This window comes from Cariama cristata, unplaced genomic scaffold, assembly GCF_000690535.1.
Source record: "Cariama cristata isolate BGI_N322 unplaced genomic scaffold, ASM69053v1 scaffold10871, whole genome shotgun sequence".
Classification (NCBI taxonomy): Eukaryota; Metazoa; Chordata; class Aves; order Cariamiformes; family Cariamidae; genus Cariama; species Cariama cristata.
This window is the reverse complement of record NW_009597628.1, coordinates 63943-130238: the sequence shown is the minus strand read 5'-3', so window position 1 is coordinate 130238 and position 66296 is coordinate 63943. Positions and strand designations below refer to the sequence as shown.

General features: G+C 43.0%; 1 protein-coding gene across 1 annotated transcript; it reads right to left on the bottom strand.

The window, feature by feature from the left end:
* Window positions 1-6607: 6607 nt before the first annotated feature.
* KCNJ6 (potassium inwardly-rectifying channel, subfamily J, member 6) lies at window positions 6608-47291 on the bottom strand. The gene is made up of 2 exons (XM_009708975.1): window positions 46364-47291; window positions 6608-6933 (listed from the first exon to the last, which is right to left on the bottom strand). Exons 1-2 carry the CDS (start codon window positions 47289-47291, stop codon window positions 6608-6610), a joined length of 1254 nt encoding a protein of 417 aa, XP_009707277.1.
* Between the last annotated feature and the right edge of the window lie 19005 nt (window positions 47292-66296).

Sequence of the window (66296 nt, the reverse complement as noted above, 5' to 3'; positions counted from 1 at the left end):
CACAATGGGGTGGGGTGGGGTGGGGTGGGGTGGGGGAAGTGCTGAATGAGGTTTAAGTGATGAATTCTTTCCCTTGTCTCTTCTCGTTGTACAGATTTCATTTGGTGATTTGGCTGGCTACCTTTTTTAAGCAATAGTTTTGGTGACACTTTACTGTACTATAGTTATTAACTGTAATTTTGTGCCCGTCGAAGATGGCCAGTAGCAGGGCTTAGCTTTGAACTCTTGATTTCAGTGGCCCTGCCCTTTGGCCAAGACTTTTGTTGGGTTTCATCTGTAGACTTTGCACTTGTTTGTATTCTTTCCTTTCCCTTTCCAAGGATCTTTTGTATTTGTTATGAACCATTTTACCTTTTAGAAAGTGCGTTATCTTGTATTCCCCTGTTTTAAGTATTGACCCTATTAGAAAGGAGGTTTGCTGTTTCCTCTGCTAAGGGATGGCTTCCATTTTTTCCTATGGAAGCTACAGCACAGTGCAAGTTGTACAGCCTCCTTTTCTTGCCCCACTGCTGTACCTTAACCCGATTTCAATAAAATGCCTTTAAGAGAGTCAAGTCATTCTTCAGTCTTGTTTGGCAGCATCTTTAACATGTTTGCCAGTGCCTTTAGACATCCCTAGGGTGCCTAAAAGTGTGTGCCTAAAACCTACTGCAGCATGTGTGGGTTCTTTAGGACTTTGGCATGTATTTGATGCTGATGGCATTTCAGTGAGGTGGAGACCTCGCCTGACTCCATCAGCTCCCAGGGAGTCTAAAAGCAGGAGCAAAAGGCAGCACAAAGTTCTTACACAGTCGTCTGAGCAGATGGTCTCCACAGAAATGCTTTATCCTGGTAAGAGCTGGGAAATGTTCAGCATTTCTGAAAATCACAAGCGGAGATTTAGGAGGTTAACTCTAGCATCCCATCCACCAGAAATTTTGCTGTGAAAAGGGAATAACTTCTATCGCTCTCTGAACAAGATTCATTACAATGACTTCCAAGTGTAACAATTTGGGTTCCCCACCCCCACCCTTACTGATATTTGCCGATCAGAGCTTTCTCGTTAAGGTATCATAACCCTTTTTAGAAAAAGGCGTTTTTACTTTGAGTTTAATTAGATTAGAGTTACATTCTTGGGAAGATTTCTTAGGCATTTAAAGAGCTCTGCTAGCGGTGCGATGCTCCAGCGGTTTCCTCAGCTCAGCAGAAGGCTGCGTACGACGTGCTGCACACGTGAAGTGGACCGAACACTGTCCGTCGCATTGCCATCCTTTCTGAACTAGAACGGTGCCATCTCAAGCACCACATCACACATCCCTCGGTACGGATATTTCAGTGTAGGAATTTGGGTCCTCCTGGTCACGATGGAAGTGGCCAGGCAGGGTGGCTGCGAGGATTCGTGCTTGTGTGCCAGGCAGCCTCCTTTCCTGAGCTGGAAGAAATCCAGAGGACTCCCGTGAAAAGTATGTGGAGGAAAGTGTGGTGGGGTAACAGTTCTCCAACAGTTCTTTCGGTTTAAACCTTCCAGAAAACTTAGCACATGTGACTGCCTATAATAATTTGAGGGAAAACAGCTCTATGGCTTGGAAGAGTGGTTGATACAGACTTCAAAGCAAGCTGGTAGCAGGATGGCTCCCGTAGCTTCCTCAAGGACTGCTCATGAGCTGCAGCTCCGAGTTTGGAACCGCTGCCTTTGATAAAAAAAAAAAAAAAAAGTAAAAAAAAAGTGGGGAGACCTCTCCCCAGTCCTGCCCTCTGAGAAAAAAACCTCAAAGCAGCTGGTATTATTTGAAACTCTTAAGTTTTTATTCTGTGTGGATGACACACAAGTTAGGGAGGATCAGGGAAGTACTGTGGTTTATACTTGTGAATTTGCTTAGAATAGAAATCAGATTTCACACTTGAGATGAAATAACAAGATATACGGGTCTCTTTAGGACGCTATCTTTGGCTATGACGTCTGTGTGCTATCTGTGTGAAACTGTGTTAGAGCACCAGGAGCATCAGTATACAGACAATAAATGGGAGAATGGCGTGTGGTAAAATAAGTACCCCATTACACTGAAGTTGCCACTAGACTGTAATTTCTGGAAATCCAGAGGATCTGAAAAAAATGGAAACTGGTAGAAATAGGCTTGAACTAAATGCACAAAATGAAGTGTGCCCTGGGATGTCTAACACAGCACCCCCTCTCCCCTCCAAAAAGCCAAATCTTAGAAGTTTAAAATTCACTTAGGAAACATAACAGAGCATTATTTAATATGAATAATAAATAACAGCTTTCAGGTCTTGTCTTTAAGAATTATTTACAGCACAAAGCCCAAATTTATACTTGCTTTCGAAGCCTGTGTTTCTGAACAGCATGTTTCCGAGCTGAAGGAACAAGAGTGGAAGAGAAGCCAACTTTTGTTCTTGTTTTATAAGGCCTGATTTACAGCCTAAAAAGCCTGAATTTGCTTGTTAACTCCAGCAGAGGAACATGGGCAACCCCAGATCTGGGCATCTCCACACACCAAAGTTAAAACCAGAGCTTGCCTTGAAGTTAACTTCAAACCACCCGTCAAGCATTTTCCTCTTGCGTTTGCCAGCACCTTGTCCCACCTGGTTCGGCAGGTGCCTGCTGGGGACCCTTCTCTGGCACATCACCTCCTTCCTCCACATCGCAAGGGATGCGCAGAGCTCTAACTCGGAGCTGTGCAATCCTCTCCGCAGGTTCCTGCACGCTTGCAGCAAGGCCCTTCGTAGACGTTGAGGTTTGATCAGAGAAGACAAATTTGTTGGGACGGCTCACGTCAATGCCGATGGCCCACATCAATACCAATGACTGTGGTTTTGTAGGGCAAGGATCTAGCTCATAACAGCTATATACATCTAAGAGAGCGTTTGCATTTTTGGATGGAATAATTTCTGAAATGTATTTTAATGCTGGTAAGATAGTATTTATTGCTAAATAATAAGCCTGCCCTTGAAATATTTGCTGAAGGTCAAATTCTTACCCAGTATAAATTTGCGTTGCTCCATTAAAAAGATCTTAAAAGGTCCTTTCCAACCTAAATGATTCTATGATTAAAAACAGTATGTCTGTGCCTGTTATCAACACCTGAAAGATCTGGTTTGGAAACTTGGGTGGGGGAGAAACAATTAGTTTGTTATTCCAAAAAAAAAAAAGTGAGAAGGAACCGGAGGGGACTGTGCCACACTGTGCGTGAAGTCTGTACAAAGCACCTCTGCGGCATTTCTGTTCATTGAAGAGGGAATTGAGAGCTGCAGTAGATTCCTGAGAGCTCCCATTTATCTCTGGAAATTCTTTTGCTCCTGGAAATCAGAAGATACTGTGAGAAAAATATATTGGTGAAGTCTGTAGAGATGTAATGGGTCTTGGTTAATTACGTAGTCAACTATATTAAAATGTTGCATTATTCATGTTCCTTAAATGTGATTTGCCAAAAGTATTCCCATAGGGCACTGATATTTCATGGTATATTGTTTAGGATTAGGAGATGAAGTTCTCAGGTTAAGTTATCTACTGGTAATGAAAACACCACTCAGTATATACGGCTTGAAAATCCATTGTTAATTAACAGCATTCAATTCTTAATTGTCTTTTTACCAGTTCAGTTGAAATCGTTGACACAAAATACATTGTTAAACTGCTTAATCAATCGTTGTAGAAAAATAGAGGTGTTTGATAGGGACATTCAAGTACAAAGTTTATGTGAAGCTTCCCCGTTGAAAGCTTTGGAGGCTTCTATTTTTTTTTTTTAGGCTTATGTTACAAAAATGAGATTTCATAAACTTTACAGTCCGTACTACATTGATACCAAAGACAATAAAATACAGAGAGAGAGAGAGAGAGAGAAAGAGACGAACACACACACACCTTAAGCTTTAAGTGCCCTATTCACAAAAATATAGCTTACACATGCGCATACCCCAGTGGCGGAAAGTCTATTTTTTTGTGCTAAAGGACACAAAAAAGGTTTCATTAGGGCCCTGAGCTGCTGTTCTAATTAACGCAAACTTTTTGTTCAACTGCAGCAATGAATTATAGAGTGGCCCAGTAAATTACAAGAGCAAAAAGCAGGTTTATCCTCAGAGGAATGCTTTGCTTTCAGCTCATGCACCTTTCACTAGGACTGACGCGCGTGGGTGGCTCATCGCTACCGATGCCCTGCTACCCCTGGCTCCTCTGCTACGAGGCTTCGGTCTTCCAGCGGAGCTGTGGAGCCATCCTTCCTTAAAAACACCCCGTACCCCTCACGGGTAGCCTTACGGGTGGGTTGTGATGGATGAACGTGGCAGCTGCTGATGCTGGGGCAGAAGAATGAGCTTTGAAATGTCTGTAGCCAAATGAGTGCTATATCTCACAGAAGTTAAGTGTAAATAACCTTTACCAAATTGACGGCGTCAGCCGTCCTGGATGGAGGGAACAAAAAAATCCGTGTGCTGCAATGGTCCTTACATCATGCTGCTTCGTGAAAGCCTTTTAGGGAAAATGTTCAGAGCTGAAACAAAAAACCCTCTTTCCGTCCAGCCTGATCTACCAGTCCCTGGGGTGCGACCCTTTCCCCACACCTTACTCTGCCCGCCTCAGCCTGAAGCACGGCTAAAGGACCTGCAGAACCCCCCCTCCCAATTAGCCACACTGTGAAAATTAGCAACGGGCAGCTGTTTCAGCAAAAAACAATGGAAAATAGGTGTGAATTTAACGTGAAATCTATATCACAGTGCAAAATTTCCACCTGCCCACTAAGTTTCCCCTGAGGTTATTTTTTTTTTTTTCCTCTTCTATTTTAACGTAAATGTTTCTGTTCAAAAATGCTTCAACTTCTCTTCAGTGTATTCTTTCTTTTCGGAGTAGGCAGGTATAAAAAATACCAAACAAAACAAAATTAAGGCTGCAGCTTCTTCTCCTTCACTGACGGAAATGCTGTTCTTCATGGGCCTGAGCGAAAACCCACCAAAAGCAATGCTTTTTTTTTCAACAGGGAGTATTTTACGCACGCTGGGCCTGACGGAGCGGTCCTTAGCCCCGGGCAATGCCGCACCGTGTGAGTAGCCCCTTGGGGAACGTGTCCATGAAACCGTGACCCAACAAGTCCGCTCACCTACTCGCGTGGCTGTTGCCGGGTAAGCTATGTGAATTATCACTGCCCGCTCAATTTTAAGGTTGTCAAGTGGGAACCTACAGGATTTACACTGATTTAACCACAGCCAAGGAGCTAACCTAAGGTGAAAAAGGTCATTAGGGAACCACTTTCCTGAGCCCGGGTGGCAGGAACAGTGTGTTCAGCTGAGAAACCCTGTTGAAGCGTACACCCAGGGATGTTGCACCGTCCGTGACTCTGCCGGACTGGCCAAGCACCGTTGCTGTCAACAAATGAATTTCATTGATTCCAGCTTTAGATGAAATTCAGCTGTTTCTCACCCAGCTGAGTAGCTAAAATCAACTTGCTGAGGTGCAACACTGGGTTTTCAATGGCTTGTGCTGTTTGTGTAGCAAACTACTCCGCTGAAATCCCACGGTTCGGGTGGGGAGAAGGGAGAAGTTTCCCCAGATATTGCACATAAAGGATAATACCTCCACATGAAACATGCTTGCTATATTAAGAGTATGCAGGAATTTCTGGTTTGCCATGAGTTTGCCGTAGCCTAAATTTTAGGTTGAACCACCAAAAAAATAACCAGGAGTGGTTTGCCTTATTTGTAAACATTTTCACAGTATATCAGTAATTATGGTACAACTTATCTACCCTGCCCTCTCCCAGACTTACAGCTTTTTAGAGCGGGTGAAACAATCTGTTTGGCAAACAGTGAGGTACTCTAAATAGCTGCCAGTCTGGTACACTGAAGAAAATGTCATGCACTAGAAGAGCCATAGATACAGGGGAAAAAAAAAATCAATATTACACTCCAAATATTTGAAGAGAAATGCCTACTTGATGGGTAGTTAGTTTTTGCATCCCAGTATTTCTAGAACTGTTTCTAAACCTACATTAATTACACATCTGTGTACATTATTTAGAAGTCCTTTACTACAGTACTTTTGTACATGCGGCGTTTATTACTAAATGTAAAGAGAAAGTAATTACATAAGGCATATGTACAGTATTGTGTTGGATTGCAGATCCCTCTGCTCACCTTTGTCTTAAAGCTGCAAGGCCCATTTCATACAGGCTTGTCACCCAGTTTGTGAAACTGTCCTGAAATACATAAAAACTGAAACCAAGGCCCATTACTTTGATGAACATTAATTAGTCTTTCATTTCAAATACCTTGTATATGTTCCCATTGCTTTGGGGGTTTTCTTGTTGTTGATGTGAATAAACCTGGAGGTCTGAACTCAGAGAGGTGCTGAGGAAGCCAGGAGTCAATACCAGGGGTGGGGATGGAGATTCCACCATCGATAATGGGTATTGCAGCTTTAACCCACGCCTTTGCTTAGTCTGTGAATCTCTTGAGTTTAAATTGGGCAGGTAGATATTTCGCATCTTAAGTATTTATTTTCCTGGTATTAAGAATAACAAGGAAGGGAAGGAAAAAAAAAAGAGGCGTGTTGGAGAAAGAAAAGGGGAGTAAAGAGGGAGAAGATAAAGGAGGTGGTGTGGCCCTTATGCTTCTGGTGGTTCTACACTTTGGATTCATTCTCCAAGTTGGCCACATCACCGTTTCTTTCATTTTGGTCTTCCTGATTCTTTTCTTCCTCTTCGGTTTCCAGCTCAGCATGCTGGTCCAGTTTGCTGGAAACAGACCACGTCAGGGGCAGTTCTGCTCGGCTGGCCATCTCTGCCAGCTCTTTGGCACTGTAAACTGGTGTGTTGGTCTCATACGTTTCATGAAAACTGTTGTAGTCAACTTCATAAAATCCATCCTCCAGAGTGAGGACTGGGGTGAAACGGTAACCCCACAGAATCTCACTCGTAATGTATGAACTTCGAGCTTGGCAGGTCATTCCTGTAACAGAGAAGGAAGAAGTGCTGTAATAAGGTCCCACTGCTTTCCTGAATCCTTAATTATTTTTTCATATAGGAAGAGAAGTGTATGTAAAAAGGCACATGCCAGAAAACAATTAGGCTTGATATCATATGAGGTTGAACTTAGAAAGCAATTTTACAGCGTGTAACCTATTTGATGCCCTTTCCTTCTGTGCGTGTACGTAATAACAACTGGTGAGTCTGTGAGCAAAGATTAGCATTTCTTTACTAAATGTAGTTCTTAGTTCTTCTGCCTGTATTTCATCAACAAGTAACTCACCGGCTGATGAGTCTCAGAGGGCTTTTTGAGAGCGTAACGTGACTTGCACCATGCCATCCTTTGGTTCCCTGGCGTGTAATGAACCCACGCTGCGATGTTCGGCACTTGCCCAGGCTCACTGAGGAACTTACACAAAAGCTTTTCTCTGCCGGAGCCAACCCCTGAGCCTGTGATCCTTGGGTTGGCTTGGCTTCCCTAAAGGTTGGTGTCACCTTTTAATTACGCTGCTTTGAGGTTTGGGCTGGTGGCCAGCGCACAAAGGTCAGCAAAACTCCTGAAGGACATTGTGATAGTGTGTGGTGTTGAATTCGAATAACTGGGACTAACTTCTTTGTTACTTCCTCCGCTGAGCCTCACTCAGGGAGCTGCTACAGGGCAAAAAATATCTATAAGGTACTATATTTTGTTAAAAGGCATGGAGAGAGGCGGCTGTTCCGAGCTCAAAGGGTAGTCCCGGGTGTCCTCTGAGTGAAGAAACACCTGGCCATGGCAGGGACCTGGGACTTGGAGAACCCGCTCCCTGTCAGACAGACAGCTCAGGGAAACGCTACAATAAAATATTAACGCTCAGGAGTGGAAGGGGAAACCCAGCTGGCCAGGAAAAGGGTCAGGAGAAGTGAATTTAAGAGGCAAAACCCACAAAATAGGAGTACATGGAGAGAACATGAGGGTTTTCCTTTAATTATTTGCATGTTATTAGCTATGTATTAGTACGCAAATTTCAGCTGAATAGTATATGTTGAGTACTTAGTAAATAAAGGTACATAAGCCCTGGACAAGCCTGCCACATGTCAGTTACTTATAAGGTAATTATAAGTGATTTAAAAAAAAAAAAAAGTTTAATTTTGGGGGCACAAGTGGCAGCCCGTAGAAATGCACATTGTTTCTGTGCACTGCTGGCACCATACACTGTCACACGGAGAGTCTTGGGAAGAGCAAACGTTGGTAGTTTAATGTCTTCAGTCTTCTTCAGGGCTGTGTGAACTGCTTCAGATAAGTCTACCCTCATTCTCTCGAGCCTCCACTCCGAGCTCAGGTAGTTTGCTTCTGATGGGTGAAAACTGCTGTTTCTCGGTGCTTTGTCCTTTTGACTTGTAACGTTATGTTTAGAAAGACATTTACCAGCTGTAACCGGACTGTTGGTACTTCAGCCCTTCTCCGGCAGTGCCGCGGTGCCTCAGCCCCTGCGGAGCGGTGGCTGTCAGGGAAAGCTTTAGCGTGAAAACCGCGGCACCGTACCTACCCGCTACGGCCGGGCAGAAACGCGACTGTACTTCTGCTGTGCTCACTGATCTTTATTTCTCTTTCCTTATGCCTGACAGAGACACTCAACCCTTTGTTTTTCTTGGTTTTGCAGGACAAGACATGTTTGCGTTTCAATTCCCAAGTAATGCACAAATGGAAATCGAAAGATCTTACCATTTTTCTGTTCGTTTCACAGGTGGGAAGGGCAGGAGGACACCAAACCATAGGACAAAATCCACTCTTGTGAGATTCCCTGTTCAATTTTTAGTCTAAAGGAGATCTTCTTTCCCACAAAATGAGAGAGGGAGAGGAACTTGGCAGCTCACAGAGCACTATACCTACGAGAAAGGCACTGGTTGTGCGGCAGCTTCCCTAAAGGGGCCTTTGGGTTTTCATTTTTTGCGGTGTTGTTCTGGGCAGACCCAGAAGCGTGGGTGCGGTGTTTGAGAGGCCCTCCCCACATCAGCAGGTTGGGGACCGAGAGGGCCGGCAGCAACCAGTGCTGGTCGCGATGTCTCCCCGGCTCTCTTGGGCACCACTTGGGACCAGTCTGCTACCACCCCCTTTACTGGTCCTTGGTGATGCACTGGGACCAGTGACCCCTGGGGGCATTTCTCCAAAGAAGCGTGCCAGTCCTAAAACTCGGGTGTTTCTAATCCCTTTCTCTGCTGCTGCAGTTCAACTTCGAAGTGAGTGGGAAATTTAGAGTTTTCATTGCAAGGGCAATAAGATTAAATAATAATAATAAAAAAATTGAAATCGCTCTGAAACAGTATTACCTTCCTGTGCTTAGACCAAGTCCTCAGTGATCCTGCTGCTTTGGTTAGGAAAAATTTCTTTGACTGGTGGGAAAGAAGGGGGGAAATTTTCTGCAGAACTCCAGAAGATTAATTGAACTACATTAGAGTTACAGATCATTAAAAACAAACCCTCATCTGAAATTTTGACCTGTCTCAGTTTTTAATTTAGTCTCCCATTCAACAATGATTTAATACCTGTTTCTTTTCTCCAGCTAGACAAAATACTTTCAGAGCTGGAATAAAGGAGTTAGGATTTTTCAAGCAACTAAGTTGAAATCAAGAAAAAGACTTTATCTAGTGAGGAACATGTGCATGAGAGAGACCTTATTATGCTCTCTAAATATTTGAGAAAGCTAATACAGAAAAAAAATTTGTAAGTTGATCACAAGGATTCCAGATTAAAATGTGCCATGGTTGTGGAGACCCTTGAAGTGATTTCCAGCATGCCTCCATGGCTCTGGAAGCAGAACAGAGATTTCTGCAGTTCTGCCTGGTGCAGCTTTACCAGCCTCTGCCTCTGGTGGCTCTGAGGTCCTTCAGTCAGCAGAGCTTCTGGACTGCGTTATCATACACCCTTATCATACCTTATTGTCTAATTTACACAGGTTTCATTCTACGCCATGGTTTTAGTTGTAAAAGGAAATGTGACTTTTATTGTTTGCTGTAAGCTCAGAACATGCCCACGGTTGACAGAGGAGGTTGCATCTTGAGTGAGGGCATTTTAGGCTTTAGGTTTCCAAGTACTGCGTGATCTGTTTAGCAGTTGTGTGGTTTATATGTAGCCATAGATCTGTTGCACAATGGCTTTTCAAATGACTGTGGTTTCACATTTTGATTAGTGTCTCATTTTAACCGGATCCCTCCAGGGTAGATGAGAACTGAGGAGCTTCAGAGCTACTTAGCTCAGCATTAATTGGACTTTTTCAAAATAAGCTGGGAAATTAAGAGACCCAGATAATTCATTCTAAATTAATTAAAACTGTAACTGGAAGGAACTCTCTATTTGAGAAAGAGCATTGGAGCCCAACGAAAACCTTGAGGCTAGACTTTCAGGTCTTGCTATGATGGGCATCAAGTGAAGCCGGGGTGGCAGGTGGGTGATGGAGGAGCGTTCCCACCGGGCTGGGCAACCGCTTGCCCCTGCACGTCCCGGCACGGCGGCTCGGCATCTCCCCGCACCGTCTGTCCCTCCTGCCTGGCACGGGGACACGGCGGCAGTGGGATTAGGTTGCAGTGCAGCAGGGCTTGCGCTTGCACCTGTTCCCCTGGCCTCATACTGTATTTTAAATACGCCCTGAGCTGATGGGACCTCTGATGGTTGCCCTTAACTGCTGCCTCACTCCTTAAACTCAAAGCATTTGTAATGAGCGGTAACGAGCCTTTGTATATGTTACTGCTTTCTGTTAGGTCTTAATGAGAGCGTCTCGGTGTGTTTGTTTTATGTTTGCACAGGCTAGGGAATCACGACCGAGTGTTGTGCAAATAGTTGATTGCTCGGCAAGTTACCTAAGTAGTAAAATTAATTGCCATCTTACTTCTTTGTGAGTTTTTTATTATGTTTAATGTTCAGTTACAGCTTTGTGGGCTGTAACCAGCATCATAAGAGTTGCCGTTTCTCTGTGAAAGACACACACCACAGTGGATACCGTTCCTATCGCTCCCCCGTCCCCGTTCCTGGGTCAGAACTATGCAAGGTGAGTTGCAAGCTGGATTTTGGTCCTCGTTATATCAAGAGAGGCAAACTAGATTACGAGGATTTAGTTACTAGTAGCATTTAGTTACTACTTTGGATAGTCTCGTTCCCATACAACCAGTGTAATTAAAACTTGAATTTATTCTCTAAATGCTTGTTATTCCCATTCAACAGGCGAGGAGCTGAACTGCACAGAGACTTGAGCAACGCTGCAGAGTGGTTTGTGTGCGGGAGTCGGTCTGCTCGGCAGCCGTCTGTCTGCATGGCGTTTGGGACACGGGTGGGCCCCTGCCGCAGGGTACCCGTGCTGGGGTGCGGATGCTGTAGAGGACTTGGTCACGGCCGTAACATTATGTCCTGTTTGCTTCAACAAGAAATTGGGACCATGCTCTGGTTCCTGGTAACATCTGGGCTGCTCCTCTCCAGAGCACAGGCTCTGCCATGGTCCCTCTGCCTGACTGGGAGCCTGGACACTGTTTCAGGGTACCCCATCAACAATTTTCCTTGCAGGTAGAATGAAAAGTTTTATCATGCTTAATGTTTGCACCGTGCCGTCTAAGAAAATGACAGAATAATTCCCGTAAGCTGTTGCTGATACGTGGGTAAGGTTACAGCCCCACCTTTGACTGATGAGAACTAATAACAAAGTTGATGCCACCTCCAGATTCATTACTTTTGAAAAGTTGCCCTGTGCAGTTATTTTGAGGTTACAATTTGTTCATGCTGTCTACTGCTATTTAGGTTTATGCTTTGCACCGTCCTACAGTGCTACCAGGGTTTGGTGCGGTGACCTGACGCATTTCCTCACAGCACACTTAATTTAACATTTCACGGTAGCTTACACAATAATATGTTGTGTCATGTACTCTTACCGTATATTATTTCACTTTGTGGTGGGAGCCATCAAAACCAAAATGTTATAAAAAAGTCAGGGGAAAAAGGGTACTTCGGAATCGTGGAATCAAATATGTTTGGGCTGAAATACAGTGATTTTTGGCTCTAGGTCAGCCTACTGCAGGTAGCAACAGCCTCATTCAACTTTTGAATTACTTGAGGCTGTCTTTAATACAACAGGACTTTTTCTTTTCAAATTCCACTCCTGTGATAAAAAAAAGGACTCTAAAGGAGATGAAGGGAGCAAGAATTACGGCCCATTATTGACTGCGTCTCTTTGGCTGACAGTCACAATGCCATGCTGATTTTGAGGTTCAGCGATTTCCTGCTGGCACTTGGCAGAACGAGGCAGACTTTCTGCTGCACAAAATCGAATGGGCTATCCCATAAGAATGACCTGTTTGCCATCATTGCTTGGGGAGTTTGCTTCACAGTTCAGCCTTGAGTAAGACCTCAGCGGCAGGGGACTCAAGTGCGCACAGATAATGGTGGGGTCCCCGTTTCTGGGGTGAATGGAGTTTTACTCATGTACGGAATTTGGTCTGGGGTCTCCAGCTGGGACCTGAGACTTCCATGTGCATGGGTGATGCTCCTATTATGTTGCTTTCACTCTGTCTTTATTCATAACATCCTTTGCTGAGGTATCTCTGTAGAGGTTTTGATCTACTTTGTCAAAAAGTTCATTGGTATCATAAGCACCTTTTAAAACCAAAATTGAACACATAGGAAATTCTCTACCCCTTAAAATTAGTTCCTACAGCCTCTGTGTCAGTGCTCATGATGAAACTCTTTTGCTGTAGGAATTGTGAAGAAGAAGGAGGTGATGACCCATAGCATTAGAGCTGACTTTTGTACCTCGCCTGGGGCAAGGGTGAGAAGATGGGGGAATTTTACTTAAACACTGTGATAATGGCATTAATATTGAGGTAATTAGTTGAACGTGCACCTAGCGTCTGAAATTCCAGTATGGTGCTCAAAAAAGCTACAGTGAGTTTCTAAGTTTGTATCTGCTACAAGGCAGAGAGATGGTCTCTGCCCGGATGACCTTTTGGTCTCAAATATATTTGGTGCAAGATTTGTCAGTCTGCTATTTTTAGATGTTAAGGAGAATGAGAAAGCAATGTGTGCTATTAAAAACAAGCAAAAGGCTAGGAGTCAAGAACTCCTGATTGATACCCTGGTTCTCTTGCAGACGTTGTGTGTGGGCTTTGGCAAATTACTGAGCTTTGCCTGGGTCTGTGGTATCGGTGTGCCCCAAGGGACGTGCTCAGATTTAAAGGCAGTAGATGCACTTGCAGTATATTCTCTTCCTCCTCTAAACTTTCACTGTCAAATTTGTACTCAACCGTTCTCCCTGGTGTGAAAATGATTGACTTAGAAAAGAACAGAGATTTAGAATAACATTTCCATCGTGCCACCAGGTTATTGTCAGAAATATTCCGTATTAGTTAATTTGTTCTCTTTAATCAAGCTAAAAAAGAAAAAATTCATGTTGTACCCTGAATTTACCACTTTTTTTAAAGCCCGAAGCATCAGTTGTCATTGCTGGAAAATGCTGTAAATACCATGCTGTGGTAAGACATTTCCCCCCTCCTTTTTGTACTTGTGTACATCCGACAAGAAATCAGTGTTTTTTTCAGTTTTGAGTTTAAAAAATAAATAAACAAATAAACAAATAAATAAATATATGTATATAAACCCTCTCATTCAGAGCTAGCAATGGCAAATTCCCAGGAGTTCTGCTAACTTGATTCAGGGCACACCTGGAAATTGGATGCCTATCTCATCCTGAGCAATGTCTAAAGCTCTTGAAAGGACTCAAAACTGGAAGGGTGCCGGTGAGCGTTTCAGTGTCTCTGTGTTTCAGCGTGCCTGGGAATCTGTGCACGACATCCTCGTGCCATGGGTTACAAGCAGTGTGCGTGTCTTCTCCACGTCCCAGCTACATCGCAGCGTGGCCACTCCGGGCTCTGGTGCAGCGACTGGAGAGAGGCGTGTGTGGGAGTGGGAGAGGTAGGGAGGGGGGACAGGTGTTTTTTCCCATAAGAATATAAGGAGTTAACTTTCATCAGCTTTTTTTGTTTTCTTTTCCTTTTTTAATGTTAAAACTGGTGCTTTTTTTCTTTTTTGCAAATAATCTGAGTAATTGGGTGTTTTTATTTTCATATTTCTTACTTAATCAGACCAAGAAGTTGATCACTATATTTGAAATTGCATGGCTTTAATCTAACGCTATCTGTGAATTCTGATCAGAATTCTTTGCGGTAGCCGCTGTCTTTGTCTCACAGCTGATGACGGGACCAGGGACAAGCTCCACATCAGAAAATGCAAGTTGCCATGGAGTGGGCTGGAGCGGCTGGCCTGACCACCACCAAAAATCACATCCCCCGTGGGAGAAGGTATATATTAATAGGTTTGCACAAGAAGTGAATCCGCATAGGAACCTGAGCTGGTGAGAAGCTGGTAAGAAGTCAATGAGACTTTCCGACACTCCAAAATCTATTTCTTTCTAAACAAGGTGAAAACAAATAACAAGTATATAAAAAAAGGAATTGATATTAAGTTAAATCCTAAACAAAGTCTAACTTGGATCAGTCAAAGCATTCTATTTTCATTCTGACTTCTTCAAATGTGGTATGTTGTATAACGCAGCATCTAAATTAGAAAAAGATGGCCATGCTTTAGTCTTTTTCAAAATATTTAAAAAAAGCACATTTTTTTCCCCCAGTAGGAGATTTCAATGCCAATGAAATGATATTTTCCAATGGAAAAATGCTGAGTTAGAAATGTTTGATTTACTCGGTTAATATTTCTCCTATCAGGAATTAAGAATACTTCATTGAGTATTTTGTGTCTAGTTTATTGACTTCTAACTGCAGGTAGCTTGGTCCGAGAGATGGTACATGCATAAGGCAGAAAACCTTACCTGATTCAATCTCAAGTGTGCTGCCACTTTTGACTAACAGTACCATATACATTCTCATTAAACAGCTCCTCAAAGAGATGGTACAATTATTATTTAGCCAATATTTAACCTTCATTTAGCCTTACATTCAGGCCATCCCCAGCAAATCAAGCCACCTGATGTGTATGAATTTTAATCATTTTTTCAGCTGTGCATTTTTAAATGGATGATGATTACATTTTTCTGTCAACTAAATCTGTGGAAATTTAATATCTCAAATAACGCAGTGCCTGACCAGAGAGAGAAGCTTGTTCCATGATTGGCCCTCAGAGTCCTTGGAAACAGGAGACTTAATTCGGTGGAGCTGGAACATCAAGTACCAGGATTTTGTACCCTACTCTGTGTTTGACTGTTGGGATACATTTATAGGTTCGGTGATTTCTCAGACATCAAATCAGCACCACGCAAGTGCTTTATTTCTCCTAGCAGATATCTGCACAGGAGGATACAGGGGAATTTTGTTTTAAAGAAGCTACAGTACATGATTGCATCTTTGGTGGCTCTGCTTTGAAAATGTGAAGTGCTGAGTAAACAGAAGACCTCTCCTGGCCTTTTAAAAATACATTGCTATTAATCCACAGGCTTCCTCCTGAATTCTGGCCCACAGACGGGACACCATCCTCCGGCACGGTGCGCAGGCAGCCTGCTCTGCAATTCCCTGTCTGCAATTCCCTGACAAACAGCAAAGGCACCAGGGTCCAGCTGAGCTGCCTTGCCGGAGAAGGGTCTTGGCAGGATTTTTCGCTAAGCACCACAACGTGACCCACCAGGATGGAGGTACGGTATGGAGCAGTGAGGATCCTGGGTGGCAGGGGGTGTGGAGAAGACCCCTGGCAGTAGATTAAGGCTAATAGGTCTGTTTATGGTTTTGGACCTCTCCAGCTGTCTTGCTAGGTTACTTCCATAACAGAGAGGATGACCAGTCAGCGAGAATCACAGCCTTTGCATGAGCTCCTGTCGGCTCCCAATTTCTTTTCCACAGTCATTAGCAACATCTTTAATTCTTGTACCAGAGAACCTCAGGAAATACATAGTTCACACAAATATTCCAGTTTAGTTACTTTGGCATTTGAAAGCATTTTGGGCTCAGTCTGTTTTATGGTCTCTCCCCAGTCACTAGATTCACTGGTGCTGGGGAAAACCGTCTCATAAAAGCACCAGGAGAGGAGAGGATGGGTGAGACCCAGCTGTGTACAGGTGTGCAGCGATGCTGTGCCACAGCCGGCTTCCTCCAGCACCATCTCTGGGCTAAAGGGAGTTCCCTTTCCTCCAGGGACTCCGAGTCCCCTGCCCTTTCCCTCGCCTTTTATGAAGGGGTGGAGGGCCACAGGAAAATCTAGTTTTGGATAGAAGAAGAATGAAGAAGGAGCTGCCTGAGCTGCTGCATTACTCATCTTGGGAAAGAAAGCAGTAGAACAGGTCCTGTTCTTCCCTGGTTTGCATAAACCCAAGGGTTAAATGAGGTCAGCACCTGGGAAGCAGGTTCTTCTCACTCCACTCCTTGCTGGGGAGGCAGAAGATGGGAAGGGGACAGATACAAATCACAGGTAGGAAATGCAGAAAAGAAAATGCATCCTCTAACACATCTAAGCTTCACAGTTTGATAAAACCTGATGTCTTTTTGAAAACTTCAGCTTTGAGGTGCAGTTGGGATGGGAACTGCTTCTTCTCCAAAATGTTTGGGCTAATATGGCAAGCCGTGGTCACTCAGACGCGCCTGCAGCAAGCTTCCCAGGGCAGTGCCCATGGATGGCATTAGTAGAGCTGGATCTTCTGCAGGTTGCCTGCTCAACTCCTGAGAATATAGACCCTAAATGCATTTGGCCTGAGAAAGGGGTAAAAGCATTGTTTATGTGACAGCTCTTCCAAGATGGTATCCTGTAAGATGTATACACAGAGCGCCAATTTTTTTGAGGAAAAATATAGCTGCTATATTGGCTTTATGCTACGTAATGGATAGCATATGCACCCCTCTTGAGGAGCATGCATTTAGCTCACAGTGTTAACTGGGACGGAGACTAGAACAAGGCATGGTTGGGCATTGCTGAAATCCCACATTAGCATTAATGCCAAGGGATGGCTGGGAGAAAGAACCCTTTTAGTTGGAGTGATGCTTGCTGTGAAAGCAGCATTTTCTGTACCGGGTTGTACCTGCTGCACACTTGCGCTGCCATGACTGTGAGATAAACATTTAATTAAAATAGGTATGTGATCTATTTTACCTCTTGCTGTGCAGATTTCTTAAACACATAATTTGAGTCTGCATGTTTGGATGGCTTTTGTTTCTCTTCTTAAAATGCTTCCTATAAAGAGAACAGAACATCCAAGGTTTGCTCTATCCTGAACTTTACAGACTTAGAGCTTTTTGTAGAGATGTCACATTTTACTGGGGAAATGTTTGTGAACCTAGGATTAAAGACAAAACAATGTGAACACAGCTTGGCCTGCTGTAAAATTCAAGAAATAAGGAAGATCACTAGTTTTTTGACAACAAAACCTGTGAATCATCCACAAAGTATTCTGGTGGCTGTTTCTAGGTTTGTGGCTAATGGCATTGCTGAGGTCTGGTTTAGCTGTTGTGAAATTGGAGGAGCAGATGAGAAAGAGTTCAGGATAAAGCACTTATTTCTGCCAGGCAGATGTTGGTGAGAAGTGATGTTTGGAAATGCAACACAAATAAAGAGAAATTATGTTCTCTCCAAAATCACTTGCATTTTTGCTAAGCAACAAAACGTTTCAGTGGGGTTGCCTGGGCAGTTTCATAACGGTGCATCCTTTTAGGTGGGCTGGAAAACAAGCTAAGCATGGGTAGGTGGTACTTGTTTTTAGAAGAGACAACTTGAAGAAGTCAGTTTTTCTAAAGATATCTTAGTTTCAGAGATTATATTTTTGATTTATATTTTGCTCGAAAGAGTACCAAGAGGACTGGTGTAGAGGTGCTCCATGGTTTTCGGAAGAAAGCTCTAAATCCTGATGGCATCGCTGAAACCGTCCTAGCTGCCACTTGAGAAGGTCAGCTCTTATCACACGTCAGCCTACAAAAAGCAGCTGTGCATGGGGAAGCGTGAGCGTTGGATCGGCCCAGCTCTGTCGCACTGGCTAATAACAGCACAGCCACTTTCTGGTTCTTTTTAACCAAGGAAACAAGCAGCCAGCCCTTTCTCTGGGCATTTTGGACGAAGCTCAGCTCCTTGGAGGTGTTGCCCTTTGGTGACGGTGGTTGGACCTGTGCTTAATTCAGTTGGCAGCTCCTCTTCTCTTTGGTGCCTTAAGCATGGACCTACCACTAGCCCTGTTCCTGTTCCTCTGGCCTGTTGGCAGTATAGCCCTTGGCACGTGGAGGAATTTTGCGTAGATAATTTGAAGCGTGTCCCTGGTTTTACAAGTCTTCAGTGTAAGAGCTGAAGGGGCTGAGTGCTGCGGTCCTGTCTGAAGGACCTCCACACTGTACATGATCCCAGAGCTACCTTACCTGCTCTGGGAGGAAGAGGAGGACTATATGGGCTAGTTTAGTTAATATTTCAAATTATGGGTTTGGATAGTAGACCTTTATACCCTTTCATTTTCTTCACAGGAGAGAGTTTAAGCAACCAAACATTTGTTCATGCTATTATTTAGTGTGATTGGTCAGCTCCTTTATAAAACTCTTTTTCAGGGAAACTGTTAAATCACTAAGTTTAAAAATTCATCTGTCAGAACAATAATCTTTAATTAACATTTAAATTAGGTTTACTGATTCAACTATTGTTATCTTTATCGTAACAAAAGAATCAACCAATCCCAGACTTCATGCAGCTCTGATTTTTGATGAACTTTTGCAGGTCTTCTAGCAGTTACGCAAAGAAAATCATCTGCGCTGTTAAAGTCCTCCCACTGAATAGCAAGTGGGTTTTGATTTTTTTCTTTTTTTTTTTTTTTCCCCCCGGGTTCATAGGATGAGACTTATTAAGTTGATACTTTCAGGTTAATAATATTGGCTATTTGTCAACTTTAGCAGCATATTTTTGAAATGTAGGACTGAGCAAAAACTGGCTGCCTCAGGGAATGAGATGCAAATCTTTTACTTCTGAAATGCTATTTAATATTCAAGGTATGTAAAAATTTATATCCATATTTTAGCTGCTTGGCATCCTGTCTGATAATAGGTGCTATTAATATACCTGCTAGTAGATCAATGACCTTTTTAGAAAAAATGATACTTCACTTGGTTTTAATTGACTTTAGTTTTATTTGAGGTGGTGAGGAAGAAGCTGATTCTGATCTTTAATTACTGCCTAGCATTTGGCAATGAGTCCAATAAAGGAGAACAGCAGCAGTAGAGTTGGGATTTTAGGAAAGCTTCAGTACTACTCTCCTGATATTTCTATTCTGGGAAAAAACAGGAGCAACACACTTCAAGCTCTAGCCTTTTCAATCTAGCACTTCCCTCAATGCCTGAATTCATTTAAAAGGGAAAAAAAAAAGAAGCAAGGAACCAGCAAAAAGTTATTTTGCTCTATTCCTTGTTCACGTGTTGTGAATATTTAAACTAACTGTTTATGGGAGGAGCACAGACAAATCAACCCATGAGAATATGTGTCTGATTTTACCACAATCGTTTCCAACTGGTGACGGAGCAGAGAAATCCTGAGTGTCTTTGACACGTGCACCTCATTTATGGAAGCAACAAAGAGTTATTTGGACCCCAAAATTCTCCTTAGTTTAACAATATTTATCTCAGCTGGTGAGAAGAATTAGTTGTTTTAGTGAGGGAAAAAATAATGAACTTGGGAAGAGGTGGCTGCGTATGGGGAAAGCTATCTGAGGAAGCAAGGCAAAGAGGGTGTTCACACTGGGAATTGCACAGTTCCTAGGGCAGAAGTACCTGAGATAGTGCAGAGGAGCCTGAAACAAAATGACTGAGCTTTTGGAGCAAGAGACACCTTGTATAGAAGCCTGCACAATGTCTGTTTCTCATGAGTAATGAATTTCTGTTCAACACCGAGGATGGGCTTCGTGTTCAGCAAAGATGCTAAGTTTTTTTCTCCTGGAACACGAAGTACTTGTTTGGCAAAGGAGGGTTTGTCTCAGGGTGTTGTGGTGCTGGGTGGAAGCAGGTTGGGTACCCAGGGCATGGGCTCGTCCTGGCCTCCCTGGCCTCGAACACTCGAGTGCTTTGAGTTTTACCACTGTGGGTTGTTCCATTCCTTTGTATCAGTCATGAGGTGGCACTCTTCTACCAGAAGAGAGAGCTTACAAAGATTTTGAAGTGTGCATTTATCTAAACTAAGGAAAAAGAAGAAGAAAAAAAGAAGAAATACCCAGAAAATATTGGTAAGAGATTTTTGCAAAAGTTACTTTCAAAATGTCTGGGCAGGCAGGCAGATGAGACATCACTGGGATGCTGTATGTTTGTGGCAGAGATGTCGTATTTGAAGGAAATACCTTGCTGAACTCTCTTTGAGCTAGAGGTTAGTAGCTGACTTGATTTTCTTCTGACTCCCATACAAATTTGAGGCATTTCTGTACACCAGCTGCAGACTATATTCTTCTTCGCGACAAGTACAATTACACAGTCTCTTTCTTGCAGTTTTTATTACTGCTGCCAGACCACTGCTAATTTGGAGCACTTCGTTGACATATGCTTTGTACAATGAGCACTTGGCTAAAACTGGACATCCTTCACTCTGATGGTATCCTGCCTCTCAGAAAATAAACCAAACCAGGCTCCCATTTTCAGAGGTAAAAGGGGGAAAAAATAAACCCAGGTGTTTCTGGCTAAAGAGATCTGTCTCTAATGTTGCATACGAGTGTTTAATGTGAAGTTTTAAAAACATGTGTGCCATGGCAAATGGAAAGCACAGCGACAGACTCTCGTCTGAGTCACAGCAGTTCAAACCAGCAGTGTCTTCTGTCGGGATATCGCTATTCCTGTCTGCGGACCTGACTCGGATCTCCACAGTTTTGCACCTCCATGGATCCTTGCTATGTCCCAAGCAATCTAGCAGATGTCTGCTTGTGAGGCAGCATCCTGCTGTGTTCCTAAGGCATGCTTAACCTCCGGGATGGGAAAGAGAAATAAAACTTGGCATGCTCTCTTTGAAAGCTTGCTGACCCCTTCACTCTTTCATGGTTGCAGTGAACCAGGCTTGGGTAGTAGGGGGGCTCAGGGATGGCTTTAAAGCTAGTTGTGCTTCCTTCAAACAGTGTAAATCACAACGCCTAGGAGGAATAATGCAAGAGTTTGGAGACAAGGCAGGCTGACAAAGGGGATGTGAGTTTGGGAAGAGCTCAAGAAGGCATGGCAAGAATGCTGAACCCAACCGGCTCTGTGCTACGGCGTGAGGCCTCCTCTCTCCTCCCACCATGATAAAAGTTTTCCCTGGCTGCCAGATGAGATACACTGCCACTGCCTTCACTCTGTACGTACTCCAGGCAGAGCTTTTTTTAACCAGAGAGGTAAAAAGAAGCAAAAACCCTCCACAAGGGCACTTTATTATCTAACCCAAGCTGGAAGGTGCACCTGGGACACCAGATCGGTAGGGCCACCTTGGCTTCTTCCCTTTGCTTCTCCTCAAAATAGAGCCGAGGATCTGGGTCCTGATGTGAGTAAGTGTTCATCACCTCCCCAAGGCTGAAGTACTGCTTGGCTAAGGAGAGAAGTGCAAGCAGAGCTGTCTCAAAGAATGAAGACTCTTTTTTCTTTTTAATCACACATTTCTAAAGAGAAAAGGGAGAAAAAACTGCAATTGCTTATTCCTGGTATGGATGTGAGTACTGGAAATGAATTGAAAAATGTAACTGCACCCCAAAAAGCCCAAACCCTGACTTTACACATTGCTTTAAGAAGCAACCACAGAGCTGGCACATGCTGGGTCCTGTGTGCATAGAGCATTAGCTGCTACTCATTCAGTACAACTCGGATTATTTGCTTCCTGTGTCTCCTATCGATTTTTAAATTACATTTTGTTCTGATTTTGCTGGAAATGGAGGTCAATGCAAATACAACAACACAAGCACAGAATGTAGTACACCAATAAGTTTGCATCAGAATCCAGAAGCCCAGCGGGGAACGAAATACTGAGGCTCAGAAAGGATACTACCAGTAATGTTTGGCTCTTATCTCCTGTGACCTTTTATCTGAAAGTCTCTAAGGAAGGGAAATATTATTTTAGTTTTGCCAATGGGGAAATGGAGGCAGAGAATGGTGACTTGCCCTAAGGCCTCGTAGAAGGTATGTAGCAAAGAAAGGCTACTGTGGTGAGGAAACACACATTTTGATAGTCATCTGGGGGCATGTGGGCTATCTGCTGTCCTTTGATGTGAGCCAGGAGGATCTTTTTGGCCTAAAGCGCTGATTGAGTTTTCATGGAGAGCATGGTGACTTGCCCTAAGGCCTCGTAGAAGGTATGTAGCAAAGAAAGGCTACTGTGGTGAGGAAACACACATTTTGATAGTCATCTGGGGGCATGTGGGCTACCTGCTGTCCTTTGATGTGAGCCAGGAGGATTTTTTGGCCTAAAGCACTGATTGAGTTTTGATGGAGAGCTAATGTTTTGGAACAGCATTTTCTTTCAGATCCTATTATTTCAACACAAGGCAAGCCCCTGCTCGTTACCAGCATCCCAGCAGAGCTCAACATCTTTCTGAAGACCACTTCTCTCCTTTGCCTTAAGCAGAGGAGGGTATGGATGACAAAACTGAAGAGTTTGTTTTGGGAACAGAAGGCGGATGAGATGAACCACGTCATGGAACGTGAACGTGTTTTCCTGGAGTCTCAATTGTGCTTCCGAAGCCTTTTCCTGTTCTCTGCGCAGTGGAGCTCTCCCCTCCTTTTAATCATGGTTGAAAAATTTCTACCATCAGAATAATGGCGATTTTGCCTGTGGGTGCTGTGAAGACAGGAGGCTGTGGCATGTGCACATAGAGAGATGTACAGAGATGGCGAGGTCAGTGATTTTGTGGTTCTCCTATGCCCAAAATAGCAAATCCTTGATGTGTGAGCCTTGGAAATCCTCAGTCCCTTCAAATGCTTAATGAGATATAGGTTGATTATCATCGAATGAAAATTACTTCTGTCGTATGAAGGGAGGAGAAGAGAATTTAACTGACAGCAGCAAGAAGACAATTAACGGGCTTTAGAGAGGCACTGGGACAGGGTTCTCCTATGCCCAAAATAGCAAATCCTTGATGTGTGAGCCTTGGAAATCCTCAGTCCCTTCAAATGCTTAATGAGATATAGGTTGATTATCATCGAATGAAAATTACTTCTGTCGTATGAAGGGAGAAGAGAATTTAACTGACAGCAGCGAGAAGACAATTAACGGGCTTTAGAGAGGCCCTGGGACAGTTAAGGCATTACAAGAAAATAACTGGGAAATGATGGATAGATCAGGCTGTTGTAAGCATATGGTGAAACTGAACAACAGATCACCACAAGATACTGTGGTATGATGGGATTAAATCAGCCAACACAGTAAGCAAAGTTCTGTTGCACCATCACAGTGCAGAAGTGTTTGGTTTTTACCAAACCAACCAATCAAACCAAAATGGGTTTTACATTTTTGGGAAAGTTTAATGGCATGTCCTCCCTCTCCCCAAACACAAAAACATTTGTAGTGCAGAAAGCTTCACTTGATTTCTAATTTGGGAAATGCTGTACATAAACTCATAATTCTTTTTCTGCACAGTTTACCAGGGTAGTATTACACATTTTGGCCGCAAGAAAGCCCTGTAATAAATGATAGCTCTTTCAGCCTGTTGGCAGTGTACGGTCCAGCCATCAGTCTTGTAAATGTTCCCGTAACCATTGAAAAGTTGAAATAATTTGGAACTGTGGCTTAACACATTATTAATCATAGTGCAAAGGGTTTGCTCTGATTTCACCAGGCATACTAATGTAAAAAAAACTACGATCCTTTTAGATGCCAGCACAAGGATAAAAGCACAGCTAATCATACGCTGCTCCCGTGACTGAATACAGGCTTCAAGCCCAGTATTTCAGGGAGCATTCCTCAAAGTTTGGTTAAGTATGAAGGCTTTCATTTAATAAATCCCTTTGTGAGCTTGGCCAGGTTGTTTGTGTGTCAATGTGTGTGTGTGTCTGTGAGTGAAGGAGAAGCTGATTGACATCTCGCTGATTTTCCTGACTCTTAATGAGAAAGAGAAATATGGTACGGTCCTCTCATGCTCTAGCTGTGGTGTGTGCCTTTTGGGCTAACCAGTGATCCCATTTCTACAGGCTTTCAACCAGCCAGCTGGTGGGTCCAAAGCCAATGATAAGATGATGGCCCAATCCAAGCTGCACAAAAGCCAAAAGCATCTTCTTGCTGCATTTCTTGGCTTTTGGAAGGGAGTGGTTTAAGTCTGGATGAGAGTGGGTTGCAAAAGTGTCTATCGGAATGAGGTTGCTCTTTGGGATCCCTTTTACCTTTGGGGAATTTCTCCAGTTTTTTGTGTGACTGCCGAATCACATAAATGTTTCTGAATCCAAGTGTGATAATATATATGGAGTGACGGCAAAAGCTCTCATTCAAAGGAAATCAGTCCAGGTTAATGAGGATGCCATGACTTGAGTTATTCACACCTAAAAGGTATAATTCAGCTTCATGAACCCTGCAATACCCAGCAACAATACCACAACAGCTTTCCACTACATACAGCGCCACGTTCAAGCCAGATCAGGCTGGCCTGCTGCTGTTTGGGTTATTGTTGTACCTTGAACTGAATTGCTGTGAACAAATATCTCAAAAGAAAGAGCATAATCAGAGCCCTGACGCTGCAAAACTCCTGAATAATGCTGTAGCTTGTGGCTCCCTCGCTAACAGGAGAACGATGGAGGTTAAGATGGCAGCTGCAGGAGAAAATTCACTTTGCAGCCTTTTTAAACTGTCATGTTTAAGAGAGAAAGCTACAAGTATAACTGGTGAGATATGATGCGTTAGAGGAGGGCAGTTTAGATATGCAAGAAGCTTTCAGTGTCCTGTTTTCCCACAAGCGCTGCAATCTCCCTTGATAAGCTAATTTTAAAAGTTAATGGACTAGATACTTCATTGTGTTAATGCTGCATTGTACTGCTTCAGTGGTGCGAAAGAGCATTAAAGCAATCTCCTTCTGTCGCTGGAGGTTTTCCCCTGTTCCAGGGAACGGCCGGGCAATACGGGTCAGCCAGAGGGATCTTCCATGAGCCCTGATAGTCTGGAGCAAAGACTCCCAGGGGAGAAGTGGGACGAGAGGTGCAACCATACACCCTGATTCCGAGTGACTCCTGCTTTAGGGCTGTAGGCTGACATCAAAAATAATTTTACTAGCTACTGATAGAGCAAATATTGCCAAGACTGGAAGAGCATTGAAAGACCCTAAGTGGCGTTTTCAGTTGCCACTGCTCCTCCACTCAGTCAGGAGATGTGGGTCCCTGCTACTTCTGACTGCATACTTGGAAGAAGGCGTGAAAAACAGTGAGGGATAAATAATCTCCTCAGCTGTGCTGACTAAACAGCCAATTCCCTTTTTTTTTTGGGTGTGAGTTACGCCTACCGGCACATGGCCGTGGTCGGTACATGGCGTGCTGAGTTTGGCACCAGCTGCTCTGGGATCTGAGGGGGATGCTGACCCAGCGGGGCATGGACACATCTGCTGAGCACGCCAAGGGGAGTCCAAACGAAAGGCTTGCACCATCTACCCAAATCCTGCAGTGCACCCACTTACTACCTCCATGCTTACATGGTTCGAACCAGGGATTTTGGAAGGTTTTTGTAGATACCTTGGAAAAAGATAAACCCCACAGGGTGCAGCAGCAATGGTGTCCATGAGAACAGCACCAACTGTGACAAGGTTTGTCAGAAAGAAGAGGAGGCTGGCAGGGAGCAGTAACAACTTTAGCTGGCCAGTTTTAATCTGCTGGTTTAAGCTAGTCTGACTCTAAGCCAGGGAGAGAGACACTGAAAGAGGGACTGACCGGAGGGAGAGAGCCCTGAGCCCGGCTCTCCGTTTGCCTCACTCTTCTGATGAGAATGCAAGCTCACGGTAAACCACCGCGAACAGGGCATCTAAAAAAGGAAACAGCAGTGAACAGGCAATCAGACTGGTCACTGCTACAACTTGGTGCCATCATATAGCAATAGTTTAAACTTCCTGCAGCTTAATTCTGTCATCGTTCATGAGTGCAGACAGGCTCCCTGCATTTCTGATTCAGACTGGATGTTTTCCACCCAAGAGCTTAAGGTTATTGTTGCTGTTTTTCAGTTACAGGAACGATTTCATTGGAATTAGTCCAAAACTAAAGATGTGGATGGGTCTCTTAAGCACAGCTGATGGTTCTCCTCCATTTCAGGTAAATGGACAGACTTTGGGCCTATATAGTCCTTCTCCATCTCCTACCTAGGCAATGCAATGCAGTTTAACAGGGCATCAGACCACGGGTCCGATGCATGCTGAATGCAGAAGCACTTCCAGAGACACACCTTACCTGTCGTTTCATCTCTACAGCAAGAATAAAAACCTGTGCTTATTTTCAAGGTGCTCATTACCTGAGACCAGAATAACTGTGGACTGTTTACATCTTGGGTAACAGATGGTCAAAATGGAACTTTTCTGTTTTTACAGAGGCGAGAGACTGAGGAATAAACTCCAAGACAACTAAAACTCAGTAGTTTTCGTCTGAACTGCCAGACAGGCATTTTTGACCTTGTCTTTTTAATACAAACACAGCATAGTGTGGATCAAAGATAAGAAAGAATGAGCCATCACATCTGACACACACTTCTCCTGACGGAGGGAGGCTATGGACCATCTCTGATAGATTTCAGTTGCGCTGCATAAAGTCTTTAAACACTGCGACAGGAGGGATCTGTCTGAGAATGAGACAAAAAGGCGCTCCCTGGGTAGACAGCAATGAGACCAACAGGGAACATTTCTTTCTGGGAAAAGGAGTCTTCTTTCTTGGGACAGTCAGGAAGGGCCAGCGGAAAAGGGTACAGCACCGAGAAATCTGAAGGATAGAATAGCAACTTGAGTGCTCAAGAGGATCTTTTCTTTTTCCTCAGGGTATGTGAGCTGCTGGGGACAAGATGAAAGGGCAGGTCTGAATTTTCCTTTTCTGTTCCTATTGTGCCAAGTGTGAGGAAGCAGAAGGTCAATCAGCTGGGCCACCCATGAGTGGAGAGGATGGCTCAGTGGGACAAGCCCTCAGGTGTCATGACTCTCTAAGCAGGTGGGATTGAGGGCTGATTCTTTGTTTTGTGTTAGGCGTTGATACTCTAGAGAGGACAAAATCTCTAGGCTAACCCAAAAACTGCTGCTAACCCACTCCCACGCTGCACTTCCCTGAAGGACTGCCATGCAGGAGCAGCACAGAGAGCATCCAGGCTGAGCAAAAATGCTGTGTGATAGAAAACTGAAGCTGCAGAGAAGTGGCTGGCACAGGAGCAGCCATGCCCAGTCTGCCTTGTAGGGCAGAACAGCTTCCCAGTGTGTCACGGAGAACTTGAGAAGGACATTCTGATGCCAGAAAATGTGAGTCCTACATCTCAGTGTTTTATGCAACATGGAGAGGCATAACTCTCAGGGCTGTCAGGACCAGAACACAACCTAGAATGTCAATAAGAATAGCTGGAGAAGTTTCGAATTGTGCACATCAATGTGAGCTACAAGAGCAGAGCAGGTTTGACATGTTCAGGAAGGATGTGCGTGCATTTTCTGTGTCCTGAGCCATTCTGGTCCCGGTACCAGTAACACTCCTGCTACCGCTTGTAAAGTTCAGCATTTTCAGCTGATCAACTCCGGTAAATCTGAGCTGAATGTAAATCTGGCCTCTGTGCGGCAGATCTGTCTTAAGAGGGGGCAGTGAAGAAGATAAGAAAACTTTCTTTACTTTTTTCTTTTGTCCATTCTTTCCTCTTTCTCGCCTTGTCAAAGAATAACAGATGCCTGTATGTCAAATTGACACACCATCAGGTATCATCTTGAGCTGAATGAAGGCTGTAATTTGATTAAGGAGCTCTGACAGATTTCGAAACAATGGCAGTGTTTTAAGAATGAACTTGGGAGGATTTAATTCATTGATAGTGTAGTTGCTGCATAATACAGTTTTCATAAACCTTTCCTATTGTAGCAGCTGGAATATCCCTTCATCTACATGTCCTGTTGAATTCGGAGAGGCTGAACAGAGCTGAAAAATCTTGTGAAAGGGCAGTTAATGAAGTGAAACTTCAGGGAGGTTGGATTCAGTAAATGAAGACCTGCAGTGATTTGACAGCAGCTGAGAGATCTGTGTGGAAAAGAAGCTGCAGCTCTCACAAAACGCAGAATTGGTTTGAGATTAATTTCTCAGCTCTCAGTCCAGATCAGTGTCTCAAAATTAATAAACCGCTGTCATTTGACAAAGTCCGTACTTACACACGGGAACTGGTATAAAACTAGTTGAAACAGTAAAGTTGATTAAAGTCCACGATGCTGTCAGCACAGATAGAAAGCTGGAGGTGAAAAGCTGTAGGTCAGAATTGAAGAGGTTTTTTTCACTTGTGCTTCCTCAGAAAGTACTACAAAATTTTTCTTCTGTGTCCCGTAATGAGGGGCTAGCAGCCGGGTGGGAATCAGGCATGTGGGTCAGACCTAACTGCTCTTAGCTCTAACGGATCAGGTTCACTTGGACTCTGGTTTACAGACAGGTCGACAGGATCGCCTTACGGAGCCTTCAGGGGAAAGCTGGGCTCATACATTGCCCATCGTCTGTAATGTTTTATCTAGAAGACTGGATGTAAGCAAGCTAGTTAAACTAACCGAGTATTTTTCTGTTCATCCAGCACCACGAAGGACACTCAGAGGAAAGGTGTCCAGTTTTTTCTGATGGAGCCAGGGTTAGACCACTGGACTCACTGTGGGACACGGAGCGCACCTCTTTGGAGACAGCCAAAGCATCGCAATAAATAAAGGTGTCTCCTGGCCCCAGAGAGAAGGAAGACCCAATCCTCTGGTAGAAGGGAAGGAATCTCTTTTTCATTCCTGAGAGTCTACTTCAGTAGCACCCACGCACTGTTCCTTGTATTGGAAACTTAATAACTTCACTTGAAAATCATGCCTTTTTGATGGCAGTGGAATTAACTCGACTTTTAAACAAGTAGAGGAGACTGTCGTTGAAGTCGAGCCAGTTATGTGGGAGTCAGATGATTAAGGTAGATACGATGTAGGAGGGAAGAAATACTATCATTTGGAAAAAAATACTGTATTTTGAACAGGTTTAATGTTCTCTTCCAGGAAAGTGGGGTTGTTATTATTAAGTGCATTACCAACATTAGATGCAGGGCTTGATTCTCTGTTGACGTGCCTTCTCTGGAATTGTTCACATCCATGCAAATTGCCTACAAGATGAGTCTAAGTTGTTACTGTGTGGTACAGCTGCAGTCTAGGGGAACTGTGTGCGCACTGTTTCAGGTGTAGAAGCAGAGGCAAAGGGTGAGGTGAAAGGGAATTGCTCTCTCATCCGGGTCACGACAGTGTCTGCCTCTCTGTCTGGGGTCTGTTTTCTGATCTGGTCATAAGGTCTGTTTCATTCTTGTTGGCTCAACCTGAGTCGTAGCTCAAGGCTGTGCGATGTTGTTCCCTTTTTTGGGGAGGACAGTGCTGTTCCAGCATGGATAACTTGCCCCTCCCAGGGTTCTCAGCCTTCGAGTTATGTGGGGATTTCAAACCGGCCCCTGAGGCTGCTGCATTGATGTGTGCAAATGTGCCCTTAATTTAGACCTTGGCTTAAGACAAGTGCTCAGGCGGTGCCCAAAGCTGGTGCGGCTGCAGGCAGGAGAGAGCAGCGGGAGGGCAGAGCTGGCGTCGTGGGGTGAGCCTGGTCCTGAGCCCGAGCTGCAGCCCCTGGGCACCGCCTGATGCTGGAGGGTCTCTTCTGGGTCTGGAGCAGGTTTCACCTCTGAAGCTTCAGGCCCTCTGCTCCTCTCTTTGCTGCCCACTGAGGATGGCTGGCTTTTGGAGCATTCTTCACTGGGCTTGTTCCTGGTTTCTCTCTGTGGGACCAACCCAAAGCCAAACAAAGCCAAAAAACTTGGATCTGAGTGTGTTTTTTACCCCCACATCTTATTGCAACGTGGAGGCAAAGAGCATTGTGCACAATTTGGGCGTTCAAATTTAAAACCTGAAGTATTCATATTTAGGCTTGAAGTATTGCTCACGTGGTACCTTTTTTTTTTTTTTTCTAATCAAATGGTCTTGCATTCAACTACTCTAACATGAGAAAGAGGGGGGGAAGTAGAAACCCTGCTCTGAAAAACTGATGAACACAGCAACTGAGATAGATTCAGTGTAATATCTTATGGTCTGGATGCAATAAAATCTGAGTGTAGTGATTATGCAAATGTAATAAGCCCTGGTGACGATGCGGCTAGACTTGACTCAAAGCAACAAGACTCTTTCTGTTGATTTGAGTGAACTCAGGGTGTTCTCACACACACTGGCAATGGCTTCATCGTAGGGTCTCAGCATTTCCATACAAACCAGTGCCCTCCGGGTAGCAGCCCATAGCGATACCTTTCAAAAAGCTGTGGTTTACTGTCATTTTTTTTTTTTTTGTAAACAAAACTTCTCCACAAGCAAATTTCCTTTTCTCTTCAACAAACTCGTACAACTTTCAAATGGGTAGAAAAATAAATACGCTAAATACTTTATGCCAGGTTGCAGAAAGCAGCTACTTTCTTTCTTAGCACAATTACTGGTCTCTGAGTTTGTGGTGGAGGAGCTAATTGACCCTGAGCTATAACCAGAATGACAACCGACTGCTGTATAACTCAGCCTCTAGGCCCGCAAGATGTTCTGCGTTAGCAATTGTAGTTTGATTTGTATCAATCCCTCTACTTTTCTCTAGCCTTTCTTCCCACGTATATAAACACCATATCCAGAAAAGAGTTAGAGGACCCCGTTACTCATTGGTTACTTTGCTTGGGATTTGAGTGACCATGTATATTTAATTGGCCTCTGCCACTTCCCCTGGTATTTATTGCAATCTTATAAACTCAGTGTTTTTTAACAATGTGTGGTTAAAAATTCATTGAGAAAATTACATTTTTTCCTTGCCAGATTATAACTGTTTTCAGGGTCCCTTTAGCACCAGGTCTTCAGACTCATGATAATGAAAGTTCAAGATCTCACGGTCTGGAGAACAGAATTACTACCCCAGTACAAATATTACTTTTACAAGATTTTCTAGACTGAACTTACTGTAATTACACAATGTATATGGAAAATAGAGTTGCTGTATATGGAAAATAGAGTTCCACCTGCTTGGAATATCCTCTTTATATCAACATGGCTTCATCATTCAGTTGTAGCACGATGCTGCAGGGTCTCATGATAAAGACATTATAACACATATTATAAATGCCAGTACAGATTTATCAGACAGCTTGCATTTTTTTTTGCTTTCACAACACCAATTGTACGCCGAGTGCTAATCTTCTGCCAGTACACCTGTTCCTGCTCAGTGCTGTTTTCTTCTCCTTTCATTTAAACAACCTACAGGTATGTTATGTGTTGTGTCCATTTAAGTTATGTCCATCCTCAAATTAAATGTTATATTGCTTTAAAATTCATTCTTCCTTATCTTCTCAAGTCCTGCATAGGTGGAATAGTGGAGATAAGGCATTCTGTACTGTATTGTGCTGGTTTTACCTGGAAGGTATCCGGGTGAAGGGTGGCCAGCGGCCAGTGGTAGCTCTGTGCTAGCATTTTTTGGGAAATGCAGCAGACAGACTCCAGCTGCCTTAGGACTGCCTGGACCTCCATGGTGTCCCACAGGGGTGATGACACCTCCTGCATCCCTGCAGGACAATGCACATTTTTTTGTGGGTCCTTACGTCCTCCCAGGGGCCTGGAGGGAAACACAATGTGCTGCCTAGAGAGGGAGAGAAGTGCCTGGCTGCCTGACCTAGAAGGTACCCGTAAAAACTGGGCAGCATCCGCAGGATCTGTTGAATAGACTGATGAGAGGCAAACCAGACCTAGAAAGCTTGCCTTGGAGAGAATGGCGATTTGAGCCTCTATTCTCTTGGAGCCACTGCACTGCTCAGCTCCCCAGGCTCTCTCCCCTCAGGTCCCAAGCCATCAGCCTTTGTGTGACCGCGGTGCAGCAAGGAAACGACCGTCCGTGAGCTGGGTGCTTTGGCATCAACACGCTCCACAGTCTCCCTCACATTGCCATCACACACTCAAAGCAGTGGTTCATATTCGGTGGAAAGAGCATTGGGTATTTACAGATTTAGGTTGTAGATGTTACTTTTTGCTCTGTCTTCATTTTTCCAAAGTTTGGGGGCTCTGAGATAGTCTTGGCATAAGTAATTTCTGAGATGGCAGAAGAAACAACTCGTACCAGAAGCCAGTTTAGCTGAGCAACTCTCTCACATCCTCAGCGACAGACACCATGACTTAACTTAAATTTTTTTTTTATATTTTCATCCAGCTGTTTTATACACACACACACACGCATATACTTACTTTACCCATACTAATGTATAAGATGTGGTATTGTCATAGTAAGTTAAAGACATCACTCCTAAGCTATGCCTAAATGTCTCTTAAGTGCCATGAGCCATCCCTCCACTTTGTTGCAATTCCTTATCCCAGTCTTCCTCAGTCACACAAATCCCCTTTCAGTTCAGAGCAAATCAACCTATAATTTTTCACCCCTAGCTTGGCTGCTGATATTGCGTCATTGGAGATTCACGTTACTGCTTTGGCCCTCAAAAGATGAATGTGGTCATTTTGTGTTCTCTTCACATGGACTTCTGTGTCACAGTGGAGCTTTGCATGAAGCTGGAAATCAAAACTGGTTGAAGAATGTGGGAATGGGAGACTCATAGCACTAACCTATCATGCCCTGGCTGTTCTGCAGTCCTCAGGTGGAAGATGCTGTATGGATCACTGGATAGAAATTACTATGATTATTTATTGCTTTCTGTGTATTTTAATTTGGTTGCTTTGTAGACATCAGTAAAACTTGGCTGCTGTGCTTTCAGCATCAGTGGTTGGGCTGTTGGGCTTCTCAGAAGACTGCTTTGAAATATTAAGATTGTCTGCCTATTGGGTCCTCCTAAAAAGAAGTGAGAAGATTAAAAAATGAGGAGGAGGTGATGGTAATGCTAGAACAGTGGTGTCCTGACCTCATATGATAAACAGGGTCTCATCCTCAAGAAAACTCCTTGCTTTCTGAAGGGAGAAGGGCCTAATCTGGAAAAAAATTCCAGGGGAACTCCTGGAGATGACACTTTAATTTTTTTGCTTCCAGTGTTCTTCTGGTCTGCTTGATGTGATACTTACACAGTGTAATGAAAGGACTTTTGAGAGAGATCTGACCTCTGTCTTGTCTGCCATAAAGAGGATCAGCCTTGAGATCTGTGTGTTTACAAGAGTCTCTAGCTCTCTGCTCTGGTTCTGTTATCTTTTAAATGAAATCATTAGCACATATTTGGGATGGACCTGCTGTACCTGGTGAAATTTTGGCTCTTAGTTCCTTTCTTTGTAACAGATTATGAACTAAACCACGTATAACAGATGGAAAGCATGGTAGGAGGTGGTGAATTGAGTACATAAGAAAGGGAGATAGAGTAAGGTGTATTTTCATAGACTGAGCATTTTCGTACATAGCAGAGTTTGTATTTGCCGTAAACAGTTTGTATGATGAAATATTCAAGATTTGTTGAGGCTGTCTTTGTGGAACGGCTTGTTCCATCCATATGCAGAAGGAACAGTGGCTGCGGAGAACAGGACGACTGCAGGACTGCTGCAATACGGCATGCCCGAGGGAAAGACACCCTGCCTGCTACCTCCGTTCCTCCCACATGCATAGAGTCTCCTCAAATGTCGTGATGTCCCCTTTTAATAGACAAAACCTCCAGTATGGTTACTTTATGCAGATTATAAACATTTATCTGCTCCTAATCTTCCATTTGCCTTTTAATTAGAGTCTTAATTGCTTCTTCTCTGAGGCCATTAGGGAGCTGACAGGCATTGCACAGCTCAAGTTATTCCTTTAGGGTCCTAATTCAAAGGTCACCAGAGTCTGAGACCTACTCCACATGTTTGGGAGAGCTTTGGATCAGGCTCAAAGTTGTATATTAAACATTTAATACACATTGGTAGGGGGTGTTTCTGGACTGGATTTCTATCACTGATGGCTTTTGAATACTTGAACAGCATTTTATATCCCTTTGGAGGGTAAAGGAAGGCAGATGTAGCAAGGTTAAGATTCATGTTTTGTGTCTTAAATCCTGGATCTTGACTAATTTAACAGGGTTTTTAAACCCTGTTGTAGTTGTGTTCAAACCCTGAGGGGAGAGTCTTAAAGAAGGGTTTGAGCACAGTTATAGAATAAGACGCTCTGGAGCACAGACAGGCAACTTGCATTCAAGTGTTTTTAATTCATCTGCAGGTTGATGGATCTATTTGGAAAGATTTCTCTTTTGAAAGGACTTAGATCTTTGCCTCATTATTCTTTGCTATGGAAAAAAAAAAGGCAATTTAATTGTAAAATCGGAAAGGGGAACAGACCAGTTGTTGTTCTTCAGGGGAAGAGTTGGAGGAGGTCGATTGTGAAGGCTGGGCTTGTGCTCATATTGCACTAGCTGCTGTGATGCTTCCCTTGAGCTGATGTCAATCCCTCTCTCTTGGTGTCGGCTCCCCTTCCTGCCCTGCCCCACACCACAGATCATGGTGGAAGTGCTGCAAATGACTGCTTTGCTGAGGTCTTGACACACGAGCGTAATGGTACCTAACAGCCTGTATTTCTAAAGTGAATACTCTGCAAAAATGCTCTGGAAAGGCTTGAGTTGCTGTAGTAAGGGCGCACAACATGAGGCCAGATCAATCATTCCTAAGGCACCAAACCTGATCGATCAGGTGCTGGCAAATTGTGGGGCAGTTGTGTTGTGAAGGCAGCTGCTGGCCTCTCTCTTCCCAAGAGAGCCTGCCCTTGACTCGTGGTAGGAGAAGGGCATCTTCCTCAAATTGCAGAGCTAAACCTCCTCCACTTCACAGCTGTGCAGATGTGGCTACTGCCTTTGAAGCAGACTTTTGGCCAGACAAGCATCCTTGACTGACTTGAAACCTTTGGCTTTGGACTCTTCTACACTTTTTCACAGCATCCATCATGGCCTGATTGGCAGTTAGAAACTCATTGCTGCACTTATTATCTGAAAAATTAACTCATTTGTTGTCTTCTCACTGCAAAAAGAATCTGAAGGTTATGAAAAAGGAAGGGGGATTTTCCCATCCTGGAGATCTAGGCGTAATAAATTAATACTTCTTATGCAAGGGTGAAAAAAATTGAACCTGGTTAAAAAAAAAGTGCGAGCACAATTTAATTGGACTGGCTGAGTCATAAATCTTTTTTGTTATGGTGGTGCCGGCAGCTATGCCATAGTCAAATTGATTTTTTTTCTTTAGCGGTAAACCCCTGCCTCTTCAGTTCACATTAGTCTGCTTCTGTCAGAAATGTAGAATAAAGGTTGTCAACCCTGATGTGCCTTGAGGCTCCCCCCAAAGACAAATCCTAAACATCTTGACCGTTGCTAGATACAAGGCTACCAGTTGTGGTGATGACGATGACAATGATGATGATAACAACAATAATGATAATTAAGCAGTTGTTTGTAGTTGGATTTTGTGTTGGCAGCTTGAATTGCACACAGCCTGCCCAACAGAGAGAGAAGCAGGCAATCACAGCGATGTTGGATGTCCATCTTAACCTCCCTCACTGTCCAGAGGGGCAGAAAGACGCAAAAGAGGATGTGTCTGGCCAGGGGAGCGGGACAAAATCCAGGACAAGTAGTGAATGCATTGAGTTAGTGCAATCTTTGGATGACTCTTCAAAGACTAGTTGTCTTACAAGTTTAAGATTTCCTCGTCCCTCAGACCTCCTGGAGCAAAGCTTGGTTGCACAGGCTGCCTGCCTGCCCACAGCAATGGACTCATGCTCCTTACCCAGTCCTGCCTCCCCTCCCTGAGGTACTGCTGTCTCTAGGGGTTCAACGGTGATGACAGAACAGCTCTCAAGTATATAAAACACAATTCCTTAAATAGTGACATGGGAGAACAATGAAAGCTGATTCCTGGGCTGCTCATTTTTCAAAGCCGTTCAATTCTTCACATCTATAAAATACTAGGAGGAACTGGCTTTGAGTTTTATAATGACAGACTGGTTTCGGTTGGAAGGGATCTATGGAGTCATCTGGCCTTACCCACTGCACAAAGCACAGCCAAATGGTCTGAGTTGCTCAGGGCTTATGCAGTCGAGTCATGGATATCTCCAGGGATGTCTGCCATGGATATCTTCCTGGGCCCCTGTTTCAGGGTCTTACCAGCTTTACGGTTAAAAAAAAAAAAAAGAAAAAAAAAAGTTTTTCCTATTGTCTAATCAGGATTACCTGCATTGTGACTTGTGTGTGCTGCCTGTTGTCCTGTCTCCCTGCCCCTCTGAGATGTACCTGCCTCTGTCTTCTCTGCCATCTCCCACTGGTAGGTTCAGACAGCGATAAGACCCCCCCTGCACTCTCTCTTCTCCAGGCTGAACAGTCCCAGCTCCCTCCGCCTCTCCTTGTGTGTATCCCTGGGCTCCAGCCCCTGACTGTCTCGAAGCCTCTGCTGGATTTGCTCCAGTAAGTCCCTGTCTATCTTGTACTGGGAAGCCTTGAACTGGACACAGCACGCAGGAGGTGGCCTCACGAGTGTCAAATAGAGAGGAACAGTCACTTTCCTCAAGCTGATGGATATAGTTTTACTAACACAGTCCAGCATGCCTCATTCACCAAAAGGACGTATTTTGGTGTGTATCATTGACTTGTTGAATAGCTGGTGCTAAGAGTTGTAGTTTAGTTAATTGCTTAGAACGGTGTTTTTACTCACTTCACTCCAATGAATTTAGTGTGGGTAGCAATGTTCATTGCACATGTGAACCTGAGCCCATTCATCTTCTCGGGAAGCCTGTACCTAAGGGCAGAGGTAGGCAGTGGTGCTTGCCAGCTTCCTTCCTCCTCTTGTCTTTTCCCTCTTTTATTCTCACTGTCACTTTGGTGACATCAGGGACATGCTGGCCTCTTCCAACTCCGTTTAGTAACAGCTATGAATTCAATGACAAATCCCTGGGGCTTTGGCTCCCCTTAGCCTTGGCCAGTGCTGTGAACTGTCCTGAAGCAGATGTCTTGGCTGCCCTGTCCCCTTCCCTTGCTATGATAGTGGCCTGCATCCACACTGGCCTAACTACATGACAATGCCCTCCTCTAGTGCTCATGGTGCAAGATCGAGTCCTGATCAGGTCCGTCTGGGGAAGCTATTTGTACAGTTCATGGCTTTGTAAAATTAAACTGCTGGGAGGAGCCTGGGAACCTACAACCTGGTTTACCTACAACTGGGAGAACCTACAACTATTTATTTCTGAGAAGTTAGTGGAGCTGATCCAAATATTCCTTCTGAATTAGTCTTCCGAATAAAATTTTGTCATTCCTCAAAAATCTCAAATGGGTTTCTCATAACCACCGAAAATTTGGTTTTGGTGATCTCTTTCATTTTTACTTTGTTTTCATGTTTTGAATGTGTCTTTAAATCAAGTTTCTTTATTGGCTAAGTTGTAAGAATGGAATATCTCAAATTCAACAATCCTATATTTATTAAAATCCTATTTTTAAAACAAAAATTTTGTTCCATTCCACAGAAATGCCAACAAATGAAAATTGCCAAAACCAGGAAGAATGGAAATCTTGGAAAGCATTGTGACTTGTTTTTTTCTCTAATTCTCTTGGGAATGGTGGGAATGAAGGAGAGAGAGTGAGCAAGCAAGGGCACAAGGCTGATCACACGAGCTCTGTGTGCCTTTCACATTTGCTGTCACAGTGGCTGCCTCATCGTTCCTGAAAGATCCTTTCTTTTTCTCTCTCTTCTGCCAATACTACAAAGCAAGCTTGGAGAAGTGAGGAGTGGATTACAACCAGAAAAATGAGATGTGGTTTGTCTGGCAGTTATACAGATTGTCACATAAGGGAATGCTTTTTATATCAAATTCAACTTTGTAATCATAGAGGTTCAGCATCACTTAGTGGGTCATTAGCACCTAACATTAAATGACTTGTTAAATTAATCTGACTGTTGTAAACTGAGAGCATGCCGCATTGGAATATAGCTATTTGGTAGCGTATTCTTGGGTTGAAGTTCTGGATTGTCCTGATTTAGTGAAAAAAGCAGGCCAGCCTCCTTCCAGGTGTGCAGCACTGATTGATGCTGCTAGGAGTTGCAGGCGGGAGCGCTGAGAAAGGCACGGGTGCTCGGCACAAGCAGTCCGTCTGCGGAGGCTGCGGTCGGTGCCTACGCTGCTGCTGGGACTTGGGCTCAGACTCACCGGTCTGGTGTTGGTTTGCTCCTCCTTGGTGACCCAAGCGAGCTCTGAATCCCCTTTGGCTACATGGATAAACTAGAACTCAGCTGCTTTGTACTGTTAGGGTGGTGAAAAACAGGCAGAGCACGTCAGCGGGTCTGAATTTGTGTTTGATTTTCCTTGAAATACCGTCATTGAGACCACTGAGACCGTTGCAATTCTTTGTGACTTGTTTTTGCTGGAACCCCTTGAGGACCTTTTTGTAGTGGCCTCGGGAAACCCAGAAGCTATGCCGTAACGGGAGTTTTTAGTGCTGGCAGAAGCTTTCTAGGATAGAAAGCATAAACTTGCAAGTCTTCTCGGTCTTTTTCATGTACTTCACGTAGCCAGTGAGGTTAGCTGCAGTCCGTAGCCTTGTTCTTTTATTCTATCAAACATTGATTTTGAATTTCTGGTTTACTTAACAGCTTTGCTTGCTCATTCTTCAATCTTTTAGGTCATTTTTGACTTCTTAGTTACCACTCTATTCAATTTTGTGAAAACTTTCTGCTGAAGGTGAATAATCTATCTGCTTGCATTCATTAGAAACTGATGTAAATATTTGTAACTTTAGAGAAGCCTTACTGTTATCAAGGACTGTAATGTAACGTGTTTATTCTTCCTTACAATTCAGTGAGACAGAACGGGAAATAATATTATACAGCTAGAAGTAAATAGGCACCAAGGGGAGAAGTGAAAAGATCTTTTAGAAATATGGACGAGAACAGAGTTTGCCAAAAATATTTCCCACAGTTTTGAACTGCAGGCTAGTCAAGTATGCTTCATATCTGGAGATCAAACACAAGTGAAAAACATAATCAACATGAAAGAGTCAGTTCATTTCAGAAAAAGTTCCGGGGTGAGATGCTGCCCTGACTCAACTCAATGTGTGCCTGGGATTTCATTGCAGGTGCTCAGCAGCCTTCGTCTCCAGGTTGATAACAACCTTGGACGACCAAAACCAAAAAGCTATACTTTTCTTTTTCCAAACCAGCTGTTTCAGTGCTGACCCTTCATTTACACCATTCCGAGAGCAAGTGGACAAACTGAGCATGTTCAAATTAATAGCTGTTGTCTTGAAAAGTGCTCAGAAGTGTAAAAGGCACTTCATTGTCCTGAAGCACTTCTCAGGAGGGCTCAGAAATCATGTCTCCAATTTGTAAGCAGGTGAAAACTGTTCAGGGAGCTAATTCTGCCTGTGGAATCCTCTGACCTGGGTAACGCTGCTGTGCCCTTTGCAGAGAGTTATCCCTTTGGTTTTGCAAAGTTGGAGATCTTTGTGATGGAGACTGTGTGGGTGGGTACAGGGGGCACAAGCACTGCTCAGTGCAGCTCAGCCTCTACTTTCTTGGTCCTTCCAGTAATGCACAGTCATTCCTAGGTGTCTGAGCTGGGTCTGGAGACCCAAGGGCTCTGCAGTATCACCTTAGTAGATGCCTTGCTTCTGTGCAAAATCTGCTGGAAAACACAGTTGCTGGAAGCCATGCTGGAGGCAGTGGTGTTTGTTAAGAGTCTGGCACCGCAGGGTTTTAGGGGGAGGCTGCCGGTGGTGGCCGGTGAGGTTTGGGTTGGTCGAGGAGGAAGGTGCCAGCACGGCTTCCAGCTGTGCCCTTCGGCTAGGGAAAGAGCAGCAGGACCAGCGTTAAAGCACAGCTTTGTGATCTTGTCATTCCTCTGGCTGTGGAGATCGTGAGTCCTGCAAGGGATACTGTGTGTAGGCTGACGAGTGAGGAGGAGCGGTGAGCAAAGATAAAATTTAGGGCATCTCTCTCTGCTAGGAAAGGAGCAACACTGACAGCAGAGGTCTGCGGGAGTGTGCAAAGAACTGGGATCTGCTCCTTCTCTGTGCCCAGAGAGACCTAATGTGGTTTGCAAGGACGTGATGTGCAAAATGAAGCTCTCTTCTGCAAGTTTGATTTGTGTTCAGAACAGAATTATTTAATAATATCTAATTCGCTATATGAAAGTGTTTTTTTGGTACGGAGAGGTCTCAAACCTCTTTTTAGGGATCTTACTTTTTAACGTATGAGTTACTGCTTGTGATTTGAATCTAGGCATTATACTTGCATGTTTAGGGGCGAGGGAGCAGCTGTAGTTGTGAAGAGCTGAGCAACTAATTGGTGAGAAAGGTATGAAAGGCAACAGGCTATTATCAAACCCTCAGTAACGTGTTTGTGTAGTACAGCACCGTTCAGAGAATAAAGCTGTTAAACAAAATGTGTGATCCCTTTTCCCTGCCTTCCCTGAAAGCGATATAGATGCTCTCACCAAAGTTTTGGTTGAAATACTGATAATCAACATAGCTCTTTTCTCATGAACTTTGCTCCCTGACTTCTTATCATTTTGCATATTGTTTTGAGTATTGTGAAACTGTAATTGCCTCCTTTAAACGTTACAGCCTCCTTCACCAAACAGAGTAATCTTTTCCACCTCTGGAGAAAGCTTCCTGAAAGAAACATCACAATGAAATCGGAGTGGCTTTCTTTGCTGGCATTCAGAAATCCAGCTCACGACTCCAATCACTCATGCTAACATCCCTAATTTTCTGTGTTAGAATTAATAGCAAGGAACCTTTTTGTTAGAGTTAACAAAACGACAGTGTGAGCAAGGCGTATAAGTGAAAGGGATTGCTGGTAAGTACTAGGGAAATGGGAATATATGAGAAGGTGAACCTAGAGGTCTAAGTCTAGCTCCTAGGATCAAGAGATGTTGAAACTCTTAAAACAGAAAGAAAGGAAAACTAGAGACTGGAGAGCCATTGTACCCTGACCATTCCTGAAATGATGATTATCCACCTTAGAGTAGAAGACATTTATTCTTAACCCTGTTTAAATTGCATTTCAGTCAATGTACGTTGGTCACATCCTGGAGCACAAGAATCAAATCTACTTTCACCAGTTGCCTTGCAGAAACATTTGGGTGTAAGAAATCCTGGTTCTTTTCTTCCTTTCATCTACATCCCCTTAAGAAGCAGTCTGAGAGCATAAACATCTCTTCTTTGAAGAGCAGTAAAAAATTCTAGCAAAAAACCGTAACCCGAGCAATGCTTACTTGGGGAGAGAGCAAAGTCTGCTGAGATGTTTTGAAAGGTTGGAACTGCTAACATACATATCAAGGGGAGATATTTGTTAGGATTGGATGAGGATAAGGGGTAAATATGGCAATTCATCCGGGAGCAATAAAAAAGACAATAAATCAGTCAGTCAAAGGGGCTGTAGTGAAGAGTGGGAACAGCTTTATACAATGTTTGTCTAGTTGATAGCATCATTTGCTATATAAATAACTATCTATGTGAACATTTTATTGCTTTCCACACACATTTTCCACAGCTGGCAAGTGTGGTTTTTTACGTATGTATAAACCATTCTGCCAATACTGCTCTCAAACCGCCCGTGTGTCAGAATTATAAATGCGCGCTATTACAAGTTTATTTGTAAAGTTATCCATATGAACTGAAAGTTATCTGTCGAGCTTTGTTGCTTGTTTTTTGACAGTTATAAATGTGTAGATAATTTTCTTTCCTTGGTACTGTTTCAATTTTCATGGTTTTATTTTTAGGCAGAGGGAATTGCCAGTGTCATCGGGTGCACTCTACTGGCCACATACATCTTCACCAAGTGCGAGGGTCTTGCTGGCTTAAGTAGGTTGAAATACTTCATATTCCTTTCCTGTGTTTGAAAATGCTGTTTTCTGTAAATTAATCAAGGTTTAGAGGAGGGATTTGAACCGGGCTGCTTATGATTCAGGAACTGCATTACCAACAAGGCAATGGGCTGTTCAGGATGCTCTTCTTTCTCTCCTTTTTTTGTAAATCCCTCTCCCTCAGTTTCTTCCTCTCTCTCTCAGTTTCTCTAGCTATCGTAGCATACCTCACTTTCCCACTTTACCTCCCCAAATTTAAGAGGCTTTCCTTTTCTTGGTCTTGGTTTATTTCCTATACCAGTATTATACATTTGGGAGTCGTCTTTAATTTTTTAAAATGACTAGTTTGCTTATGATAACACCTCCCTTAAAAATAGATTTCACTAAGGAAAAAGAGCTTAAAAATTTCAAGCCTATTGTTAGGAAGAGGCTATTAAACTATCACAAAAATTATTAATTGTAGATTTAAAAAAAAAAATTAAAAGAAATGAATAAGTTCTTCAAATCCAAGCATTTGTGCCTGCTGTTTAGGGGAGGCAGGGTTCAGGATCTTTGAACCTAAGGTTTTTTTGTTGATCCAAGGAAAAAAAAAATTTTTCTCAAATACCATTACTATAAATGTGCATACCCTAACAAATCTCTTAATTGGTCTCTAACAAATCTCTTATGTAGTCTCCAGAAAATAGTATGAAAACAGTGGTGGCACTTTAATATAAACTAACTATTTTGAATGGCAAATATCAAATACTGCTGAGCTGAGATCAACGTGTTAGTCATGTTCTTTTGAGTTAGTTCATTTGCATTTAATGTTACAGCTCTCCCATATGAAGGAGAGGGATGCCAGAATCCTGCTTTTTAGTGCTGCATAAGTGTGGGACCAGGGCCTTTGCTGGTATGGGGCTATTCCATCAATGCCACAGCTGTAGTCCGGCACTAAAAGAAGCCTAAGTGCCTCAGAAATGGCTTCCTTATTTAAGGTGGATGTTACTCTAGTTTTTGCAGAGTTAATATCGATCCTTGATTCGCATTGGCACTCCTACCTGCTGTTAGCATGGTGGGGAATGGACCGGGGGCTGAAAAACATGGAAACAACAGATGCATCCTTCAGATATGGTGACGCTTGGTTGGACTTCTGCCCCCCGTTCCTGGAGGCTCATGGCAGCCTAGCGTACGTCACACCACGACTGGGTTTTTTCGGACACCTGAGAGATGTGCATCAGTATCAGGAAAACCACAGGAGTAGATCTTTGCAATAGTGTTATCCTTTGAACCCAAAGGGATATTTTTGAATGTAATTATAAATAAAGAAAGAAACCTGCATATTGGAAGGATCCATAACAAACACTTTAAGAAACAGTCTTATTTTGAGTTTTTGCTGATGCTGTATGAAGTAGTTAGATCAACTTCACATCTTGTTGAAAGTGCCTTGTTGAAGATGCTGCCCTCAAAGTAATCTTCATGGTAGAATGAATGTGAATAGTCAAGGCATAGTGATACTTCCTAGGCTAATATTTTGGCATCTGCCTCGGTAAAGACATATCTACTTCTTTTTGCATCTCAGAAAGATATAGTGAGGCTTCCAAGGGGAATTAGGGGGTCCTTGGTTTGATCGTTCTGCAGGATTTTAGTTTGGGTAATTATTTCAATTTCATTTAATAAAATGCATTATCCTTAGTTTCCCGTCCTAACATGCAATGCAGAGTTCACATGTCACTACATAAACAGTTGTGTTTCATACTACAGGTAGATGTGCTTTTGGAGCCCTTAAGGTGGAAAGTATTACACATATATAAAATGATATCACCTGCTCAGTAGAAATTTAAACAGAATAGTATCAATAGTGAATTAAAATAATAGCAAATGTTTATACTTAGCATTTTCAGCATGTGTTACCTCTCATTAAAGGTATAAATGTTGTCAGAGTGGGGAAGCTCTGAAAATAGAGAAAGGATTGTTTTCATTGGTCAAACTTAGGAGTGGCTTTTCTGATTAATAACATAAGCTAATGATCTCAGTTTGGTTTTGACCCATGAGCCACGCTACTGAATGATGATATTGGTATAGCTGAGGTCACAGTTTCCTCGCTTCGGCTTTGATGTTTTTGTATCCCATGGCTTTGACCAATGTTGGCAGGTATGATGGGTTGGAGGTTGCTGCTATACGCAACTTCTTTCACTGCTCTCACTCTACATCGGGTGTAAGAAGGAAATGTGAGTATATGATGGCCTAAATTTGCTTTCAGTGTTTGCCAGGATGTAACTAGAAAATGTTTGTGAATTAAAAGAGGGAAATGTCTTGTTTTGGTAGGAAGTTGGCCTGATTGCACCTGCGACAAAAATAATCCAATGCATGTGGGCAAAGCACAGAACAAGTGGCTACTTCTGCACAGATATGTTTTAGAAATTGTGCTGGTAATTATGACTTTAATCTTTCTGATGCCATAGTTAAGCAGCATTATTCAATGCCCTCCCCTCATATCTCACACAGCTAGAGAGCTGACCTAAACAGAACGAAACAGAGCAACTTAAAATGGTAAATGAGGTGACCTATCCAGTGCCAGGGTACCGCCTTAATCCTGGATGGCCTCAGTGGGTTTTCAAATCACTGCACCCAGTTTCTTTGTTAGTTCGGACTCTTCTAGCATTTTAACTTCAAGTTTGCCAGCCCGAGTAGTCTGAGAGGTATCATCTCCTCCGGTGAAGGCTGACAATGGCCAAGTGGAAGATGTGGTCAGTATCAGAGCAGCAAAGGAGAGCCCAGAGAGTCGTGTGAGTGTGCAGGGGTGAAGATGAGGTAAGAGAGGGAGGGTTAAACCATGAAGAGTGACAAGGCTTAAGACAGCAAAGCTACATCTGATGCACTGCAGAAGTATGCTATCTTTTGATCTTCTAGGTATTTTTGGTGAAATGTTTTTTATACTTCTACTGCATGCCAACCATTTTTCTGGAGAACACGGTGTTCAGTAAACCTGAAAATATCCACTGATCTTTGGGATGTCAAGTTCATTTAGTCGCAATTCAGAAATTTCAAAATGGTTTCGCTAACAGGAATTTCCTCATCGTCTCACCCAAAGGTGATGCAGATGTTTGAAACCTCTGTGCCTACTGCATGTATCAGAAACACTAAACATTTCAACTTGATTTCTCTTCAGTACCACCTACTTCCTGGAAAATCTGGAAGCCTTGCATTTACCACTTCAAATTCTCTGCCAAGTTCCTTTCAAATTTTTTTTTTTTGCTCCATTTTTGTCTCACACGTTTATTATATGGTGACAAATGCAGTTTTCTTCTGACACCACATAATAGATGTGTGAAACACACACACATGTTCTAGTAAGAGACTGCTCTTTATTTCCTGGCTCCAGTTGCAAAACATGAGTCAGGGTTAGAAAGGTTGTACCTCTGTCAGAGATGTGTAATCCACATCCTCAAACTCTCCTAGCTTTTGCTACAGTAGTGGGGAAAAATGGCAAATCTGGTTCATCTATTTCTATACTCAGTGTTTCCTCCCATCCCCAAGCACATCTTTTCTTCATTTTCTAATCACCATTCCCTTGTATTGATTATATTTATTCACTTCAGAGATTGATGCCGTCGTTAACAGGAAAAAAATACCTCCAGCTCCTAAAACAAGTAGACCAGCATTCTCACTGTGGGAAATACAGCAGTTGTTGAGAAAGTATCCTCCTACTATTCTGGCTTTAATGCAAAGAAGAAACATTACTAATTCATTTGCTGTGAATTCCAAGGATTATTTCTCCACGTCAAGCAATATCTGATGTTCTGCTGTATAATTGCAGGTAATGACCAAATAGCCTTTGAGACTCTGGTGACATAACATGCCGTGTTTATATATGCCAGACTTAAGCCTTGGTTATATATGCCAGCTTTAAGTGTTCCGTACACTTCTGCAGTGTGTAGGGGGCCTCAGTGAAATACAAAATCAGACAGATCTTTTGTGAACTAAAGCGGAACAAGCCCCGTGTTACAAGTTAAACCAAAAACAAGCAAACAAGCAAGCAAAAAGAGAAAACTGAACACATTATCACTTCCTACTGGATCCAAACAGGCTAGGAATTTCACGTGGCAGGCAATTATTCTGCAATTACCCGTGGGTGATTGGAAGCAGCAGGCACTATTGTGCTTCCTTGTTAATCATAAACAGAGTTTTGTGTGGAATATTTTTTTCTAAATCGTTTTATCCCACAGGGTCCTAGTGGTTGAGTTGCTCCTGCAATAGAATGACAAATAACTGGGTGACATGCTGCGAAAAATTTAGAAAATGAGAAACATTATCCCATTTTCCAAACAGAGCAGAAACAACACTAATTCCATTAGGTAAGATGGAACAGACAATTAAACTGGGCATGCTTTTAATTTTGAAACTAACCAGATAACTGATGCCTTTTTCAAATATAATGACTATTGAAGTGATTCCTTTAAAAAGTGAAGCAAACCCACTGATTTTCCTTTCTAAAATTAAAGCATTTACCTTATACAAAGTATAAGAAATGTTACCTGTTGCCTCCACCATTCCTTCTAGGATTACAACAATTTCTAGCTCCTCTTTGGGCAACTGGGCTTTGGAAATCTCCCAGAAAGGACTCTGCTGGTTAATTTCATGGCTGATGATCAGTGGTGAAACCAAAAAGAGACGATCATCCCCTGTGTAATAACCTACGTTGATATCTGTCTGGTTCAGTGGTATAAATTCCCCCTCCTTTGTCTGTTTGGATTTGATCAACTTGGCTCGTATTGATGCCTCTACAATGTGTGAATTCCTAAGGTCTCCTACTCGGAACATCAGACACAGCTTTCCATCCCGCATGGAAATAACTGCATTTGTAGAAAAAACCAAGGTTTCTGCCCTCTTCTTGGGTTGGGATATTTTCACAAACATGCAGCCAACCATGAAAGCGTTGACGATAGAACCTAAAACAGACTGCACTAAAAGCAGAATAATTCCCTCAGGACACTTGTCCGTGATGACCCGGTAACCATACCCAATGGTGGTTTCTGTCTCGATTGAGAATAAAAAGGCTGAGACAAACCCATTGAGGTTGCTGACGCATGGAGTCCACGTGCTGTCCCCTATATGATCCATATCTCCTCGCATGTAGGCAATTAGCCACCATATCATTCCAAAGAAGAGCCAGGTCACAGTGTAAACCATGACAAAAATCAACAGATTGAACCTCCACTTGAGATCGACTAAGGTAGTGAAGATGTCAGTCAAGTAACGGTAAGTCTCTCTGACATTCCCATGGTGGACGTTGCATTTCCCATCTTTCCTAACGTACCTCTGGATTTTTCTCTTGGCACATTCTTTGTTTATATTTTTTGGCAGATCCTCTCTAGCTTGTTTGGGCAACTTTGGCTGATGAATAGTGACAGGGCTCTCTATGTCCTGCTCCATTGAGTCTTCTTCCAATACGTTAGCTGCCATGAAAAACAAACAAGAAAAAGGCAAGCATTATTTTTCTTATTATTTCTCGAAGTCAACACACAACTTCTTCCTGTATAACTGGCATGAAATCGCTATTAATCAATAAAACTATCATCCTTGTTCTTTGCTTACCTATTAGATGCACAACACAAAAGTCAAATGATGCCAAGCATCCTCAATTTACTGCTAAATAGAAATACTATGAATGAAAACTCTTGTTTCCTATCTATCAGGCCATCCTATCTGCACCCATATTTAAATTCTGCAAGATGTGTTTAAGTAGATCTTTCTCCCCCCCGCCCCCCTTTACAGTTTAATAAATGAGATTTCTTATGCATCAAGAAAGATCTTCTCAGAGATAACACATATAAACGAAGAAATGGATTCACTTGAGGGTTTCAGTCAACAAAATGAGCAAAGAAAATGAAGAATTGTTGAGCTATTTTTTCTGTCAATTGCATTGCTATGGGGAAAATATTAAATAATTATAATGAGTTTTAAAAAAAACCAACAGTTTTTAGAAAGAACCGATCCTACCCTTGTTGAAGGAAAGATGGGCTACAGTGTAATATATACCAAGAGCAATTCAAGCACATTTCCATAGAAAATCAATGACTTGCTGATACTGAGACAGGGAACTGTGTGTCCTTCTCCCACTAATGTAAAACATACAGTACTTCAGAACATGATTTCATTTTAATTCAGCATGCCTGTGGCCTTTTATTCAAGTGTACCTTTTTCTCTAATGGTATGGGTCTAAACAGCATTCCTCCATAAGTGCATAAGTGTTTTACAGGAATTTAAAATCCAGCAATGACAGTAACTGCCTTTGTTTGTTTGTTTCCCAGCCTTTTGAGATAAATAGCTTCATTATGTTTAGCTGCAAGAAAAAAGAGTTTACTGAGGAGAAGAGTGGTTTAATCAAATGTGTTCTGCATGAAGCTGAGGACACGGTGAGGTCTGGGATAACTGTTGTCTTTTACTGGAAACCCTTCTGCACTGTGGGGTTTGTTCCTGCAGCAATTTCAGCTCTTGAACTCCTAATTTTCTCCCTTCTGGCTAGATGCTATCATTCTGCTGCCAGGCTGTGAAGAAAAAAGGCTTCTGCTGGCTCTGCCTAGACACTTGGCTCTGAACACAGTAGCACTGATGTGATGTTGTACTGTCGGTTTATGGAGATGCTCTTCCTGAACAGTCATGGCGTTGACCCGCGTGTTGTTGGTGTGCCCTGCAATGGTCACAGTTTACACTAACATACTGTGGTAACTGCTGCGCAGGCCCAGGTGTTGGCTGCCCGGTCCTGCTGTGGGTGATGACCTTCAAGCACAGAGCTGGGAGCAAGAAGCTTGGGTTGGGATGCACTTCATTTCCGTAAGCTACGGTTGTCTCTGAATACCTCTTGCCTGGCTGGGAAACGGGGGGATAAACCCATCAAAGCTCCAGCTTGACACAGCCGTCCTGGTACCCCATGGGCTTGGGTGTCTCCCACTGGCACTGCCCTGGGCAGTAGACCCAAACCCTTTGGTGTGAAGGAGCTACCAGGGAAGCCTGGGCTGTTGTCCAGAGAGGTGTTTGCACAAGGGGCTGCTCTTGGTGTGCATCTTAGTCTTCTGCTCTTAGAACCATGTGCTACATAGCAGCTCAGCTGTGGAGTCTCACAGCACCTGTAGCTTTTTCAAGATGTGCAGACTCATCCCTGTGGAGAAAGATCACAGACCCTTGTAAAGTTTTAGGGGTGACCGAAAAAAAATGGATTGTAGACTGGTTGTCTCTCCTTCTGGCCTGCTCCACTGCCAGCCAAGCCTTTCTTCAGCCCCATAGCCTTTTCTGTCTTAAAAGAAAGGCTCAAAGGCGGACAGTAGCACAGAAACCTGATAGCAATTCTGTGTTTTAAGATGGTGCGCTCCACCCTGTGTCACCTTTTCAGTTTGCTGCTGTGTCTAAAGAGAGCATTATTCAGGCTGATGGCAGCGGCAGCACTGGAAGTCATGTCACAAGGCAGTCAGGTCTGAATGAACTTACCCCAGTTGGTGACAGCGTGCCTACTTGCATTACCACTAATGCTATATAATGTATGACGAAATAAGCACAATAAAAAGGCATTGCAGGAACCTTGTGAGGCAGACTTAAGCCACAGTCAGAAAATTTGAAGTTAAGGCTTCACACTTTATGCTTAACTCTCTGTTGTGCCTAAGGAAATTTCAGTCCGCAGGAGCTATCACATCACTGCCGTAACAGACCCCTCAAATACTTCTGAACAGCCTATGAAGGCGCTGGTTTTTCAGTCTTTAATGGGCTGTGTGTTAGATTAGTAACGCTGGTTTAATGTGGTTCATTATCTTTAAGGCATTAGCAATATTTTGCTTTCCCCTCCCAGTCAGAGCCTGGCATGAACACAGAGACAGGGTGCACGTGTCCCCTGTTGCCCTTGAGAATATACCTTACCTCTGACCTTGCTATTAAAGGCAATTGTGTTGTAGACCTCCCTACTTGAGCATCTCTTACCAGAAATGGCAAAGTGTACTAAAAACCATAGCAGGGCTGGGAGGGGACACAGGTGCTGATTTTATTACTGACATCAGGAGAAATCTGAAGGGACGTCCCCATCCAGGGATGCCTACCAGTCATATGCTGCACCTATTTCGCCTGCTTTGCATACAGTGTTTATTTCCTATAGAAGTACTTGCTAGCGACGAAGCATCTTTTATTCATACAACAGATTTTACTGCTGCTTTCCAAATGCTTTGTGTTGATTAAACCCTTGTGCATCATAACCACAGACGTTCCCTGTCTTTCACAGTACATGAGCTGACCCACAAAGGGAGGTGAGGGCCACATTTTCTTAAGTGGCCGTAGGTTTTATAGCAGGAGCAAGGAGCTGTTGTGCTCCCCAGCACATGGTGCTGGGCTGTCACGGTCACTGTGAGTGGGCATCAGAGACCTCGTCCTTCCAATGTGGGAGGATTTTTCTTAACTTTGAGAGGTCACACCAGAGCTGACTCCCATTTGGATATGTAAGAGGGCAGTTTTGGACAGCCAAACCCAGCGACTGCGTTTAACCTAAGTCTCTCTCAGTGTAGCATCTTGGTAATGCTCTTGCAAGCATCTTAATCCCCCTGGGGACTTCCCATGATTCTGTAAACTCTTCAGGCTCTGTCCAGTGCTGTCATTTCTCAACTGTCAGGCAGTCTTTGAGAGGAAAAATTAAGGTCAAGTTTTTAGTCCTTTTCCTCTTTATGCAGGATGCCCTTTTACTCATTCCCTCACTCAAATTCTCCTACTGTGAGACCCAACCAATACCTGTATGGGGAGGTTTCTAGATCAGAATCACAGCCTGTCTTCCTCTCCTGGTCTGAGTTCTCACTCCAGAGTGAACCTTGGGAGCAGCAATTCCTGAAATAAGTGATCCAAGGACTGTGCATCTGTGTGTTTCCATGGAAATGCTTGATGAATAAGTTTTAAACACATGGCACGATCCCTGTTCACCAGTAAGGCTGAGGAACAGCCACATATTGTCAGCGCCTTTACCACCAAACACTTTGACTACTTATGTTTTTACTTGATATCAACCCAATTAGCTTACGCTGTTTATTTCGCTTAATTTTCCTTTTGGTTATATAATGGCTGTCATGGCTCCAGGAACAGGGGAGTGAACAGCAGCTATCTCACTTGAGAGCTATTTTTACTCTCTCCGCTTTTCTTCATGGCAAAAATACATACGTATTATTAATCTGCACTGCAAAAAAAAAAAGCACTTCTGAACGCTTCCCCCTCTCCCAGTAAACATTATGTTTGCTTGAACGCAACGGCCAGGTAGCAATACCATGCCAATTTAGGCCAATTTAGAGTATTCTGTTCAAAGTATTTGTTTCAGTGAGTCTCTTAGGCAAATGCATACAAGACGCATGAGATTTCAGTTACTCGTTTCATTTTCCAACAAATGACAAGGAGTTCTCCTAAATAAGTCCCTGAAGAGTTCACTTGTGTTTCATCATAGCAGTACGTACTGGCTACGGCTATATCAGCAAATTAAATATACCCAGGCCTACTCTTTAGCATGGAGGCTAAATGGAGCGGTACAGCCCACACTCGTATTATTGAACTCCTGTTGTTTTCAGAGCAGGGTAGTGTCATACAATCTGCTTGTTAGGAATACTCTATGTCCCATGCTAACACTTGAAGCATAGCCAGGAATTGTGTGTACTCAGTTCTGCACTGGTCAAAACCATGGCAGGGGCTTTTCTAGGAATTTTACCATATAAAGAGTTGGGTGCCAGTGCTTAGGAGCATTTTATTATTGAGCAAAGATGCAACCAGTGTTGTTGCCCTGATCTTGTCTATTCCAGAACAGCATCGGATAGGCACAATCCCGTGTTTCCAAGCGCATATTTTTATTTAGAGTCTGTAGAATAACACGAATCCAGTGTCAACAACAAACTATGAGCTGTACGGGAGATGCTGTCACGACCTTCATGGCTGTGAACTATAATCCCTAAGCAGTCACTTCATCATTAGCAATGTGATTTTTTTCTACTTTGGTAGTGCTTCAGAGATCTTGTCGTGGTATCATGCAAATACAAAGCAAAAAGAGGTATGCAAGGGGCATACTAGTCTAATTTAAATACTCGTTGCCTATTTTGATTGTATACTGTATTAGAGTTGTAGGATGACCTGCAAAATAATTAGGAGTTTCAACAGAGAATATTACACATTATAACTCATCTTTTTGTAACCAAAGCTGATATAGAGAGTTCAGTGAATGTTTCACTATAATTTAGTAGACTAATTTCATCTCTTGTAACATAGTTGTGAATAGTTTGTATGCAAATTGGTTGAAAATTCACTAATTTCAAAAAATCATTTATAATCTACAAATTGTTCTCATGGGCTTTATTGCACGTATACAAAGATCAAGCAGACATCGTTTTAACTGTGATTCCTGTCTGCATGCAGGTCGTTCCCCACTTTCCTGATAGGATGAGGGCAATTTTTAAGTTGCGCAAGTGTTTGCATTTGTAAGGTCCAAGGTTGCCTTTTGGGAACAGCCTTCAGTATTCACCTCTCATTTGCTGGGATGACAAGCCTCCCTGACACTGAACTCATCTGTGCGATATTTGGCAGTACCAGGTAGCTATTTCTGTTCCCCACTGCCCTTGCGAGGTTGTTAGGCTTTGCCGTCGGGAGAAGAAAGCGTAGCACTGCGCAGCACAAGACGTTTTCTGCGACGTTCACTACTCTGCTCTAAGTCTGGGTCTTTTTCTTTTCTTCCTTGTGATGCAAGGAGAAGTCAGCGGGAGGAAGCAGACGGGGAGTTTTTGAAATGCTTTGCCTGATCTCTCCCTGATTTTGGTCACCGTTTCAGAGCTTTGTAAAACTCTCGTGTCTGATAAGGACTGAGGGCGCAGGAGCAGATATTCTGGGAATAGAGGGGGATTTGCCTGTTTGATGAACTCAGCCTGTGCTGCTCTCAGTGAGACCCACTAATCCGTACTGTGAGACACTGTGTATTACCACTGGATACGAGGAGAAATAGTCTTGTTTACAGAAAAAAAAATGAAGCCTTTTGTCATCAGATAACAATTGTAAGCAGTCATTATCACAAAACGTAGATTTTCTTCTGAAAAAGAAAGGAATTAGGATCTGGTCCGGCGCTGTTGAAATCAATTCAAGATTGTCTATTCACTCAGCTAGGAACATTGTCTAGTCCGCGTTTTGACATGTTGCAACGTTCAATAAACACTGACTTGGCAGATTTCTTCCAGAACCAAATTACTTATTTGCACCCATAGAATCATAAATACAATTTCAGAGAGAGCATGCATGTGATTTAAATTTATTTCAGCAGCAGTTTTCACTAGAAAAGAAATACAAATTGAAGTATATTTATGGTTAGAAAAGAGGCTGTAAGGATGATACCTCGTTTTTTCACACTACCTGCTTCATCATTGCCTTCTAATCCAACTTGATAAAAATAACGTTCTACTATTTTCACTTCTTTTAAGCCTGTACAGCTGCAAAAAATCAGCCTGAGTAACGCTTTCCTTCTCTGCAGTACAAACATTTCCATTCATTTCTGATTCTTGGCCCTTTTATTATGGAGGAATGAAAATGAAGCTGATACGTGCATTTAAAAAAACAGGACTCCATTTTTGGTAGTTATTTGACCTTGTAGTTTTTGTCTCAGATTCTAACCAATTTTGTTACAGAATGTACCACTAAAGGCTCCAGAATGCTGTTTTTACATCTGCTTTGCTAAATGTAACCTCATTTGAAGCACAGGGAAGCCAAACAGCCTCGTATTTGGGGCAGTGTTAAAAGGCCACACATTCTGAACCCGCAAAGGTGTGTGGAGATAGTTGATTATCAAAGTCTTCTGCCTTTCAATAGGCTGGGGATCCCAAATTGGATTGTGAAACTTGTTTACTACGTGAAGTCTGAATGTGTGGAGTCAGAGCTAATTCAGAGCCATCTCTAGTGCAAATGCCTGGCATCGAAAAGAGATTTCTGGAATAAGGAGAATTTGCTGTTACCTGTCTCTGCTCCTCTCTGATTAGTCTAGTTATACATGATTTTTACCAGACTTTTGGCTCCATAAAACCTTGAACTAGAGGTTTGGAGTAGGTAAGGGTTCTCCTGAAAGCCTGTGAATCTACACAAATTAACGTATTGGTTTTGATGTCAGCATAATGCTGGCCATTGACCCCCTTATGTATGTGGTGACTGGGACCAAGGCCCAGAGGGTTTTTTGGGGGCCCAGTTCAGTGCAGTCTAGATGCTGCTCTTTTGAGCAGACTCAGCATATGCATGGACTATTGCTGATATTGCACATGTGCTCTGGTTCGTGCCGTGTTCTTATTCACCCTGTTCCCCTGGATGGTACACGTAATCTCTGTCACAAGCTGTATGTTAAATTAACAACTCCTTCTTATCCTTTATGGCAGATGGTCTATCACCCTTGTCTAGTGCTCACTACTTCTTCACGCTCAACCTCCCTGTTTTTGTTCCCTTGCTCTCATCAGAAACGCAAACCCAAAGATGTTCTCACCTTAAGCAGGTAATAAATAGGAAAGTCTGAGGATGACAAACCCGTAGAGCTACAAAAGGGAGACAAATAGGTGTCCCATGCAATTTCAGAGAATGTTGAACAATGGAGACTAAACTCAACGTGATGGAGAGAGCAGTTACTCCAAAAATCACGGCCTACCAACGGAAGACTAGACAATGGATGACTACCAGAAAGGCAGAATGAAGATTCCTGGCCATGATAAGTATGCAAGGCTGGCATTAAAATAAGAGACTCCTGCCTGCAATTGCTCATAGCAATGTACAAAGAAATCAGAGAGGTACTCTATCTCTTTTGAAATAATCAGACAGCAGTCTCCTTTGCTGTAGTGATCTGTCCTATCCACAACCAATACAGAAAACAGCCTCTTCAGAAGCAATGTTTCTTCTGAGAAGGTGAGAAAGACAGAAAGGATGCATTTTTTTGCACTTGGAAAATGCATAGTATTGTCAGTGCTACTGCAAGCAGTGGCGCAAGGTCAGTGGCAGAGACAACCCAGGTGTCCCACCCTGGGCCAGACCACCTGGCAGCGTCAGACCTTGGCTCATGTCTAGTATTTCCATGTGGCACAGCTACTGACATCTGCTGTAGTAAGGATAATAGGGATCATTAATGATTCACAGTGCTGACGGGCCTTAATAGCTGCAAATACTGGCCACATGCTTCCTTTCTGATGCCTCCACATCAAATGTATGTCTCCCTGCATTGCTGTAACCTGTCATTGTCTGACAAGCCCCCTGAGAGATTTCTTTTTGCAGTTACTCAGCTCCAGCTATTTCTGCCAGTCACTAGCACGTGTACTAATGCCAACATTTTTTCTTGTCAGATGTACTGTTTCTTCAGAGATTTACTAAGAACTCAACTTTTCATCTCTGTGGGGTGTACCAGGAAAAGGAGAAAGCATGAAGGAAATAGACTGACCTGAATGTTACCAGTTTTAAACTGTTTGTGTATACATGCTCTAATCACTAGAAATGAAAAACAAATAGATTTAAAACCTGCTTAAAATCATAGAATATTTTGGGTCAGAAAAGATCTCTACAGGTCTCTTGACCAACCCCCTGCTCAAGACAGGACTAATTTTAAAGTTAGATTACGTTGCTCAGGGCCAAGGATGGGAGTTTCCACAACCTCTCTGGGCCTTGTCCCAGTGCTGCACCTCCCGCATCAGCGACGTTTTTTGTTTATATCCTATTGGAATTTCCCTCACTGCAGCTTGTGGCCATTGCTCCTTGTTTTTCCCTGTGTGCCTCTGAGAAGAGTATGACTTCTTCTCTGCAGCTTCTCTTTTGCATCTGAGCTGTCGATTTACAGCTCAGCCTTCCGTGGAAGTTGTGTGAGGGCTGGTTAAATCCTGGTTTCTCAACATATTTTCCTTACTGATTACATGGAAAAAGAGTATTCTCAAGTTTTGTGAGAAGAGATGGGGAGAATCAGTTCCTTCTTCTAATGATTTTTTCCCGTTAAAGTTTTCCCAACAGCAAACTCTGGAAACAAAAATTAGCTGATCAGCTGAACATTTCGTATAGACAATTCTGACTCATTTAATTCTGCACCTGTAATGCCACTGATATCTGGGGAGTGCTCCTGGTTGTTTCTGGAAGCTGAAGAGTAAATAGGAGCTTGGCTGACCTGCCCGACACTGATTATCTGTACTGCTAAATGTTAGCAAGCTCCCCGTCTTGGCTTTGGCCCATGCCAACTCGTGCTCTGAGACAACACGTGGGAACGGTTTGGGACACAATATGTGCTAGGGACTGCTCTCATTAGACAGCATGGATGAGATTGCATCAGGTTGGGCTTCCTTCACTCTCGTCTGCCAACACTGTCCCAGCAGGCTTTGCTCCCTCAGACATCTCCCCAGGCCCTCATGCCACCTCTGCATCAAGCAACGTATAACCTTGGTCTGCAACACAGGCCTCATGTTATTTCAGATACTTTGAAGAAGAAAAAATCACTGTTAATACACTAATTATGCCTTAAAACCAAGAGACATAAAGTCCACGCAAGATTCAGGGCCAAGTGCTCTGCAACATGGCATGGACATCCTGTACCACCTGCCCTCAAGGTTGCAGAACAATTCCTGGCCTGGTTTTATTTAGCATTGTAGATATAGTCAGATTGGTGATGGCCCTGGTGCATATTCCAGTATGTGAAAAGTTTGGACATCAAGGCAGACAGCTGTTGCCCTTGTCAAAGTGTCCAGTTAGGTCAATAGAGAGGAGAGATATAGACCCTCACAGAAGGAGTTGACATCACCAGTTTTCCCACTTCCATGCTGGCAGGAGAAGCCAGCCCTTCTCTCTCCTTGCTGTTTTCTGTCCCAACTCTGTTCCTGCCCTTTTTTCCTCCCCTTCCTGAAGGAAGAGTGGCTTTACTTGAATCTTCATCCTTGGGACAGCCAAGCACAATTTTTGCCTGCATTGCTGAACAACCTTGAGACAGCTTTGTGTCTGAATATTCATACAGCTTCTTGGGCAGGTGTTGGAACCATCTTGACTGCTGCACAAACCTACTCTGACAGCTTGCTTTGCTTTGATCAATGAACTATCATAAATATAAGGCATAGGAAGAATGGAGAAGAATATTTTTGTCAGAAAGGACGGACTTGATTCAATCAATATGCTATACCAGTTGACTGAAGCCAATAAATTATGCAATGAAGTAAGCCTGCAGACCAAGCACAAGAACTTCTAGTACTTTCCTACAGAAATGGGCAGACGATGCTATGTATCGATACAGATTTTGGACCTGTTCAACTTAGGGTTAGGGGATCTGAGATGACTTTGAGAGTGTTTACGTTTTCTCTGCAAAACGTCATCTACACTGAGTAAACTGTCCCTAGGTCAAGATGATCGTTCACTGGGGAAACCAACTGGCATTGGTGCTCTGGGTAGTGTGTGCGTGCTACGATGCAAAGCAGTGCACACACACACACACACACACACACACAGACTACCGACTGCTACTTTGCAACTGATTTTGCCCACCAGTAGCTTCCTAGTGAAGCAAGGCTTTGGGAGAGCAGTTTGAACGCCATTGGTAAAGACAAGATGTTTGAGCTAGAAAGAACTGTCACTTGCCGTTTGCTTTTTCAAGAAATATGGACTACAGAGACCAGATTGTCCTTGAAGTACAGACACTTGCTTCCTCCTACCTGCCAATTCTTGAAAGAAGAATAAAAAAATGTCACAAACTTCCTTCCTTAAATTATATTTCCCTCCCCCCCAGTTTACACCTAGCTGCAGCCCAAACAGGCTGCACCCAGGTCACAGTCATTGCCTAAACATACTGGTTTTCCTTCTGCTATTACTGTTGTATGAAGTTACAGGAGGGACTGGAAAGACTGGGAAATTTGAAACAGCCATGAGATTTTTTTCTTTAAATCTGGTAATGGAGATTTCTTTCTTCTTAACTTCTTCGCAGTCAAAGGAGGATTTTGGTGGCTTTTGCTTCTAGGCAACGTATTTTAGAAGAGCAAGGTGCTCCTTCTCCCTTTCAAAAATTAATCAGAATTTTAATTTAACTTTTTTGCACACTTCAGAAGACAAATTACTGAAAGTTTTTCTCATAGATGCTGGGGAAACAACATTTCTGTGATTGCTGCTATCTCTCATGGTGGTGACTTGGTGGATGCATGTAGTTTTCTGTCGGTTGAGGTGAGTGACATTGTTCATTTGGCCTAGTGTACAAAACCAAACTCTTACATCCAAACATTGCCTCACAAACAACATTGTCTCAGAGACCAGGCAGTTACCCCTCTTACAATTACTTAGTTTATCTGAACAGTTGCCATGTTCTTTCCATCCCCCTCCTCTTCCATTTCTTACTGCAGTTGATTCCTTACTTCCATTTCTTACTGGCTGCTTTCTTTAAGCTAAATAATTAGGTCATCACTAGCTTCATCCCCTTTCCCTGCCAAAAGAAGTCACAGTGAAATACAAAGACCTAGTTTCTTGCTACTGACTTCCCATTTCTACTTTGTGCAGTTTGTAGACTGCAGAGAAAAAAATAACTGAGAAATAAGGCTGGAAGTGACATTTAGAAAGACATTTAGAAAAAGAATTTTTTAAAACACTCCATAATTCCAGCTGGGTCAATGTTTTGTTTCAGGTTGTGGTATTTTGATAACCTGGAAATGGTAAGCACAGAACAGTACTTTAGCCATGTTTCCTAAGGAAATGAGCCTTATCCATCACTCTGGCCATCACTTTTGAAACTGGTATTTATGCTTTTAGATTTCTTTCAGACCTTCAGTTAGATACTGAAAGGTAGGCATAGCAGCATTTGACAGCGTGTGGAGGTCTGAGAAATACTAAATTCCTACCAGTGTCATGAAAACGGACTGAATTAACCACACTATCAGATGCCAAGGAATCTATATAAGAGGGAGCTACAAGTAATGTTTCTTTCTCATGAGCGCTGCTGCTCCCAAAGCTACAGTCAAATATTTTTTCAAATAGCTATTCCACTCAATGTCCCTGTGAAGTATCTTCAAAAAAATTGCTCCTGCTTTGTGTGGAGCTTGAAGGGTTGCGTGCTTTTATTTTCAGGCAGCAAGAGTGCAGCCACAGGCTGGATCTGCCTGATGCTCCTGTTCAGTAGAAGGACTTCCATGTTCAACAACAGTTTTTTTTAGGTCAGAGTTTGTGGTTTTGTCTACAAAGCAAATTGAGTGCAAGAAAATAAAACTGACTCAACTTGTGCTTTTTTAATTTTTTTAATACATTGTTTAGTTGAATCAGAACAAGAGATCGAATGAACATATGTTTGGTTTCAATCCAGATTTTTTTTCTTAGCTTTGTTTAATTTGAGTGAAAAACTGTATACCTTTTCTGCAACAAGCGCCAGCTATACAGGATTTCATACTCATGTACATATGAGTTTGTTAAAAGATGTATTCAGGCAATTACAATGTCAGACCCAACATGACTGAAAATATAAGTCAAAACCACAAAAATTGTTTCCATGTCAACAAATAGCAACTTTTTGTCCTGAAATAAACAATGGTCTGTAAACTACCATTTACTATGTTATTTCACTTAAGCTACATAATAAAGTAAACAGGTCTGTAAACTTGTTTGAAAAAAAGAATCAAAAGAGTTGCTGTGAAATTGCTATAATTGCTATAATTGCTGTTACCCTTTTCTATAGGGAAATAGGTAGCCAAAAAGAACTGTAAGCACTGAAACATTTTGTAAATTGGATTCAATTTAACCAACAAGATTTTCCAAAATATTTTATGAAGGAAAAGACATGTAATTTCAGACTTTCAAAAATGTAATATTTCGTCAGTGAAATGCTGAAGTCTAGGAGCTTTTAGCAACAGTTTCTGTATTCAAATTTTCACTCCTTTTTTACAACAAATTTTTAGCTAGCTTTAGGAAACAAAGTTGTTCAAAAGGATTAAATAGCCTCAAAATGGAGGGATTAGATGAAAGACTTCATAATGCCTATTTTGGGTGAGGTATGGGTTTTCTGTTTGTTTTTTCTTACTTTGTTAAAAAGTATGTAAAAGTCTTTTTGATTTGCGCTTAATTTTTCCTATACCTTTTTCTAGTCTGACTGAGAACAACCCATCATTCACCAGGATTGTCCCATGCATGAGTCCAGTAGACCACCAATTTCCTCTCTAAAAATAAGGTAACTGGGACCTTTCTAAAAAAGTAGAAAGACTTGGTGGTGCCAGGCTCTGATGTTATCCCAGCTGGCTACATAACAATATCCAGTTTCTGCAAATCTGTTAAGGAGTGTTGATGGCATTTGATTCTGTGTGGCTGAATGCAGACTTTAATACAAAAATAAAATACTAGTGTGGATTTAAATTTTCTTTCTACGGTATGTATGGGTCTTACCAGAACAGGCTGAACCAGTATTATGCTTTTTAAATAATTGACGTTTCAGATGGTACATTAGCCTTCAGCTAGCAAAGCCCATCTATCTTTATTGGAGCTAGCAAAACTCAGCATGAGCACAACCAATTCAAAGTTTTCAGAGCCTTTAGATGTCTTGAGAGAAAAGAGTAGTTTTGCTTTTCACATATCTCCTGATTTGTATAGGGAGAAGATCTACGGCTGAAATGTATGAGCTATCATCTTTCAGGATTTGCTCATAGACATCAGATTGCTCTTGTTAGAGCTACCATGTGAAATAATATATATGCTGGAATAAAATGTGAATTCTATCTCTTTTATTCAGGTACCTGTGGTCAGACTCACTTAAAGAAATAGTTGATAAAGGAGCTGACCTTTTAAAGAGAAAACAACTCCTGTGCAGTAAACAAAAGTATTGAACCCACAGAGGAGAGCTTTTGATAAATGAATAGACTGGTAACAAGGACATGCTTCTTGGGCATTCAAAAGCAAAATTAAATGGAAAACTGAGGTGGTAAAAATAGAGCTTGGCTGCTTCTGAGCGGCTTTCCGTGCATGAAATGAGTGGAACATTCGCAAACAAATTAGCTTGTGTATTGGGTAGCTTTCTGCTTTTCTTCTGTTTAAAATGTACTCAAAGCCCATTTGTGAGGCTGAGGCCAGTGGCAGAAGGGTAATGCTTTGCCAGGAGTGATGCAGGATTTCAGCTGCCTGCCCTGGTGCCTGAGTCCCCCAGCAGCTCAAGCACCATGGGAGCCCACCTGGCTGGGCTAAAGGATGTGATAAGTGGCTTTGTAGACACCCAGGCTTTCTCAATAGGGACAGCAGTTGCAAGAGAAGGTTTCCAGCTCAGAGCAGGTAAAGTGGCAGAAATGCACACGGGTTCATTTTTAATGAAATGACAAAAGCTTTAAAGGGCCTTCCCTAGAGGTCTGATTGTGCTATCCTGGTGTGTGTGTGTCGATGTGGGAGTCAGAGGACATGGGTGTGTGGGAATGAAATGAGGATCCTGGGATGCCAGAGATGTGGGGGAATGGTGGGGAGGCACAGCGAAATATCTGGGCACTGGCATGGGTAAGTTCAAGCGGGCAGAAACAGAAAGTGCAGGCAAGCAGCCGGTGAGAAAGGAGGAAAGAGGCACTAACGCAACAGAGATAGAGGATTGGTTTGTAGTTGAGAGGGTGATGGGAAAGAAAGAGTTCGCAGTATTCAGACTCATCTGGATTTGTGCATAGGATGGGTTTCATTTGTGATGTTACACAGAGTACCTGTATCTCGCTCCTTTCAAGTGTGGTGGCAAAACAGGCCCCTTCAGCTGTAGCTTCCTTCTCTTTGTCCAGGACAAATGGTGATGGGATGAATTATGATGGGACAAGGAAAAACTGGTGACAATTCCTTTCAGTGGCATGCCCGAAGTCTTAACTCCTTGACTCCCATCTGGGGTCTCAGCTGGTGCCAGATGCCTCAGGACTTGGAGGATGTACCAGCTATGAGGACAGAATACCTGCACAGCTCCCCTGGCATTCCACAGATGGCCAAGATGAATCTGAATATTCCGTATTTCCCGTCCGAGACCTGAGGCCCAAGGGCTGCTTGGCTTCCAAACAGGAAAAAAAAAAAAAAAAAGATGATAGTCACGGCTCCATTTGTTTGCAGAGTGAGGAGCCACCTTCTAAAACCAGGTAACACCATATTGTATTGTGTGTGTGCATGGTTCCTGGACCTCACGAGGCCATAGAAGAACTGAAGAAGGTAACAGAGATAGGCAGCCAAAGGGGTGGAGGAGTCCCAGCACCTGCCACTCAAAGAGATGGTAAGAAAAGTCTGAACTCTTCAGTCTAAAGAGGGTGAAGGCCGAGAGGGATGGCATGGAGATGGAGAATGGAGAATCCCATGGCACCATTGATCTCACACAACTAGTAGGAGATTGCTTTTAAGACAGTTACAACAAAGTATTCCTTTAACTGCAGGTAGTGGCTTCACAAGCTTGATGCCCTGGGGAGGCTGTGGATTTGGACAGTATCAGGAAGTTTGAAAGTGGTTTGGTGAGGTCATAGACAAGAGGTCTTTGAACAGACAGTGAAAGGATGGGGCAGGGATGCTCCCTCCAAAAGGGTTAACGCAGGAGGTAGGGTTGCAGGGGAGCAGAGGGGAAACGGATCACCAGGATTATGTGCTCCCTCTATCATGGCATGGGAGAGTGCTTTTCTTCTTATATTCTTCCAGCTGTATAATATACTTATTTCTCTTTTTTAAATCATTGACACATCCTCTGAGGTTAACGGAGGGGTTCATAAGAAGTGGACAGATGCTAAGAAAGATATTTTATCTCTATTCTGATAGGATAACTTCGTTGTTCATGTAAATACTGTGATCATTTGATATCAGAGTTGATTGGACCTTACTTTGCTGCTATAAAATGATCTCTGAGTTCAAATATAGAGTCTTAGATTTATTTTTTTCCTAGCCTTGCTAGTTTCCAAGGAGATCTAACTATGTAGATTGTCTGCAAAGGTGGTAATTAGGCAGCAATGAACAAGATGGACACAAAGAACTTCTTGGCAAAAATCAAAATTTCAAAGCAGTTCTTTCTTTTAATGGCTAGCATGCAGAAGCAATCTGATCAGTTCTTTTCAGACTTTGAACAGGCATGCTCATTTGCCTTCACAGTATGGTTTTGTAAACAAATGGCTTCAGACTGGGGGTTGAACAGAAAAATGAAAAATGTCCTCAGATTGATTTGGGTGGGATTTTTTTCAGAATATTTGGCAATTAAAAATAGGATCCAACAAATTATTCTGCCTGCCTATAAATAATAATAGTTTGGATTTATAACCTGGTGTTCAGAAAAATGATAGAGTCATAAGGCAGGGAAGAGCGAAGGCAGGTGCCATTTATAAAACGTGTTCCTCTTTTTATGCTACACAGACTTGGCCATTACATGAAGTGAAGAGTCTTGGATTTGTCTTTGAGTAAGGCAAAGGCATGATTTGAACTTGGGCTGTCCTTTATGCCCGATGCTTACCATGGGTGTTGGGAGTGAGGAAGGGTGAAGGAGAGGTCAGAGGATCTTAACTCTTACTGACTCTCTTGGGAATGTTACCTGCATTTCTTTGTTACTCTAACTCACAAATATAATACTTTTTCTGTATATAATAGCTATATTTACCTCCTTAGGAAAAATCTGAAAAATATTTAGTTGAGAAATATTTACCTAATTTGACCCAAATGTACAGATTTTAAGCTAGAATACTTAAAGCATCATTGGTTCAGTAAATAAGCTATTTGCCATTAAAATGCCTCATAGCCTATGTCTCAGTGTAACCTTCAGGCACATCTAGGGTGATGCTAAAAGAGAAACTTTAGAAGAGAAGTCCTGTGCAATATCTGTTGTGGAAGGGTCAGCGTGGCTGAGAGTTACCCAGACACAACCTGTGGGCGGAAAAGTGGAAAATCTGCCAGTTTGCTCTGGCCTTGTCACTTTGGGAAGTTTTATTATTAGTAGTACGATTTTTACAAGGACTGGATTAAGATTTTGAGCTTGTCTCTGACTTTCACATCTCCCATATATCCCAATAGAGACCTTATTTGTGTTAACAAATGCATATTTATTTCCATCTACACACAACATGTGGGAGTTATGTGTGAAACGAATAATGAGGACCTGGGATATGTGGAATACAAAACAATGAATATGCGTTCAGGCAGACTGGGGGAGATGCACAGGAACCTCTTTCTTATCTGTATACAAACACTATTTTTTTCCATCGGATACTGAGCTCTGAAATGGTGACTAAACCCTTTATTTTGGGGCTGTTACTCCTCCTCCAGCTTGTGCGACTGATATTTTGCTCTGGAAGGCCAGTAGATAAAGCTGCATCAGAGACATTTTTAGCTGATGCTTCCTCAAGCAGGCAACAGGGAGCAGTAGCAGAGCAAGCATTTCTTTCTGCCTGATGTTTTTGGCTGCTGGAGGTAGCCCCAGACCTACCGTTTTCCTCTGAAGCCCAAGAAAGCAGTGAGTCTGTAAACCAGCATTCCCAGAGGAACCTGAAATGATCAGCAGCACTAAAGCGAAGTGGAAAAAGCCCTGCTTTCTCTAGTCACCGACTGCCAAACTGTCATCGGAGGGTGTCAGAGGCAGGGAGTAGGATTTACCTGCTCGCATACACGGCGCTGGGAAGGTGGCCTGGATAAGGGTGTTATAGTAATGCAATGAGACATTCACTCTCTTGACACCTCCGCTAATGTTGGAATAAAAAAGGTAATGGCATAAGGGCTTTCTGTGGACTGTGTTTTGTCGTAGGAGACACTCATCTCCTCACTTTTCTCATTTTTGTCTATGTATAGGGACCCTAAAGAGAGCTTTATCTGAGGGTCCCAGACAAGTTTCTTTGGGGTTTGGTAAACAAGGGATTGGAGATAAAGAGACTTGCTGCTGCACAGTCATCTAAGCCTTCCAGGGACTCAGTCATCACCGCTAAAATAGAGAGAATGTCACTTATGGACCTTCAGAAAGAGCAAGGAGGTATAACGACCCACCCTGGGTGTTACTTGTGCAGGTACCAAAGAAGCTGCAGACTCATTTCTAAGTTAATCTTCAGTTTGAGTTCTGATCTCTGCAAGGAGCTGATGCCCGGAGCTGCCCCAGGGCTGCCTCCAGTGCACGTCATGACAGGCACTACACCTTCACCGTCTTAATGCACTTACTAGGACCGTGGTCTTATACAGAGCATGCTCTGCTAGCAACATCTGGCAAGCCATTAATAACAGCTGGCTGTGATAAATGTCTATTAGTTACAACTGATTTCAGAGTTTCATGGCTGACCTGAGCGTAGGCAACCAGACCGTAATACTAATCACGTGTAAATTAAGTACAAGTTCCTATTGCAGGGATGCTGTGGCTAAAAGGGCAACCTCGTGCTTTTCATCTGTGATCAATTTTAACAAATTGCCTGACTCGCTTGCTTTCACCTTCCCTTTCTTGCAATTACCTTGGTTATTTGTTTTTTTATTTAGCATTAGTATGACTTGTCTCTGGTAAAGCCTCCCTGTCAAATCAATAAGGAACAGTGCTTCCTCCCTCACCCTGCTCATCCTCTCGGTACTGTTTAATTGTGCTGATGTTATTGGGTCCAGACAAAATTAATAGTAGGAGCTAAAAAAATGTAGCTGGGCGCACCGGTAAGTATGTTTGTAGGAGGCAGCAATGTATTACATTTTCTTCACATTGGTGAGGGAAAAGCAGTGCTCAGTGCTGTTCACAAAACACTCACTTTCTTTGGCAGGCTGAACACATTTAACGTTCTGTGGTGTTACCCTAGGAACATTAATGCAAATAAGGGTGGCCTGGAATCTCCTCGAAGAGAAGTCATAGCTTAGTCAGGAACTGCAGGGTGAAATTTCAGGGGCCGTACTATGCTGTGCATCAGATTTAGCAATTTTAAAGGCCCTTTTTGACCTTTTGATTAAAAAGACTCCCAGCATTTGTTCTCCTCCACCTCCTCATAAAGCTGTCACTGTTTTCAGTCCTTCTGTTCCGTTCTCTTCCTACTTAAAATAAAATGAAACTTTTGGCCTCTGGTCAAGTGACTCTGAGCTGGAGAACAAGCCCGTATCCACAGGAGGGAACACCTACAATCCGTTTTCCTATGTAAAGCCAGGACCAGTGGATAAAGCAGAGGACCAGCAATTATGCAGCAGGGGATCTCTGACCTGGCAAGGCACTCAAGACTGGACCCAGTACTGGCCTTGAATCCTGTTTTACTTGATTAAGTGCTCAAATTCTTGTCAGATCCAAAAGCACAGGATGAACATGTCCTGGACATTTTGTACTCCTGGCATCTACGTGCTTTTGTGCAAGGGGCTGCTGCAGAGGTGGACCTGGTGCTTTCTCGGGGGGCTACAGAAGAAGACACACTGCTGTAACGCGATGGGGTTTGGCACTGACAACTGGGAGCCAGCAACGCTCAGAAAGAGGTATCCAGCTCTGAGCTGTAACGCTCCTGCTTTGGGAGATTATTTTTTTTTCCTTCTCTTTTACAAGATGCAACTGCAGAGAAGAAAAAT

Excerpts from the sequence above, each read along its gene's own strand:
- KCNJ6 (XM_009708975.1), bottom strand. The coding sequence starts at position 47,291 with ATGGCAGCTAACGTATTGGAAGAAGACTCAATGGAGCAGGACATAGAG. Across the intron at positions 6,934-46,363 it reads AGGAATGGTGGAGGCAACAG|GAATGACCTGCCAAGCTCGA; the intron begins GTAACATTTCTT and ends TCTCTGTTACAG.